Source organism: Zootoca vivipara, chromosome 2 (assembly GCF_965207765.1).
Source record: "Zootoca vivipara chromosome 2, rZooViv2.hap1.1, whole genome shotgun sequence".
Taxonomy (NCBI): Eukaryota; Metazoa; Chordata; class Lepidosauria; order Squamata; family Lacertidae; genus Zootoca; species Zootoca vivipara.
In genome coordinates this window covers 109,830,968-109,891,915 of record NC_142584.1, presented here as the reverse complement: position 1 = coordinate 109,891,915, position 60,948 = coordinate 109,830,968, and the positions used below count along the sequence as shown (strand labels likewise).

The following is a 60,948-nucleotide window of genomic DNA, read 5'->3' as shown; positions in this document are numbered from 1 at the left end:
CTCTGCATGCCTAGGAAGTTCCCAGAGGCTCTTGAAGCATAGTCTCTGAGCCAGAACTTAAGAATTGCACACTTTCACGACATAGGTTGTATGACAGGGCGGCTGAAGACTATGGAAAAATAACAAATGTGTGTGACACCTATTTCTGTTGCCTCGCTATCCCTCCAGACCCCTTTCCTCTGCTATCTTCACCCCATCGCAACAACCTACAAGCTCTCTCCGCATCTGCCCCACAAACAGGAAGCCTCGTTTTCAACCAGGCCTGAGTGACTAGCAACGAGCATCTTTCAGAGACAAGAGAAACTGCCATACTTCCCCATCTCTTATCGCCTTCCCCAAAAGGTATTTCATTTCTGTTCACAACTACCACCAACCCACCGGCTTCGCTCAGATGGGCCCCATGGACCTGAAAGCAATTCACTTGATGTTGACTCTGATCACAGGTAATCGAGGCAGGTGTGGTCACTGTTTCGCCTTCACGAGGAAAAGCTTTAGGCGAGGGGGCTGGAGAGTCAAGGAAGGGCTGTTCTGATTCAGATTTCTAGGGTTGCCAACTGTCTTTCAAATAATAATAATTGTGCGTAGTGTCTTTTACTGGCTCCGTTCCTGTGTCTTTAATAGCAGGCATAATAAATGGAAATTAGGTAAGTATTCCACCCCCACCCCCGATTGCGGACATAATATGATGAGGAAAGCATCACTTACTTACTGTACCTTCTTTATGTCTGGCTGCTGTTGGACACAAGAGTAGAGCGTTGTGTGTGTGTTTTAACAAAGCCTGCAACTGTAGAACTAGCACTGTGGAATAGATCTGGTGGATGGAATTTGCTCTGACTGATCGCTGCTTATTTGGCAACGGGGAAGGAATCTTTCATCTGTTCACTGGTTGGGAATTTTTATATTTTCTTTTACAGTTTGAGTTGATTTCTCAAGTTTTTGTTCTGCTGGAGCTTGCAGGCTACCTGAGGCAGGCTGCGGTCTGGATTGTGTGGGCCGACTGGCGGGGGGCTGTGGCTTGGGCTGGACCCCGCTTTTCGGCAGGGAGGGGTGGGACTTGATAAGGCTTTGGTATCTACAGAATTTTAGGGAAGAGGATTTAGAGCATTTGTAGCTTGCTCTTTGCCTTAAAAGGCCCCCACAGTGGCTTCCGTACAATCAGTTAAACAAGGCCCTCAGGTTTACAATCTAAAATCTATGTCATATAGAGGAGGGAGAAAGGTTGTTTTCTGCTGCTCCAGAGAAGCGGACACGGAGCAATGGATTCAAACTACAAGAAGGAAGATTCCACCTAAACATTAGGAAGAACTTCCTGACAGTAAGAGCTGTTTGGCAGTGGAATTTGTTACCAAGGAGTGTGGTGGAGTCTCCTTCTTTGGAGGTCTTTAAGCAGAGGCTTGACAGGCATATGTAAAGAATGCTTTGATGGTGTTTCCTGCTTGGCAGGGGGTTGGACTGGATGGCCCTTGTGGTCTCTTCCAACTGTATGATTCTATGATTCTAAAAAATGCATGGTAAAAAGGTAAAGGGCACCTGGATGGTTAAGTCCAGTCGAAGGCAACTATGGGGTTGCAGCGCTCATCTCGCTTTCAGGTCGAGAGAGACGGCGTTTGTCCCCAAAAAGGCAACACACAAGGGAAAAGAGACAGGGAGGGAAGAGACCAATTCAGGCACCAATTCTTAAAACAGTAATTCTTATCACAACCAGCTGACACAGAAACAGTTCAGGGGCAGGAGATGTCTGACGGAGATGGTCTTTCAGCAAAGCTGATGGAATGAGCCCTGTTCTCATATCTCACACAGGTGATTTGGGGTGCTTCAATTGCATATTCGCAAATTTGGAGGGTGCGCAACAGACCCACTCCCCTCCTACCCACAAAAACCGGACCTTTGGGAGGGTGATGGGGAAAGTGTGGGATTATCTAACTTCCCTGCGAATAAATCAGGACTAATGCTCCATAAGCAGGTAATCTGGAAGCACCCCCAATAAAGGCACATTGGACAGCAAGGGCTAGAGATAAACATGTGCTTTGTACACAGAGCACCCAAGATGATGATGATGATGATTATTATTTGTGTGTATAATTTTTATTAAGTTTTCTATTTTACAATTTAAAACATTCATTAAACAACCTTAATATATCAATGACTTCCCTTCCTCTCTTTCCGTGGTTCAATTTGTATATTGTAAATCCCTGCATATTTTATATAAACTAAACCATTCAATATTCCACGAATATATCCATCGAGACTTGCTTACACTGTTGAATTTATCTTAATAATGCCAACGTTTTCAAGTGTACACAGTTCCACCCCATTTATTCAATAAAAGTTTTCCAATCTTCTCTAAACGTATGTTCTTCTTCTTTTCTTATTCTACATGTCAGGTCCACAAGCTGCGCATATTCCATCAGTTTAAGTTGCCATTCTTCTTTAGTCGGGACCTCGCTCGTTTTCCATTTTTGGGCTAACAAAACACGGGCCGCAGTAGTGGTATACATAAATAGGCTTTTTTGACATTTGGGAATTTCCATCTGAATGATCTCCAACAAAATATTCTGGGGTTTTTTTGGGGGGGGGAGTACTTTTAAACATTTTTTTAAAAAAAAAAACCATTATAAATTATTTCCCAGTACTCTTTTTACTACAGAGCAACCCAGATTAAAACCCCTGGCATCTGCAGGCTGAGCTGGGAAAAATCCCTGTCTCAGATCCTTCTGCTAGTCAGTAAAGATGGGGTGGTGGGAATGTCAATGGACTACAGTTCCCATCAATCCTCAATATGGGGCATGCTAGGAGAGGATGTGGATGATGGAAACTGCGACCATACATTTGGAGCACCACATGCTCCCCATCCCTGTTTGGGGCAGTATTTACCAGGAAGATGTTATTGTTTAGTCGTTTAGTCGTGTCCGACTCTTTGTGACCCCATGGACCAGAGCACGCCAGGCACTCCTGTCTTCCACTGCCTCCCGTAGTTTGGTCAAACTCATGTTCATAGCTTTGAGAACACTGTCCAACCATCTCATCCTCTGTCGTCCCCTTCTCCTTGTGCCCTCCATCTTTCCCAGAATCAGGGTCTTTTCCAGAGAGTCTTCTCTTCTCATGAGGTGGCCAAAGTATTGGAGCCTCAGCTTCAGGATCTGTCCTTCCAGTGAGCACTCAGGGCTGATTTCCTTCAGAATGGATAGGTTTGATCTTCTTGCAGTCCATGGGACTCTCAAGAGTCTCCTCCAGCACCAGGAAGATAGCTGTTGCATTTTTCTATGTTTTTTGTTTATTTCTGCAAAGAGCTTTGTCAATTTCACTTCCTTACTTCTGATGGTACCAGTGAAACTGTAAAAAGCTTCTGCAGGAGTGAGGAGGAGGGTGAACCAGAAGCCCATAATATAGTAGCACAGCTTCCCACCCCGCCAGAGCAAGCCCACCCACATTCCACCCTTCCTCTCAAAGGAACCCAGGGTGGCAAATGCATCCATTACATTATCGAAACGTTCTTAAAACAGGTTTAAAAGCATCCTTGAGACAGCTTAAAAGCATCTTTTAAACAGTCACATTCTCTCAGCCGACAATTGAATGCCTGGGTAAGCAGGAATGTTTTTAAACTCCTGAAAGTCAATAATGAGTGAAAACAAATGCACGTTGCAAGGGATGGCATTCCAGAAATGTGGAGCCACCACTGAGAAGGCCCTGCATGTATTTGTTTGTTTGTTTGTATGGATTTAGACATACAGCTTTTCCATATAACCTCACAAATAAGCAACAATTAAGATCAATAGATAGAAGATAGAAGCAGTGGTAGGGAAATCCTTTCTGAAAGCTAGCTCTCTCCTTCCCCCAGGGCAAGAAAACTCTCTGGGGGGGAGGGATGCACTTTCAATTAAAAGCTAAATCTATCCAATTTGTGCTTTCCAAAACAATGCAAGAACTGAAACGTTGCCGTCCTTTGACAATCACAAACACCCGAATTTTGTGATGCACTTTTCCAACAACCAGACAATGCTTACAAAACTGCATGTATTAGGGGAAAGTCTGCATTAAAATGGATATATTTGTGAAAATAGCATGCAAACATGCATTACAGGTGAAACTCGGAAAATTAGAATATTGTCGAAAAGTGCATTTATTTCAGTAATGCAACTTAAAAGGGGAAACCAATATATGAGATAGATGCATGACATGCAAAGCAAGATATGTCAAGCCTTTATTTGTTGTAATTGTAATTATTTGTTGTTAGGCAGGTCAGTTATAAATGGAATGTAATTAATGAAATGTCATAGCGATGTTTATTTTTGTATTATTGTAACTATTTGTTTTATTATTGTGGAATTTCCAAAAGAAAGCTTTTGTAAAAATTAAAAGAAAAAGAAAAAATAACAAGTTGCCTTACTGAAATAAATGCACTTTTCGACGATATTCTAATTTTTTGAGTTTCACCTGTATATTAGGGGGAATTGCTTGGGGAAATGTGTATATGAGATGCTTATTAGAAGAAATTCCCACTGAAATGCTGAAGAATTCTCATGGGGATTTTTTTAACACACCAATTGCTGCAGAAATTTGGAAAACGGAATTGAAGACTAGAAAAAAAAGAGAAACTGGGAGAATCAAAATTGTCAGATCCTCTGCTAATCCCATGGTGGCAGCTGCAGGAGACTAGATATTTTGCCTGGTATCTTTGGGCTCCAGGATGATAAAATTAATTTCTGGGTGGTCAAATTCCTGTGAATCTGTAAACAATTGTCTTTGTGTCTTCAGCAAATGGGGTATTCAAATTAAAATGAATTTTATTTTATCATAAAAAATTCCTTCAGTAGCACCTTAAAGACCAACTAAGTTTTTATTTTATCAATTACTTATTTCTGCTACTCCTAACTTTACAGACAGAGGGAAGTCAGCAGAATGAAAACTTAATATAAGTTTTGTGCTGATTTTCATTTGTAACATTTTATTTTATTTCCTTTCTATTTACATTGTTTTACATTGTTGAAATTTCTCTGTATTTCTGTCATTATTATTTTTTAAAAAATATTATTGACCACTTATTAATCTGTAGAAGCATCTGAAAGTGATGTACAATAAGAATAGACATGCACAACCGAAGTCCGTTTATTCAGCTGGGAAAGCTGGTTGGAACAAAAATGTCTTCAACTGTATTTTTTCAGCAGATTTTTTATGTGTAATATTTATTTCGGTGCTAAGGAAGATTCTCTATTTGGTTGTTAACCGTGTCTTACAGAGTGTGGTTTTCCCCCTTGTTGTTTTTATTGAGATGTTTTAACCTATGCTGTAACCTGAACTATTACAATGAAACAAGGAAAGTGTAAAAATGGTCAAAAATAGCATAATATATAAAACGTTTACAAACATATAAAAACAGATGCAGACTGGGATAAAGATCTCCACTTAAAAGTCTTGTTGAGAGAGATGAAGGGCTTCTGTGGTTGACAGAAAGACAACAACACCGGTGCCTAAATAAATAACTAAAATAAAAACTATACCAAAATAAAATTGCAACAACAAAAAAGCAATATCATAAAATAAGTTTCACCTGATTCAATGGAGCTTGCACCCAAGCACTGCAAACTGAATGCAAGTTGCATTAATTTGCGATAGATACTTCCGGCTTTGAAATTTGGTGTCAATAAATGCCTGCTTCCCTTTGTATGATGTTAATGTGGTCCTGATGTTGAGTGAATATGGGGAAAACAGTGATTTCCACACGTGATTCTGTTTCTGTAGGAATTATCTGACATCCCTAGAACATACCGTGCATTTAAACCTGAATCATGACAAGACAGAAATACTGTTTGGGGGGAACAGGGGGCGGGCAGGTGTGGGGGACTTCCTGGTCCCCCACACCTGGGAGTCATTTTGGACTCACAGCTGTCCATGGAGGTGCAGGTCAATTCTGTGTCCAGGGCAGCTGTCTATCAGCTCCATCTGTTACGCAGGCTGAGACCCTACCTGCCTGCAGACTGTCTAGCCAGAGTGGTGCATGCTCTAGTTATCTCCCGCTTGGACTACTGCAATGCGCTCTACGTGGGGCTTCCGAATTTGAAGGTGACCCGGAAACTACAACTAACTCAGAATGCGGCAGCTAGACTGGTGACTGGGAGCAGGGGTGGAGGAAGGGGGGCTGTGGGGGCAGACCGCTCCAGTTTTCACCACCAAGGGGGCTGACAAAATGGCATGCGCCATTCACCGCAGGGCCTGCAGCACACCTGACACCTTCTTTCTAATTCAGTTGTGTCTGTGTGTTTTAATATGAACATGTTGAGAAGGGCAGTGGGGAGGGTATTCAACATTCAGGCGTTTCTTGAGATACAGGAGTTGCATAAGAAAATGAAGGTATACATTACAGAGATACATTATTCAAGGATCAGGACAAGATTCAGATAGTCTCACAATTCAGGCATAAAACAAATGTAACAAGAGATTTTCCTCGGAGATACAGAGAGGCATTTAAGTCGATACAATTTGTTTCCTTGTTTCAGATAGCAAATTGACAGCACCACAGCTTTTCCCCTTGTCCTCCCCTGGGGGATCTTTATCAGTTTAATGAAACCTGCAGCAATAATGAGGTGTGAAAGCAGTTCCGTTTTAACTGCATTTTTTAGTGGTGTTTTAACTGGGTGGTTTTGCATAAGGAGGCTTGGGAGGCGTGGGAATGTTTTCCTTTATTTTTGCAGCGCAATGGCATTTTATCTTCCCCAATTGTCCTCCCCCCTTTGTGTCTTTTATTCCTCACAACAATCTCTCACCCCCCCCCGACAGGTTCTCTGAACCCCTTTCCTATGCCTTTCCCAGCTGTTGGGGGGGGGGAACGGCGAGGAAGGATCCCTTCCTCGCTGCTTCTTCCTTCCCGCTGCCTCGCACAGAGCAGGCATAGGACAGGGGTTTGGAGAAGCACAGCACAGCACTTCTCTGAACCCCCAGTCCTGTGTCTTTCTCCGCCGCCACCCGCCTCACTCGAGTATAAGCCGAGGGTGACTTTTTCAGCACATTCTTTGTGCTGAAAAAGTTGGCTTATACTCGAGTATATATGGTACTTAGAAACAAGTCGCCTTGTGTTCAGTGAGGCTCACTGCCAGTCCCAGAATAATCAACTGAGCACCGGGTCCACTTCGTTTTCAGGGAGACTGTATGGCGTTGTGTCAAGCAATTGTTACCCCACAATATCCGGTACGTTTCCCTGTCACTTTTCTTACTGCAGAAATTCTGGTTTCGGAGCAGAGCACTGTGTGTTCCACAAGAACACCAAATCAACTTTATTTGCATACCCTGAATTTTTGTGGGATGGGAAATAATAAAAATAATAATAAAAATTATTTATACCCCGCCCTCCTCAGTCAAAACTGGGCTCAGGGCGGCTCACACCAATAAAATTACAATAAAACATAAAAAGCAATTAATTAAAATACAGATTAAAATACAATATTAAAATTTAAAATGCAGCCTCATTTTAAGTAGTCCATAAATCCAAGCCATGAGGGAGGAAAACACAGGGGTCAGACAAATTCCAACCCAAGGGCCAGGCGGAACAGCTCTGTCTTGCAGGCCCTGCGGAAAGATGACATATCCCGCAGGGCCCTGGTCTCCTGGGAAAGAGCGTTCCACCAAGTTGGGGCCAATACTGAAAAGGCCCTGGCCCTAGTAGAGGCAATCTTGCCACCTTATGGTTTGGGATCTCCATAATATTGTTGTTTATGGACCTTAAGGTCCTCCGTGGGGCATACCAGGAGAGGCGGTCCCGTAGGTACGAGGGTCCCAAGCCGCATAGGGCTTTAAAGGTCAAAACCAGCACCTTAAACCTGATCCTGTACTCCACCGGGAGCCAGTGCAGCTGGTAAAGCACTGGATGAATGTGATCCCGTGGCCGAGACCCCGTAAGGAGCCTCGCCGTGGCATTCTGCACCCGCTGGAGTTTCTGGGTCAGCTTCAAGGGCAGCCCTGCATAGAGCGAGTTACAATAATCATTCCTGGAGGAAACCGTGACAAAGGACATGAAATGCGGAACTGTTGCAGTTCAGACTCATGAATAACTTCAAAAAATGGGGCTCTTATGCAAATGAGTTTTTTTTTAAAGTCCTCATGAAAATCCATCAGCATTTATGTATACGGTATTTTGCTGAAGAAATGCATCACAAAATTCAGAGAAGTGTTATACGACCCCCCAAGCCAAGGAGATACATAATGTTAGATGGGATCAGATCAGATGAATCCTTATTTGCCACTAGCCATAGCAATAAAATAAAACACATTGGATTGAAGCTAGAGCTAAATGCTCAGCTACACAAAATAGATTCTAGAAGTTTATACCGTATCAATACAAATGGTAGAGTTTTTTGTTTTTTTTAAAAACAAAACAAAACACTGAGGAGTGTTAAAAAGTTAATCAAATAATCAAATATTTTTTTGCAGTTTTTGCTGTCACCTGATTATCTTTGATGTCACCAGATCTGCTAAAAGAAAAGATTTTAGGGTCAGGAATTCTACAAACCCTATAAATTAATAAATGCTAGCATTTTGATTATTTGGGACATGAGAGGAGAATACAAGCTGCAGAGGGATTCCTGTGGCTGAGCTATGGTCATCAAGAAACAATAGAGAGCAATTGAGGGACATTAACACAACAAGAGGGACCCAAGGGGCGCTGTGGGTTAAACCACTGAGCCTAGGGCTTGCTGATCAGAAGGTCAGTGGTTCGAATCCCTGTGACGGGGGTGAGCTCCCGTTGCTTGGTCCCAGCTCCTGCCAACTTAGCAGTTCAAAAGCATGTCAAAGTGCAAGTAGATAAATAGGAACCGCTACAGCGGGAAGGTAAACGGCGTTTCCGTGTGCTGCTCTGGTTCACCAGAAGTGGCTTTGTCATGCTGGCCACATGACCTGGAAGCTGTACGCCGGCTCCCTCGGCCAATAATGCGAGATGAGCGCGCAACCCCAGAGTCGGTCACGACTGGACCTAATGGTCAGGGGTCCCTTTACCTTTACCTAACACAACAAGAGAACTCCTTCCCCCTTGCCCTGAGGTTTGAACAGAGACAGGGGGTTTGGAAGGTTGCCAGGGTAACTGCTCCGGGAGCAAAGGTGGCTGGGAAGAAGGAGGAGGAGGAAGAGCTGAGCTCCATCTTGGGCAGGCTGGCTGAAGGCTGCCTGTGCTGCTTTGGGGTACAAGCCCTTCTGGAAAGGACCCTGCTGTAAGATCTGGACTCCCACCATGCAGACTGAAGGTGTAAATAGGTGAATAAACCATATTTCTTAAAGCCACGGCAGTCTCCACTGCATCTTCAATTCTCCATAGGTGCCTGGGACCCCATAGGCTCTTGCCGAGAGAGGGGCAGGCACCCGACTTTTGTAACAACAACTATACAACCTTTAGAAGACACCTGAAGGCAGCCTTGTGTGGCGATTCGCCACCTAGTCAAGTCCCAGAGTGTAAGGGGTTAAGCTAGGGACAGTTTAGAACCCTCAGGGGTGGGCTCAGCCAAGGGATAAAAACCCCTCCTGAGTGGCAGTTAGTCAGTTGAGTTGAAGTTAGTTGAGGTTGAGTTAGGAGTTGAGGTTAGTTAGTTAGTTGGAGTTGAGACAGTGAGTGAGCTAGTGAAGTCAGAGTTGGTTAGTTAGTGAGAGGCAGAGAGCTAGGTGGTGTATTGGAGGGTAGGAACATACAGACAGGATATAAAAATAGTTGTGTTGTATAACTTAGAAGGTATAGGCCAGTATAGGCAACGTTTCAAGTTCATGTACAAGATTCTCAATCCAGTAACCGCACGCTTATGTAACAATCAATAAACTAAACTTGTTGTTTTTAAATCACATCCTGGTCTGTGTCCTTTGAGAAGGGAATAGCAAGTATCCAGCTGGCAGTCTGAGAGGAGCTGCAGCCTGGGATACAACGTGTCATTGGTGCAGCACCAATCGATCTTGAAAACATCCAGTGTTGCTGTACAGGCCCAGGCAGGGCTGTGACACCTTGTATGGGAAAGTTTTTTTTAATGTTTAATATTTTATTGTGTTTTTATATATGTTAGAAGCCTCCCAGAGTGGCTGGGGCAACCCGGTCAGATGAGTGGGATTTAATAATAATAATAATAATAATAATAATAATAATAATAATAATAGTTGTTGTTGTATAAGAAGTCCCTATCTGGATTCTATCAAATGAATAAACAAATGAGGTCAGAGTAAAAGCGGCTCTTGCAGCAGCATCCTGTGTTACTAACAGTTCCTCAAACTCATATATATATATATTTAGTACTACAAGGGAACTTCCATTGCATACGGAGCAGAGAACTCCCCGACAACACACGGTCAGGCTTGTAAAACTGCGAAGCAAGGGATAGTTTCAGAATGAAAATAAAAGTGAGCCAGTGGTGTGTGGCCATTTGAAATATCTGACTTAAATTACGGTGAGGGATTTAAGCCACAGATAACCGTGAGGGAGGGGAGAACAGGAAGGTGTCTAACATGACAGCTGCTGTGTGACCCAATAGACTAGTCATTTGTGGTGACTAGCGAGGCTCTGATGGGAGGAAGTCTGCCTCTGAGTGCCATTTGCTGGGAAACTCAAGGGGGCAGAATGCTCTTGTGCTCAGGTCTTGTTTTCAGGCTTCCCACAGGGATTTGGGTGGCCGTTGTGAGAACAAAATGGTGGACTGAAGGACCACTGGCCTGATCCCTCCCCTCCCACCACACTGAAAACAGGAAGAAAACATCTAGAGGGACTGTTGAAAAAAAATCAAGACTATTGTCGATTACAGCAAGATTTTGATATCAGGATTAGGATGGCAGTGCGAACAGTTATCTAGAATCCCCAGACATTGAAGCATGGGAAGTAAAAAAAAAAAATTATGATTTGGCATAATATTTTGCTTAATTGATATGTATGTGTATAATTGGATATAATTGAAATAATTGAATTGTGTTTTAATTGGAAAATTTAATAAAAAGTATTTTAAAAAAAGAAAAAAAAGAAAACAGGTTGGTGGTAGCTAGGAGCTGGTATTCCTCCCCAGTCAGTTAGGTATACAAAATACACAGGCCCTGCCTTGCCCATTGACTCTAGTGGCACGTTGCGCCACGGCGCCTGGGCGATCAGGGGGCGCTGAGGGGCGCTGAGGGGTGCCCCAGCAAGTGGGGGATCTGCGCGGTGGCCTCCCTTTTCCCTCCACCAGCTGCGCCGGGAGAGCAGGGAGATAAGCGAGCAGAAACAGGGGCACTAGGACCCTGTTCCGCTCTGCAGCACCAGGGCCATCCCTCACCCCGGCGCTGCGTTTCATTGGTAGAGGCGACGCCACATGGCAGCACCTCTACCAATGAAACACAGTGCCCTGTTGGCAGGAAGGAACGCAGCCCTTGTTGGCACAAGGAAACGGCCTTGGACCCAGCAAGCGCCGGAGTCGCAGGAGGCGGCCGGGAAGGCCCCGGCGCGGCGCGGCCTGCCCAGGCACCCCGGCCCGCTGGGAGAAGGGAGGAAGGCTCCGCGGAGCAGCGGCGCTCCCTCCCCTAATCAATCCGGCATCGGACAGGCGGGCGGCCTCCAGCACAGCGCGGCCCCACTGTGAGGTGAAGGGGCCGCCATGAGGCTCCCCCCGCTCCCACTGCCTGGCACGCCAGGTAAGAGCTTTCCTTTTTAAAAAGAGGGGGCGGCGCCTGAGGGATCCCTGCACCAGGGCGCCCGATGACCTTAAGACGGCCCTGTACAGAGCTGGTTATCACAGCAACGGATACTGTTGTAGGAATGCAGTTCTGCTCCCGGCCTTCCAAATTTCCTGCACCCCCTTTCTAGGCTAAAATGATTCAAATGAGCAAAAGACAGACCTACAGAGAGGGAAAGAAAAGCAGGGATAGATTGTACATGGTTGTTTTCCGTATTTATTTATTAAGGGTTTTCTTGGTTTACAAAGATGTGTGCAATGTCTCTCTTAGCATTTTTACGAATCAGTTTCATTTGTCGAGACATTGGTGAGCCTTTTTGTGTGTTTAGACTTTTAAACCTCCCCCTTAAATAAATCCAGACAAGACTCAAATTTTGGTTTGGTTTTTGGCAGAATTTAGGCCACAACTTTATTGATTACAGCAAGTGAGTGGTTGCATAGGCTCTGGTTCGACTAGCTCCTTGCACCGTTGCAGGTAGAGCTGATCCAGGGCACCAGCATAGGTCAGCCTAGGGTGAACACCCAGATAGGCGGAAAGCCAGGAACAGGCTATGTCCACCACCCAGATGTCCCCCTGGACTCAGGCACAGGCACAACCCCCTCACAGGGTTGACCAAACCATAGAGTCCCTGGATTCCTTTAACGGAATACCCTTCACATAGGGATGGTGAGAGTGTTCTCCCATCCCTATCACCTGAACCAGAGCCTATCCGCAACCTTACAAGTTGTGACGATTTGCTACGCGGCAGGCGAAACCCAAATGGCACCAGCCAATCTGCCAAGTGGGGAAAATTCCTGCCGTGCCCCTGTCCCAACGACACACGATGGTGTAGCAAGGTCAAGCGCACAAGCCCTAAAAGTAGGGAGAGGTGGGCAGGTGTTCCGATGCACGCACCGAAAGAGGAAGCTCTGGGTCATGTGTATAGGTATATATAGGTCCCTCGATCTGTTTAGCCTGTGTCCCATTGGCCTGATTAAACCCTGCATCGAGGGACCTACCAATCATACCCACCCACAACACAGGGTTTTGTTGCCAGGTCTCACTGCAACACATGCCCTCTTTGAGGGAGGACCCGATTTACCATCAAACAGGAAGTTGGTCGACTACTTCCCCTCACATAACATTGTCCAACAGGCTGCCCACATGCTCCATCCTCATGTCATGATTGCAAAATACTTCCACAAACCCAAATTCGGCAACAGCTACATGGAACCTCTTCACAAAACAATAAATCCCACATAAACCATGTGTGATCCTGCACGAAACAGTAAAAGTGCGCAGATTCCTAATAATAGGACACTCCATCAGCAAAAGGATTTCTTCTTGTGCAACAGGAAATTCTCCCCCTTTCCTCCCCTCATGCATCCCTCACTCTGTTACAGGGGTTCTGTCCAACACTCTGGAGATTTCAGCAGGGCATGGGGTGCACATCCTGGGGAGGGGGGGTCCCATTGTGCAAGAGGAGTTATTATCATTATACAGTCGTACCTTGGGAGAGTCAAATAGAATCCTTTCCGGAAGTCCGTTTGACTTCCAAAACGTTCGGAAACCAAAGCGCGGCAACTGATTGGCTGCAGGAAGGTCCTGTAGCCAATCAGAAGCCACGTAAGCCACGTTAGACGTTTAACTTCTAAAAATAGTTCGCAAATCGGAACACTCACTTCCAGGTTTGCGGCGTTCGGGAGACAAAACGTTTGAGAACTAAGCTGTTCGAAAACCAAGGTACGACTGTAATTGTTTTTATATTTATCAGTTGCTTCCTATGAGACATCTTTAAGTGATTTCACAATGCAATTAAAACATATATAAAATGATTGCATATATAAAAATGAACACTATTACAAAATGCAAAAAAAGTTGAAAGAAGTGCATGCAGAAAAGCAACAGTTCAAATTTCAATCCAGATACCTACTTGGATTGTGTTTTTTTTAAAAAAAATCTCCATAATAATAATTCTCAATGTTAGTATGCCACATTCTACCTGTTGAAAGCACATTGTGTAAATAATCTCAGAAAGGCTGAACGAAACCTGAGTGCCTGGCAATCCAGAACCTTACTAGCATGCAGAAATATTTACAACCGTGCTAAAAGACTTGTTGCCTGGCTCCATAAGAAGATAAGCCTTCCTCTGAAGCCAGAATAGGGAAGAAAGGCTAACAGCCTCTTGGGATTTTGTGTGTGTGTGTGTGTGTGTGTGTGCGTGTGTGCGCACGCGCATGCATGCTTTGCAGGCAGATTGGCTGGGGTTCAATGCTGTGTGGGGTGGGACACCTGCCTTACCTCCTGACTCGTCCATCTTTGTTCTTCTAGCTTCCCAGGCTCAACAACCCCTCGTGGTCTCCCAGCCCAGCTCAGCAGAGGGCACTGAAGGCGGTTCCGTCACCTTGCACTGTTCCTACAAGTCCACCTCAGAGCCCAAGGTTGGGAGCTTCCGGTGGGTGAAGGAGCCAGGGGTGGAGGTCAGAAAGACCACCCGGGAATTCATGGGAAGGGTGAGTCCGACCTCGGAGCAGGGCTTCCTCTTGGAGAGCAGAGCTGACATAGAGATACGGGATCTGAGACATTACGACTCTGGGGTGTACCGATGCGTGGTGAAGATCCCTGGATTCCAGGAGACATCGGGGAACGGGACTGAGCTTCGTGTGGTTAAAGAAGACCTAAAAGGTAAGTTGATGGGAAATCTAGGAGGCCTGGCTGTTGTATGGGTGTAGGAAGTATTGCCCAATTCAGGCTCCCAATCTGGTGCCCCAGATCAAGCTGACCTGAATAGCTTTTGATAGTCTGTAAGTTCTGAGAACCGGCAGCAAAAGTGGATAATAATAATAATAATAATAATAATAATAATAATAATAATAATACCCCACCCATCTGGCTGGGTTTCCCCAGCCACTCTGAATGGCTCCCAACAGAGTATCAAAAACACGATAAATAATCAAACATTAAAAACTTCCCTAAACAGGGTTGCTTTCAGAGGTCTTCTAAAAGCCAGATAGTTGTTTATTTCCTTGACATCTGGTGGGAGGGCGTTCCACAGGGCGGGCGCCACTACCGAGAAGGCCCTCTGCCTGGTTTCCTGTAACCTCATTTTTCGCAGGGAGGGAACTGGTTCTCTGTAACTTGGCTTCTCACAGTGAGGGAACCACCAGAAGGCCCTTGGTGCTGGACCTCAGTGTCCAGGCTGGACGATGGGGGTGGAGACGCTCCTTCAGGTATACTGGACCGAGGCCATTTAGGGCTTTAAAGGTCAGCACCAACACTTTGAATTGTGCTTGGAAATGTACTGTGAGCCAATGTAGGTCTTTCAAGACTGGCCACTTCCAGTCACCAGTCTAGCTGCCGCATTCTGGATTAGTTGTAGTTTCCGGGTCACCTTCAAAGGTAGCCCCACGTAGAGCGCATTGCAGTAATCCAAGCGAGAGATAACTAGAGCATGCACCACTCTGGCGAGACAGTCTGTGGGCAGGTAGGGTCTCAGCCTGTGTACCAGATGGAGCTGATAGACAGCTGCCCTGGACACAGAATTGACCTGCGCCTCCATGGACAGCTGTGAGTCCAAAATGACTCCCAGGCTGCGCACCTGGTCCTTCAGGGGCACAATTACCCCATTCAGGACCAGGGAGTCCTCCACACCTGCCCGCCTCCTGTCCCCCACAAACAGTACTTCTTAATCTATTCTCCTGTGTTTGGAATCTTCCAGGATCTAATTCTGCACCACAAGGGGACACCATGGTACTCATATGGCTTCTCCTGCGTGCTGTCCTCTGTACCTTTGGAATTACGACCACTGCTTTGGTGACACGTCTTTATTATGGGAAGAGATGTGAGTAACCCTCAGAGTAACCCTCTGCAGAAACAAAACTGGCATTTTCTGGACCATATACAGAGTCAGGAGGGGAAAGGGGCAGAAGATTGCCATGGCCGGGAAAGTGTGGTCCCCCCAAACAGACCCAATTCAGGCCCCCAATCTGATGTGGCAGATCGAGGTGACCTGAGTGGTCTAGCCAGCCTACCCTGCCTCAGTCCTAAATCCATTCAGGGGAAGGCCAGTGCTTAATTAGGGTTTTTCAAAAACCCCAATTAAACATGCAAGCAGGAAGAGGACAAGACATAGCTGCCAAGTCTCCCGTTTTCCCTGGGAAACCCCCGTTTTTACTTACCTTTCCCCGGTGGTCCCCCGTATCACTTCGTCTCCCATTTTTCTCCGTTATTTTCTCCTGCCGGTGGCAGGATTTGCCCTTCTATGGGCACAAAAAATGGGTGCCGCCGGCTTCAAAAGTCGCATCTACGCATGGCCGGAAGTGCGTAGATGCGACTTCCGGTTTCGGCGGTGGCCATTTTGGTGCCCATAGATGGGCGGGGCGACACCGGAAGTTGCGTCAACGCACTTCCGGTCATGCGTAGAAGCTACTTTTGAAGCCGGCGACGGCCATTTTTGGTGCCCATAGAAGGGCAAAGCGACACCGGAAGTTATGTCGACGCAACTTCCGGGGTCACACGGCTGCCGGTCCTGGATTCTGCAGTCTGGGACTTGGAAGGTAAGGGACAAGAGGAAAAGGAAATGTGCCCCTTCCATGACCGAGAGCAGCGCGTCCAATCCTACTTAGCATGCTTAGCAAGAGCATTCACTGTCAGGATCTGCTTGAGAAGCAGCACCCTGCAGAATTCAGTCTTGAGGGGCAGAGCCAGCTTAGGACATTTTAGCACCTGAGGCAAATCACAAAATGGCACGCCCCTTCTGGTCAGGCAAGAAGGGTTGACTGAAGACCTTCATTAGGAACAAGAAGAGGGCAATAAATATCAACATTGGTATCTTCTGCCCCTGTGGATCTTGCTGCCTGAGGCAGTTCCCTCACCTTGTCTCATGGGTGGGCCGGCACTGGTGAGTGGTACTGCTTCACAACCAGCTGGGCAATAAAAGGCTATTAGTACTAACTCAGGCCGGGCCAGGCAACTAAGCCAGGTGGTGGCAGGGCAGCTCTGAGGGAGAGAGGACTGCTCTGTAGGCCTCGGTGGGGAGTTGTAGGTGGCAGCAAAAGCTCTATGGGATCTCTGGCGTGCTGGACATAGCTGCCAAGTTTTCCCTTTTCTCGCGAGGAAGCCTATTCAGCATAAGGGAAAATCCCTTTAAAAAAAGGGATAACTTGGCAGCTATGGTGCTGGAACATACATTTCCACCCCCCTGGATATCAGTTGGGTGTGGCTTGGACAAAATGGCCCCAGGGCCAAATAGGAAGTTCTCATGCACCTCAATTTGATAATTCCTTCTTGCGCATGTGTCAGGTGTTGTTGTTTTGGTTGTGTCACTTGGAAAACCAGTCTGCCAATAGTTACCTCTTTTCTTCCTTATTCTAGCTCCACAAAAGAGGCCATTGCACCACAGAGAGAACGAATATAAAGCAACAAGCAGGAATTGACAACAGCAGCAACCCATTCTCTATTCCTTTCCCCCTTCAATCCAGTAGAACTCGTCCTCCCCTTTACAATTTTAGGACCTTCATCAACAGAGCAGAATTTACCCATCTGTAGACACCTCTGCTACTGAGCAAACCTAATACTGTACAGGCTGAATTTGATGATATCATTTCAGTAATTATATTGCTAGATTATGCTGTCTTTTCTCTTTGGTGATCGTCTGTGGGCCGGACTGGCGCAGCGTGACGCCGGAAATCGCGCCTGCGCAGAAGTGATTTTTGGTGTCTGGACATGCGCAGACGTGATTTCCAGTGCCGCTTGGAGAGTCCCCGCGTCACACTGCACCGGTTTAGCGCAGCACACGGGGGGCTCGGTGAGCGGGCGGCTCAGTTTGGGGGTGGCTCGTGGGCCGGTAAAACGGTATTTGCCGACCCCTGGTCTAACCACTACATCACAGTTGGTCCTCTCTCTCTCTCTCATTCTCTAGTTATACAATAATCCTTTGACAATAATAAAAGTTTCCTGGAAGAGCGGTTGTCTGTTAAACCATTCTGGCCATTGTAGCTCTGTGAGGGGAACAGGGGTCACCTAACATCTCCCTTCAGAAACTACAGGCCTCAGGTTTATTTCAGGGAAACCATGCCTGTTTTAAAGTGCTATATTTCTGCTTTAAATGTGTAGTATAGATGGAGGCCTCAGTGGGGAGGGAGTTCCGCATGCTTTTAGCAGCATTCCCCAACCTGCTACCGTCCAGATGTTTGCACTACAACTCCCATCATCCCTGACCATTGGTCACACTGACTGGGGCTGATGGGAGTTGGAGTCCGACAACATGTGGTTGGGTAAGGCTGCCTTATAGTAAGCAGGGGTGTATTAAAAACCATGCTTTTATAAACGTCTTTACATTCTTGTATGCTTAGCAGGAGGTTGAAACCTCTCACATTTTTTGTTTCTGGCATCCGTTTACTGGGGGAAATAAAGTTCTTACTGGTGGGCCAGTAAAATGGGATAACCTGCTACCCTCAGCTGCCTCCCATCACCACCATTTACCCCAGGGAATTCTGGGCCTTCTCTATTTGAGGTATTCTCAGAGGAGCGGACAATGTTGCACCACCCCAGCTATTGTGGGTGGTGCAGCCCGCTCATCCTCAGCGAAGCAAAACACTCATCCTGTCAGGTGTCCGAGCCCCCCAACCCCCGACTTCTTTTGTGTGGGTTGTGGTGGTGGGCCCCACCCTACCCGATTTCCTTTCTGCAAAATCTCAGCTTCTGCTGCAAGAACTCAAGCAGCGGCCTTGTGCCACATTCTGAAATTCAGGACATCACCAAGGAGAGTCAAAAAACATTGGCAGCTCTGTTGATCTCTCTCGGCCACACATGTGTCGCGGGAGCAGGCCGGTTAGTAATCACACCATTCAAAGTTGGAGTTAACACTTTATTAGGAAAAACACAGTCTCCACCAACTTGGTCAGATGTCAGGCCTAATGAGGAGAGCAGCTCATTCTCAGGGGTTTTACTCCATTACAGTCATACCTCGGGTTGCGATCGCTGCGGGTTGCACGTTTTCGGGTTGCGGATGTGCCGAATCCAGAAGTACCGGAACGGGTTACTTCCATGTTTCGGCGCTCGCGCATGCGCAGAAAGCCTAAATCGTGCTTTGAGCATGCGCAGAATCGCAGAATCGCATCACATGGTGCTGCGGGTTGCGAATGTGTCTCCTGCACAGATCACGTTCGCAACCCGAGGTTCCACTGTAAAATCAGTTGCTGTCACAGCCATCTAAGTCCCCTCCTCTCTGGGACTTTCCCCAAGCAATCAGAGACTGTGCCTGCATGCAGCCAAGCTGTCCTCCGCTCTTTTTATGCCTCTTCTGGTTCTGGAAGACAAGGGAGGAGGGGAGCTTGTGGCAGTAGGAGCAGGAGACACCAATGACTCTTCACCAACCTGGCTCATCTCTGCCTCTTGTCCTCTCCCCTCTCCTCCTTCCGCTTCTGCCTCTGATTCTGGACGTCTCTCTGCCACAGACTCCCCCTGCTCACTAAACCCTGTTACCTCTTCAGCTTCTGACACCTCCTCTTCTCAGTCTTATCCCTCTAACCGCTCATCACCACTCCCTGGGCTCTGAGCCCTCTTCCCTTGGAGGTTCCCCAGCTGGTTCCCCCACTCCCCGCAAAAAATGTGTTTTGGGGGGCACGGTGGCCAACCTTTTTCCGGGGGAAATTGTGCCGCAAGATCACCACAAGAACACAGCAACCAAAATGGCCGGCATTCTCTCATGATAAAAAAATAGTGTGTCCTGGCTTTTCTAGGACACTTGTGGGGTATGCATTTGATCCAGCCATTTTTGCTTCTGGCCCCGCTCATCATTGGCTTATTGCCCCCAGAGTGGAATGTGGCCCCCGGGCTTATGCACACACATGCACCAAAGAGCAGCATAATCCCAGATGAGTTGAGATTCATGGAATAGTGGGCTTTGCTTCTACTAGGCCACAATTTCAAACAAAAGTAGCCACATGAACCCCTACCTGCCACAATTCAATGAATGTGACCATGCCACACACCACCCATTTATCACTCAGTGGCTCGTCACTTGATGGCTCCCTTACACTTACGAATGTGAAAAAATCATCAGAGAGAGCTAGTGTTGTTTAGTGGTTTAATAGACTGGGCTATAAAGAAGGTTTGAATATTGCTCTGCCATGAATCCTGGCTGTGGCCTTGGGCAAACCACTTACAGTGGTACCTCGACTTACGAACGACTCGACAACCAAATTTTTCGACTTACGAATGGGGCAAATGGCCGCACGCTTACGAATTTCTCGACATCCGAACGGAAACCGCGGCGGTTTTAGATAGGGTTTTTTCCGACTTACTAATTTTTAGATGGGGTAGCTTCGACTTACGATTTTTTCCATTTCCAATGCATTCCTATGGGAAATCACGTTCCCAATGGCGCTTTTCGACTTACGAATTTTCCGACCTACGAAGGTGCCTTCGGAACGGATTAAATTCATAAGTCGAGGCACCACTGTAGTCTCAGCCTCAGTCTTCCCACTTGTGATATGGGGGTAGTAATCGTGACTTAACGTACAGGGCTGCTGGTCTTTCAGCCATCAAGTTCACAGCATGTTATTCTTTGAAGGAGAAGTACCTGAAAATGATTTATAGAGTAGACTTGCTAAAATGTAGAAGTCCGAGTCAGATAAATGCTGGAGATGTAATGAGGCTGAGGGTATGTTTTATCATATGTGGTAGACTTGTAAAAGGGTAAGTATTGGGAAATGATATATAATGAATTGAAAAAAAAATGTTTAAAAGTACCTTACCAAAAAAACCAGAGTCCTTTTTGTTGGGGATAATTCAGATGGGAATTCCCAGGTGTCAAAAGACTATGTATGCTACTACTGCGGCCTGTGTTTTGTTAGCCTAAAAACGGGAAAACAAGCAAGATGAATGATAACTTAAGCTGATGGAATACGTGCCGCTTGCAGATTTAACATATAGATTAAGAGAACAAGAAGAAAATACGTTTAAAGAAGACTGGGAAATATTTACTGAATATATGGGTGAAAATTATGTTCATTTAAAAACGCTGGTAGCATTGAGATAAATTCAACAGTGTAAATAAGTTTTGATGGGTGTAACAATGGATTACTGAATGGTTTAGTTCACATGAAATATTCAGGGGTGTATGGTATGCAAAATGAACCACGGAAAGAAAAGAAGGGAAGTCATTGATTTAAGGTTGTTTAAATGAACATTTTGAAATGTAAATTAGAAAATTTAATAAAGAATTATATATTTTAAAAAACAAAAAAACCCGTCCATTTCAAAGCACCCTACAAGACCTGGGGGCGCCAGGCTGCCTTGATCATTTCAGTCCATTGCTTTTCCGGCGACTGCCGTTCAAACTGAGCGGGGTTTGTTAACCCAGCTTTTGTCCTTAATTGGCTAAGTTCAACTTGAGAACACGAAGCCTGTGCTTTTAACAGCTCAGATAGCAATCTTGATACTTCTCTCTTGCGGGAGTGGAGCCCCGGCGTCCTCCCGAGCTAGCGCTGTCTGAGCCCTGCTTCTTCTGCCCCGGTGGTCGAATGGAAACATCTGCTCTGCAAGTTCTGGTTTGTGCGCTGGGTCCCAGTTTCCTGGTGGAAGCAGAAGTTGCAGCTCGCTGCTTCGTGACATCCGACACAAGAAGGTGTCAGCTCGAAAGGGAAGACAGACGGTCAAGGACGAACGCCTGAGCGCTTGGGATGGTGAAGACGCCCCAAAGCCCTTGGGACCAAATTGAATAAGTGGGAGAAGGTAAGAGGGGATTAAATGGAACCTATGAGCTGCTTAGGGTCTGGATCTGTGAGAGAGCGGTGGGAAGGGCAGAGGTTTGGGGAAAGTATGAAGGAATGGGTGAATGAAGAGAGACACTGATATTGGGGGGGGGCAGGGAGAGATTTCAGTGATTCTTCCTGTGAAATGTCTGAGGTTTCAGTCACCTACAAAGTTCAGAGGGCTGGAGCGGTGGAGCGACTGAGCTGTGTGAGCTCAACAGCTTTATTTTATTTTATTTTGTACTTCTGCAAGCCTTGGGGTTCTTGTCTGCAATTCTGATGGCACTCACCGCTTGAGTTTGCTGTGCAGCTGCCGTATAGACCACCTGGTAGAGCACGAGAGTCTTCATCTCAGGGCTGTGGGTTCGAGTCCCATGTTGGGCAAAAGATTCCTGCATTGCAGGGAGATTGGACTAGATGACCCTCGTGGACCCTTCCAACTCTACAGTTCTGCGCCGGTTGTGATAGCTGAACATGCATTGTGGGAATTGGACACATATCTTGGAGTTATTATTGTTGTTAAAAAAAAACACACCCCATGTAACTTTTTCAGCAATGTAGTGTAGCGGCTAATCATGTGAGCTGTGTTCCTAGGTACAAAATTATCTCAGACACGCTTGGTGACTGCCAGATGAGTCATTGTTCCCTGGGCTTCAGCCACCTCTCTTCCACAATCTCCAATATACAGACAATTATATTACTGACTTGCCTTCCACAGCAGTTGTGAGGATTTGCTGAGGTTTTGTACATGAAGCAGTTTGTACATTTGAAATGCTCTTTTTATCTGCCTGTGGGAAACCCTGTTGTTCATTAATTATAGATCAATAATGGCAGAAAATGTTTTCTGAGACAGCCTGCCCCCTACTACCATTATTAATAATAATAATCCCATGCCTTTGACTTGTCTCTTTTGTTTCGTTCTAGAACACCTCACTTCTTACTCTGGCGATGCTTGTTTTGTATTGCAAAGGAGATGGTAGGTGCATTTCAGCCCTTGGTGTCAACTGGTTGGGATCGGGGCCAGCCCTGCCATTGGGTAGACTGAGGCAGGTTCCTCAAGGGGCAGGTGCAGGGGCAGAGGTGAGGCATGTTTAATGCCCATTTGGAACACATGGCTTCCCCCAAAGAATCTTGGCAAGTGTAGTTTACTATCCGCCGGCCTACAATTCCTGGCAGCTTTTAACAATCTACTGCTTCTAGCTTTGCACCCCAGCGTAGGCTTGGTGGCGCCATAGGAAATGTACAGTGGTACCTCGCTTTACAAACACAATTGGTTCCGGAAGTCTGTACTTAACCTGAAGCGAACTTTCCCATTGAAAGTAATGGAAAGTGGATTAATCCATTCCAGACAGGTCCACGGAGTACTCAACCTGAAGCGTACTTAACCCAAGGTATGAGTGTAATTGGTTCCGGAAGTCCGTACTTAACCTGAAGCGTACTTAACCTGAAGCGAACTTTCCCATTGAAAGTAATGGAAAGTGGATTACAGTGGTACCTCTACTTACGAATAACTCTACTTACGAATGTTTCTACTTACGAACGGAGCTCCGTCCGCCATCTTGGATGCTGTTTAGATAGGATTTTTTCCTACTTACGAATTTTTAGATAGGGTTGCTTTGACTTACGGATTTTTTCTCCCAATGCATTCCTATGGGATTCGACTTACAATTTTTCCCGACTTACGAATGTGTGTTCGGAACGCATTAAATTCGTAAGTAGAGGTACCACTGTAATCTGTTCCAGACAGGTCCGCGGAGTCATACCTGCCAAGTTGCTGTCAGAGAAATAAGGGACCGGGCCGGAAATAGCAGACCGGAAGTAGCGCTGCCGCCATTTTGGAACTGGGCGGAGCATGCTCAGAAGTGACTTGATGCTGCTTTGCCCAGTTCCAAAATGGCCGCCGCGCCAGAAGTCGCACTGCAGCCATTTTGGAACTGGGCAGAGCAGCATCAAAAGTCGCTTCTAAGCATGCTCCGCCCAGTTCCAAAATGGCCGCCACGCCAGACTCAACCGGGAAAAAACAAAAAAATCCATTTTTTTCCAGCTAGGAACAGCTGGGAAAACAGGGATTTCCCGGGGAAAACGGGAGACTTGGCAGCTATGCGCGGAGTACTTAAACTGAAAATACTCAAACCGAGGCCTACTTAAACCGAGGTATGACTGTAGTTCTCCCAGGGGCTGTGGAAACGGCACCTCCCATGAACCCTTGAGCTGGGGTGTGCTGTTACCCAACACGTCAGAGCCAAAATGGCGAGAGAAGACACCTCAAAACCCATTCTCCTCCTCTGCTTGGAAACCTTCACTGCTGTTCTCACCACAGCAGTGGTGCCTGCTTGGCCCCACAATTGTGGATGCTCGGGTCTGTGAGTGCCATGCAGTGTGCATAGCCCCAGCACTGAAATTTGTGGGTGCCTGGCCCTTTCATGGGGAATTTTGTGGGTGCTCAGGCACCCAGGTCCCCTGGGGAGTTGGCAGTTATGCCACCAAGGCACTGAAAATGAGGAGAGTATGTTTTTGGGTGGCCGCTTTTGACGATGAGGTTAGGGCAGCTGAGCTGGGCAGGTAATTTTCTCAAGCCCTTAGACTGGCTCAGGCAAACACCCTCATTTATTCTGCTGTGTTCTTTTGTGTGTGTTGCGGCTGCTTAAAAAAAGAAAAAGAAATCAGGTAATTTGTGTGAGCTAATACAACAAGCGCTTGGGCTAGGTGGCAGGACTTGTCAAAAAGCATTTTTCCTTAAAGGAAAGAACAAACTCAAAAGGGCATGTGAAAGGGCACGTTTTAAATCTTCCCTTTAAATATTCAAACACACATTTACTTAGATAAAAGCGTCATGAGGAATCGTGCATTTTAATAGCAAATAAATGCCATTTCATGAAAGCTGGGTTTTAAAATGTCCTAACTCTAATACAGTGGAGCCTGGGTTTTCGAGCGTCTCAGAAGCTGAACAATTTGGAAGCTGAATGCCAAAACCCGGAAGTAATTGCTTGCGTTTTCGAACGTGCCTCGGAAGTCGAATGGCTTCCGCTGTGTGTTTTTCCATTTTTTTCAATGGATTTTGCCGGCTGCCTATTGATCCGTGGTTTTCGAACGTTTCGAAAGTTGAACGGTCTTCCGGAACAGATTGCGTTCAAAAACTGAGGTTCCACTGTGTGTGTCATACCTGCCAAGTCTCCCACTGAAAAATGCGGGATCAGCAGCGGCATGGCACCGGAAGTTGCATAGAAGCAACTTCCGGGGCCGCTCTTCCCATATGTGGGCACAGGAAACCGGGAAGAGTGGCACCGGAAGTCACTTCTACGCATGCCCGGCGGCCATCTTGGTGGTGGCCGCATGACGGCGGCCATCTTGGTGACGGCCGCTGCCATGTGGCCACCACCAAGATGGCCGCCGGGCATGCGGCCACCACCAAGATGGCCGCCGGGCATGCATAGAAGTGACTTCCGGTGCCACTCTTCCCGGTTTCCAGTGCCCACATATGGGAAGAGCGGCACCCAAAATGGAGGCTCCCTGGCAGATAGGAAATCCGAGGGATTTCCGGGATTTTTCTCCATTCGGGAGAACAGCGGGAAACGGATTAAAATCCGGGGGTTTCCCGCGAAAAACGGGATACTTGGCAGCTAAGGTGTGTGTGTGTGTGTGTGTGTGTGTGTGTGTGTGTGTGTGTGTATCTATAAATATTATATCTATATATAGAAAAATGTAGAGGGTCGATGTTTGTTAAAACACACTTATCTCCAAAACCGCTTACCCGATCAGCCTCAGATTTGGCCACAACCTCACATGCGGTTGTCGGAGTGTTTCCATGTACTTACATTGGGCAGAACACACTTAGGGCAGGTAAAAAAACCTGGATTACTGTAAAAAAGAATTGTGTCCTCTAGTGGACATCAAACTCACCTATGACAATAATACTGCCACAATCCTCCCATTCCCCATCGACCCCAACCACCCCGGGACCCAGCCCTCCCCAGAGACCACGCCCACCCCGAGAGCAGGCCGATCCCCAGGGAGCAGGCCACTCCACAGCCCTTGCCCGCCCTGGAGATCGCGTCACCCCTAGGGATCAGGCTGCCCCGAGACCAGGCCGCTCCCCATCCCTCACAGCCCCAGGAGACCACCACCATCCAGGGAGCAGGCCGCTCCACAGCCCGCGCCCACCCCAGAGATCCTGCCGCCGCCACAGAGCAGGTCGCACCGAGACCAGCCTCCTCCCCATCCCGCGCCTGCCCCGGAGATCGCCACCATCCAGGGAGCAGGGTACACCTAGTATATAGTACACCTAATATATATATAGTGGGAAGTGGAGGTGCTGGGGCCTGGCAAATGCCCAGCCATGCTACCCTCTGGAATGGGCGCTGGGTGGAAGAGGTCTTGCTCCAGTCCCCTCAGGCCTATGTCCTCGGGAGGGGGGGCGCGCGAACTACAGTTAGTTTTGGTTCCAAGGCGAGGAGTGTGATCATAGGCAAGAGGAACGGGGGGGGGGCGAGAGGGGGACTGGGCTCCCTGGCACTGATGGTGTCACACCTTCCCAACTTTGCAGATCTCTGCCAAATCACAAAGTGGCTGCTCATCGCAGGAGGAGCCTCCATTCTCCTGATGCTGCTGGTTACGGTAATCCTCTCCATCTGCCTCTGCCGTGTCTGCAAAAGAGGTAACGACCTCGTTGCTAAATATCTGGGAACAGCCTCTAAAGCAGGAGAGAAAAACTTCCTGAAACAAAGGACGTCCTTTTTTAAAATCAAAATCTTTTTTAGCTGAGAGGTTGTACATATGTTGGTCCTTGCTGGGGAGCCCGCAAAGTCCTAAACCTCTGTTCTAAAGGGGGGGGGGTCTGTTCTAAAGTTGAGAATATTTCCCCCAAATCAGTCCTGGTCCCCAACAATTAGGAAACCTCAATAAGTTCACTGGCTTTGCGTTTCGGAGAGACCTGATCTTGGGGGGGGGTGTACATATTTCTGTGGTCGCATATGCAGAAGGTCCTGGATTCAATTCCTGGCATCTCCCTGTGCAAGGCTTCCTGCCTGAAACCCCAGAGAGAGGCTGCCAGTCAGTGAAGACAATATGGAGCTGAGTACACCAAGGATCTGACTCAGCATAAAGCTGCCTCCTACGTCCGTACAAACTATGCCTCCTGGTCTAGTGTGAGGATCAGAACACAGATATAGGGCCCCTTTCGGGCATCCTCTCTTTTGTGTATTCATTATTTCAGACCCTCCAAGTGTCCCTATTTCCCAGGAACATCCCTGGATTTACAGAAGCTGCTCTAGTTTCTGATTTGATCTCAGAATCAAATTGTCCCGTTTTTCCTAAGGACGTTCCTATTTTCATTGGAGAAATGTTGGAGGGTATGGAGTTATCCGACCCCCTGAGCCAAGGAGATAAGGAACTAGGCAACCTTTAGAAGACGTCTGAAGATAGCCCTGTATAGGGAAATTTTAAAAAATGTTTTATTACGTTTTTGTTTGTTGGAAGCCGCCCAGAGTGGCTTGGGCAACCCAGTCACATGGGTGGGGTATAAATCATAAACTTCTTCCTGTTGTTGTTGTTGTTGTTGTTGTTGTTGTTGTTAGGGAATAGGATGTCTCTATTTTCATCGGATAAATGTTGGAGGGTATGTTATTTATCATATTTATTATCAAGGATTGCAGGCAAGCAAAGAAAAAGTGATGAAGCAATTTATTAACAGCTTTAAAATTATAGAATTGCAGAGTTCAAAAGGATCCCGAGGATTATCTCGTTCAACCTGCTTGGGTGCAGAAATCTCAACAAAAGCATCCATGACAGATTCAAAACATCTCCAGTACAGCTATGGACAGGGAAATAACTCAACCTTAAAAAAACCACTGCTAGAATATGAAATCCCTCTTTCAACAATAATTTTAGTAATTATTTTATTATTTATACCCCTCACATCCGTCTGGGTTTCCCCAGCCACTCTTGGAGGCTTCCAACACATATGAAAACACAGGTGTTTGTGGGAAGACAGACTGCTTTGTTTCCACAATCAGAGCATGTATTGCCACTTCCTTCTGAAATCCTGTTGGCTTTCCACACCACAAATGTTCTGGGTTACTGTTGCTTTTATTCATAAAAAAATATTTATATACTAATATATATACAGTATATACAGTCATACCTCGGTTTAAGTACGCTTCGGTTTGAGTACTTTCAGTTTAAGTACTCCGCGGACCCGTCTGGAACGGATTAATCCACTTTCCATTACTTTCAATGGGAAAGTTCACTGCAGGTTAAGTACGCTTCAGGTTAAGTATGGACTTCCAGAACCAATCGTGTACTTAAACCGAGATACATAGATAGATAGATAGATAGATAGATATAGATATATATAGATACAGGGACCCAGGTGGCGCTGTGGGTTAAACCACTGAGCCTAGGGCTTGCTGATCAGAAGGTCGGCGGTTCAAATCTGCGCGACGGGGTGAGCTCCTGTTGCTCGTTCCCAGCTCCTGCCAACCTAGCAGTTCGAAGCACGTCAAAATGCAAGTAGATAAATAGGAACTGCTATAGCGGGAAGGTAAACAGCATTTCCATGTGCTGCTCTGGTTTGCCAGAAGCGGCTTTGTCATGCTGGCCACATGACCTGGAAGCTATACGCCGGCTCCCTCGGCCAATAACGCGAGACGAGCGAGCAACCCCAGAGTCGGTCACGACTGGACTTAATGGTCAGGTGTCCCTTTACCTATATATATATATATATATATATATATATATATATATATATATATATCCCAAAGCAATTTACAGTAATATATATTGATAATAAAAATGCACAAACATTGAAAATCAGAGACCACCAGCCAACCATTATGGGAAGATGTATTTCTAACTGCCAGGGTAAAAGCACCTCTCTGGATGGCAACAAGGCACCAAATATACCAGAATGATGTGTGGATGAGCCAGTGTAAATCTACCACTCACATACTTCTATTGCACCAGTGATACATTGCCAAATGCTCCTGGGGAAAACCAAACAAATCCAAAGAAATATTCTGGAGGGACCTATAAATCAGATATTTCGCTTCTTCAAATACTTTTAAGGATCACTTTTGTATACACAGAAAATCACCTTGCGAGCAGCTACAAAGTCTGGCTGCTGCCGGACCCAACGCAATCACATTTTAAGAAGCCGGGGCTGTAAATTGCCTTGGGAGCAACAGAATGTCTTGACAATGTTGCTCCTCCCAGTGACATTGTCTGGAAAAATGAGGTGGTTACCCTATGCGAGCTTTGCGTGCATGCATGCAAAGTATTTTTGTACTTCTGCAAACTTTGGGTTTTTCCCAAGCCTGTGGATGTGCAATGATAATGGAGAATGCAGTGGCTGAGTTTGGGTTCTAAGGCAGCTTCCTGGGCTCCCGCGTACTGTAAAAAATAAAGCACAACCTGAGGAAATAAGAATATAAAATGAAAGCAAACACACCTTTAATTCACAATTTTTGTCCCTATGATAACAAGTGTTTTTTTGTTTTCCTTCGCAGGAAAGAAGCGGAAACCTATAGAAGTAAGTACGGTGTGATTTAGAGACAATAACCAAGTGGGCAGAGGAGGTTTGGGTGAGGAAGAACTGTACACATTTGCAGCATGTAGATTCAGGATCCACAGACCAACTAGAGCAGGGGCCCCCAGACTATGGCCCGGGGGCCACATACGGCCCCCGAGGCTCTTTTATGCAGCCCCTGGGAACCCCTGCTGCCCACTGCCACCACCCGCTCTTACCGGTGCGGTGCGGTGTGGCTGCCAACTTCCGACCCAGAAAAGCAATGGAAATAGCTTGTGCACACACGCAAGCGTCATTTCTGGTGTACTTCCGGGTCAGAGGAGGCTTCTGCACATGCGCACAAGCTATTTCCGGCGCTTTCCAGGCCCCCGCGCACGCTCCCCCATCCTCCGGCCCACCACGCAATCGGCGCGGTGGGCATCCGGCCCAAAGCCGGGTAAGTTTGGGGACCCCTGAACTAGAGGAATGGGGAATGGCTCAAAGGAACTTTATTCTCCGGAGCGTTTAAGGCAAACTTGTGCAACAACATCTAGGGCATTGTGGAGTCCTGCAGATGTTGTGGGCTCCAAGCCCTATCATCCCAAGCCAGCCTGCCCCAAACGTCACCCCATTGGCTATCCCTGCTCTAGGCCTCTGGAACTGCCTGGGCCATGTGTCTCTAGGGCAAGTCCTTGAATCACCAACCTAGAATCATAGAATCATAGAATCATAGAGTTGGAAGAGACCACAAGGGCCATCCAGTCCAACCCCCTGCCAAGCAGGAAACACCATCAAAGCATTCTTGACATATGCCTGACAAGCATCTGCTTAAAGACCTCCAAAGAAGGAGACTCCACCACACTCCTTGGTAGCAAAATCCACTGCCGAACAGCTCTTACTGTCAGGAAGTTCTTCCTAATGCTACCTTCATAATGCTAAGGGAGCATCTCTAGATTCTAAATTCTATCGATACCAGAAGGTCATCCCTGAGATAAATTCAAGGTGTTAGAGCTGATCATTGTGGTTTTGGAACGGCTTATCTTAAAAAAAAAATATCTAAAGGAAATCAGCCCTGAGTGCTCACTGGAAGGACAGATCTTGATCGCTGAAGAATTGATGCTTTTAAATTATGGTGCTGGAGGAGACTCTTGAGAGTCCCATGGACTGCAAGAAGTTCAAACCTATCCATTCTGAAGGAAATCAGCCCTGAGTGCTCACTGGAAGGACAGATCGTGAAGCTGAGGCTCCAATACTTTGGCCACCTCATGAGAAGAGAAGACTCCCTGGAAAAGACCCTGATGTTGGGAAAGATGGAGGGCACTAGGAGAAGGGGACGACAGAGGACGAGATGGTTGGACAGTGTTCTCGAAGCTACCAACATGAGTCTGACCAAACTGTGGGAGGCAGTGGAAGATAGGAGTGCCTAGCGTGCTCTGGTCCATGTGGTCACGAAGAGTTGGACACGGCTAAACAACTAAACAACAACAAACTTAAAAATAGTGCTCATCCCATGAGCTGCCTTCAGAGCACACTGGCCTGAGCTCGGTGTGGTGTCTAGGGATTTTGGAGTGGAAATTGCCAGAGTTCATTGGTTTGCCTCATGTCCAGAAACCAACCCAGGGTATATGTTGTTGTAGGGACATGGGTGGTGCTGTGGCCTATACCTCTGAGCCTCTTAGGTTTGCCGATCAGAAGGTCGGCGGTTTAAATGCTCATGATGGAGTGAGCTCCCGTTGTTCTGTCCAAGCTCCTGCCAACCTCGCAGTTCGAAAGCACACCAGCGCAAGTAGATAAATAGATACCACTGCGACGGGAAGGTAAACAGCGTTTCTTTGCGCTCTGGTTTCCATCACGGTGTCCCGTTGCGCCAGAAGCGCTTTAATCATGCTGGCTGCATGACCCGGAAAGCTGTCTGTGGACAAACGCCGGCTCCCTCGGCCTGAAAGCGAGACAAGCGCTGCAACCCCATAGTCGCCTTTGACTGGATTTAACCATCCAGGGGTCCTTTACCTTTTTTTACCTATATGTTGTTGTGGCTGCTTTCAGCCCACAAATGACACTTAATTATGTCCTAACCCCCCCCCCAAATTTGTACTGCATTTCCTTTTCATTGGAATAACCTAATGACAATGTAATCTATGTAGCTAATAATGTACAGCAATCGCTCATTTTATTTTATTTTTTCAAGTAATTTTTATTCATTTTCCAATATTACAAAATCACAAAAACAAGAACAAAAAACAAAAATAAAACATTAAAAAACAAACAATTTTTAAAATCAATTTGTACATTTTTTTACTTAACATTGTTGACTTCCTCAATTCCCCCTCCCCCCCATGGGTCCATTTTAAAATTCCAATTAAGCAATTTCCATTTTATATCCATTTTATATCCATTTTTATAATCCCTCATTTTAGGCAGGGGTTCGGTTCTGAGGGTTAAGCATGTAGTCAAACCTTTGGAGGTACCTTGTGGCTGGTGGGTGAGGGGGCACCCCAGCATTCCCAAAACTGGCATGCCAAGTGGGCCTCGCTGGGTCCACTTGCTGCCACGGCAATGGAAGGCTAGGGATGTTCACGTGAGATCTTGCGGGATCTTAGATTGTCCTGTGTGATCTCAAGGAGCCTTCCATAACTGGTGTGCTAAGTGGGCCTTGCCCCCAAACGGACCTGGTACAAAAAGAGCTTTCCACCTTGCATGGGACTTGCGCAATTTCAACTGGCCTGCCTTCAACCATGTATGGTTGAAATTCTGCACGTGAAATGAGGACGTCCTGCAATACGTCTAATGTCATTTTTGCTGGGAGATGAACTGCAGCGGAACAGAAACAGTGCTGCATGCGACAAATCCAAGGAGGAATGGAAAATAAGGTGCCTGCATTCGTCCCTAGTGATGACCAGCTAGCGTCTTCTTGAGACTGTACCACTTTGGACTGTAGACAAGGGCTCACATGACTAAATAGGGGGAGGGGAAATAGTTATACACGTAGAAAACTGATGTATCAGGATGGAGGCCAGGCTGAAAACCCTCTACCTGTCTTCTACTTTTCTGTGTGGAGAGGTGGGTTGTTGTTTTTTGGCCAGAGGACTGGAGAATAATTCAAGCCTATGAGGGCACATCTGAAGTCTGAACCGGTACAGTCCAGAGAAACAAGTTTAGCTCCTCTGTGGAAGCTGGATTTCAGCCAGGTGGCCACCAATTGTCACGGTCCGGTCGGCGGGCGTCGGGACCAGAGGCAAGAGGGTGGTGAAGAAGCAGGGTCGAAGGCAGAGGCGAAGGTCCACGGGGCACGAAGCAGGGCGAAGGCAAAGCGAGGGTCCAGGAACAAGAAGCAAGGCGAAGGTCCACGGGGCAAGAGCAAGGCGAAGGCGAAGCAAGGGTCCAAGGAGCAAGGAGCAAGACGAAGGATCCAGGAACAAGAAGCAAGGCGAAGGTCCACGGGGCAGGAGCAAGGCGAAGGCGAGGCAGGGGTCCAAGGAGCAAGGAGCAAGGCGAAGGATCCAGGAACGAGAAGCAAGGCGAAGGTCCACGGGGCAGGAGCAAGGCGAAGGCGAGGCAGGGGTCCAAGGAGCAAGGAGCAAGGCGAAGGATCCAGGAACTAGAAGCAAGGCGAAGGTCCACGGGGCAAGAATCAAGGCGTCGGCAAGGCAAGGGTCCAAGGAACAAGAGGCCAGAGGCAACCAGGCAGGGAAAGCGTTGCTGTGGCAAAGAGCTGAAGGGAAATGCTGCACTTTTATCCCTCCCAGCTCCTGCCACCAGGTGCAGTGAGATATCAAGTGGCTCCACCTGGGTGACTACTCCTTGCCTCTCCAGCACAAGCTGATGTCTTCACCTGTGTGGCCACGCCTTGCTGCTCCAGCACAAGCTGAGGCAGGCCCCAGTCCTGTAAAGTACTACAGGCCCCAGAGCCTGACTCCTGCCCATACTCCTGACACCAATCCCCTTTTAAACAAAAGCAGAAGAAGTGCGCCACCAAAAAAGGGACTCAGATTTGCATAAAATTTGAGCAGTGGCATGAAACTGAATTCCGCTGAACTGTGACCAGAATTGTGGTGGTGGAGGTGATAGGGCTAAATTTGTACTCACTGCAGAAAGTGGGCGGGTAGAGTGGAAATAAACTGATACGGCAAAAGCCCAAGTACAGTTACTTTTATTCCAGTCAAGGGACTAAAAGTAACCCCACTTACCTATGAACAAGTTCCATTGGACACAATGGGGGTTCCTTCTGGGTGCACACAATTGCACAACACAATACTAACCAGGGATGGATCTAGACACATTAGAGAAGCACTCCAGTTTAAAGCGTTGCAAATGTAAACAGGGAAAACAGGTAGAGAAAAATGGGACTCGGCATCACCACCTGCTGGCACAATGTTATCAGGGGTCAGCAAACTTTTTCAGCAGGGGGCCGGTCCACTGTCCCTCAGACCTTGTGGGGGGCAGGACTATTTTTTTTTGGGGGGGGGAGAACGAATCCCTATGCCCCACAAATAACCCAGAGATGCATTTTAAATAAAAGGACACATTCTACTCATGTAAAAACATGCTGATTCCCAGACCGTCTGCGGGCCGGATTTAGAAGGCGATTGGGCCGCATCCGGCCCCCGGGCCTTAGTTTGGGAACCCTGTTATATCTCATATACAACACGTATAAATAGTTTTTTCTTTACCAGTCTAGCTGAGTCCCAGGTCTAGGCACTGTGCCCAGGGAACCCCCAGGGGCCAACAAGGATGTAGGAGGAGGTAAGGTGGTTGGGAGCCTGAATTTCACATTCTGGTTTGAATTAATGAAATATACTCGGAGTCAAGAGTGAATTTCATGCTCTTTATTCAGCTCATAGTCATCAAGGAGGAGAAGAGAAGACGAATGGCTCTTTTCCCCAAACCATCTGCTTATATACATTATTTACACAATGGGCCTTGCGTGATTGGCTACTTCAGGGCTACACCTGTGGGCCAATTATATTATGGATTGACTTCTGCCTGCAGCCTGATTGGCTGCTCCTACAGGCCAATCAGGTAGCAGATTCACTTCTGCCAGCCGCCTGATTGGCTGCTCCAGCAGGCCAATCAGGTTGCGGATTCACTTCCACCTGGAGTTGGATTGGGTAGCTCCCGCTGATTCTGAATCCTATTGTTCTAGGATTCAGCTCAGTACATAACAATTAACCAGCCTGTTTTCCCCGTCTTTTGGTACTGACCGATGTATCCTCTTGCTGTATCCTTTCCCATCACTAGGGTGTGACCGGCAATCCGGATGAAGCTAGTTTACATTACGCCGAACTGCAGAACCTCCCTGATTGCAACAGGGGGCAATGTGATGGGGGGGCCTGCCCAGCCCCTTTGGCATCTCTCAACAACGACTATGCTACGGTGGCAGAGCTAAAGGAAACGGCCGATCAGGGAAGCTGCTGCAGGCCTGAGCCAAACGAAGAGGATAGAATGGATGGCGTGGCGAGTGGGGACCAGTCGTTCGTGGAACAGGACTGAGCTTTCTTTGGACTGGAATGGGAGATTCAGCGAGGGGGGAAAGGTTCTGTGCTTGATGTGGACTGTGTATCTTTTGTGCTCAGATTCTGGCCCCAGAGAAGCTGAAACGTTCTGCCATCGGACTGTTTTATGCAGGTTGAATATCTTTGCATAGATCTTGCAGGGGGGGAGGGGTGTGCCTAATTTATTTTGCTTTCCCCTTTTTGCATCTTCAAACAATTTGGATTTAGTTTTCGCAAAGAAAGGGAAGGTGATTTGGGGGGAGGTTACGGAGACATTCCTTAGCTCATCTCTAGAACCACTGGCATGCTGTCATGGACTTGGTGACCTGGGGTCAAATCTCCAATGGGTTGGGCTTCGGATAAGTCATTCATCTCAGACTGACCTACCTCTCAGGCTTGACCCCCATGTATGGAACAATAGGTGGGGTGCAAAAGTGACCAAATGTGAATATATACAAATCATGAGGACTAGTCTAGAAGAAAACCAATTCTGTGACAGGAAGCAGGTTCCGTATCTGCGCTGTGACATCTCACTAGACCTCCCAGCATGTCAGAGCTGAAAACAGGGACTCTCTTGTATATTGGCAGTTTCTGTGTTCTCACCCTTCCCTCTCTCATTACACAAAGCTGTTATTTTCCTACTGTACACTATCTTCATTGAACCTACAATAGTCTGTCATTCGCTGCCCCTTGAAGCAAGGTGCACCAGTAAAACTGCGAAGGTCTCCTCGTTTTATTTTTATTTTTCAAATAATCTTACAATGAACGTGGCTGAAGTGCTGTAGGACGTCTTCAAGTCAAACTCATTCAGTGGCATTCACTGTCTGGTTGCTGGAGGGATGGAATGGAGCATCGCACCAGCGCAAGGAGCATTTATGTGCTAAAAAAAAGGTAAAGGTAAAGGACCCCTGACAGTTAAGTCCAGTCGCAAATGACTCTGGGGTTGTGGCACTCATCTTGCTTTACTGGCCGAGGGAGCTGGCGTTTGTCCCGAGACAGTTTTTCCGGGTCATGCGGCAAGCATGACTAGTCCGCTTCTGGCGAACCAGAGCAGCGCACGAAAATGCCGTTTACCTTCCCGCCTGAGCGGTACCTATTTATCTACTTGCACTTTTATGTGATTTCGAACTGCTAGGTTGGCAGGAGCTGGGACCGAGCAACGGGAGCTCACCCCGTCGCGCAGATTTGAACCGCCAACCTTCTGATCGGCAAGCCCAAGTTTAGACCACAGCGCCACCTGCATCCCTATTTCTATGCTAGGCTACCCTAATCTCATGCCCTCCAACTTCAGATATATAGAGAGAGGTGATATTTGGGGGGAAAGAGACTGGGGTGCATTGCTTTGGCAGATAGGCAGTCTATGCTTCAAAGCAGGGGTGGGCAACCTAAGGCACGTGGGCTGGATGCGGCCCAATCGCCTTCTCAATCCGGCCCGCGGACGGTCCAGGAATCAGTGTGTTTCTACATGAGTAGAATGTGTCCTTTCATTTAAAATGCATCTCTGGGTTATAAAATGCATCTCTGGGTTATTTGTGGGGCATAGGAATTCGTTCATTTCCCCCCCCCCCCAAAAATATAGTCCGGCCCACCACATGGTCTGAGAACACAGTGGACCGGCTCATGGTTGAAAAAGGTTCCTGACCCCTGCTTCAAAGGATGACTGACTGTGCAAATGGAGGTGTGTGTGGGGGGGGGGGATAAACTCTGAGGATAGAACTGCCCCAAATGATGCTTGAGCAAGAAAAGAGAAAGATCCTCTTTTGAGGTTCTGACCGCGTTGCTCTCTCCTTCTCTCCCACGGAAAAAGCGGGTGGGTGAGGTTCAAGAAAAGAGGAAGGCTTTGCACTTCCTCTCGCCTCCTTGGTCAGGAAGCTTTGAAAAGCAGAAGAAGAAAAAATTATGTGGCAGGACGCCTGCTTCGCATACAGCACTTAAAAGGTATTGGTGCCCTCATGTATATCTAATTCAAAATATAAACAATAATAAACCGTAAAATTGGGGATTTTTTAAAAAATGAAACAAAACCTTCAGTAAGGTGGAAAATAATGTTTACATTTGTACACTTCCACTTTATTTGTATTTGAAAAAAAATTCTCCTACTTTTTCTAATTGCAAAGCCTTTCATCAGATCCTCAAAGCGAGAATCTTACGTAACACATCTGCTTCCAACACTTAGCAGAAGAGATGAGGCATCCAGCCTGCGCCTTGTTGTGTAGTTGTTCTGTTGGGATTTTTAATATATTTCAGTTGAGAAAATGAACGTTCAGCTGAGAAATTTTGTGACTGTTAATGTGAAAAAACCCTGGTGCCCCCTACACTTCCCTTGATGCCCTAAGCACATGCTTATTTTGCTTAATGGTTAATCCAGCTCTGGCATGTAGAAGGCCACAGGCTTAATCCCCACCATCTCCATGAAATAAAACAATCTATTAAACATTAAAAGCCTCCCTAAACAGGGCTGCCTTCAGATGTCTTCTAAAAATCTGGTACCGAGAAGGCCCTCTGCCTGGTTCCCTGCAACTTGGCTTCTCGCAATGAGGGAACCGCCAGAAGGCCCTCGGTACTGGACCTCAGTGTCCGGGCAGAACAATGGGGGTGGAGATGCTCCTTCAGGTATACTGGGCCGAGGCCATTTAGGGCTTTAAAGGTCAGCACCAACACTTTGAACTGTGCTTGGAAACGTACTGGGAGCCAATGTAGGTCTTTCAAGACCGGTGTTATGTGGTCTCGGCAGCCGCTCCCAGTCACCAGTCTAGCTGCCGCATTCTGGATTAGTTGTAGTTTCTGGGTCACCTTCAAAGGTAGTCCCACGTAGAGCGCATTGCAGTAGTCCAAGCGGGAGATAACCAGAGCATGCACCACTCTGGCGAGACAGTCTGCAGGCAGGTAGGGACTCAGCCTGCGTACCAGAAGGAACTGATAGACAGCTGCCCTGGACACAGAATTGACCTGCGCCTCCATGGACAGCTGTGAGTCCAAAATGACTCCCAGGCTGCGCACCTGGTCCTTCAGGGGCACAGTTACCCCATTCAGGACCCATTCTCATGGAGATTGTCCCTGCCAGCCAGTGTACACAGTACACAGTACTGCCTCTGCTAAATAACCCTGTGGCCCGGTTCATTCAAAGGTAGCTTCCTATGCTCCTGCGATAGACAGCTCCCCTCCCATCTGTGGCCTGGCTGATGCAACACAGGGGTAATATGTAGTTCACGCTTAGGAGCTGCTGACTCTGGCTAAAACGCAACATAGCTGCCTCTCAGTGCTGGCTGCAACCTGCCCCCTGCCCCCTTTCCCCCTTCCGCCCCTCTGCACATAGCCTTGGCAGCTGACTGGGGCACCCTTCGCCGGCAAGCACTCGAGGGAAGGACTTTAGCACAGGGGCAAAGGCCATGCTTTGTATGTAGAGTTCCATCTCTGGCATTCCATGTATGGGTTGCAAGGGAGCTCTGAAGCCCTGGAAAGCTGCTGCTAGTCAGTGTGGACAGAACTGAAACTTGATATACCAAGAGTCGGGCTGGGGGGAAGGCAGCTTCCCGATATCCCTCCTTGTGCTGTCCTGGTCGGGGAAAGCTCCTTTCTCCTATCTTTGCACACAGAAGATCCAGCATATTCAGGCCAAAGAATCAGGGAGCAGGTGGTGGAAAGACCTTTCTCTTGCCGGAAACGCTGGAGAGCTGCTGCCAGCCAGAGTTGGCAATAAGAACGCTTCCCAGTAGGTTTCAATTCAAAGTGCTGGTGCTGACCTTTAAAGCCCTAAACGGCCTCGGTCCATTATACCTGAAGGAGCATCTCCACCCTCATCGTTCTGCCTGAACACTGAGGTCCAGCTCCGAGGGCCTTCTGGTGGTTCCCTCACTGTGAGAAGTGAAGCTACAGGGAACCAGGCCTTCTCGGTAGTGGCACCCTCCCTGTGGAACGCCTTCCCATCAGATGTCAAGGAAATAAACAACTATCTGAATTTTAGAAGACATCTGAAGGCAGCCCTGTTGAGGGAAGTTTTTAATGTTTGATGTTTTATCGTGTTTTTAATATTCTGCTTGGAGCCACCCAGTGTGGCTGGGGAAACCCAGCCAGATGAGCAGGATATAGACAACAACAACAACAACTGGGTGTGATGGGCAAAGACCTTGAGCTGGTCCTATGCATCCTATGCATCCTATTGAGCATCTCCCAGAGCTAGGGACGGATGACGGAATTTGTGTGGAGAGGGTAACAACGTTTAGATTTCTAGGCATTGAGTTACAGGAGGATATGTCCTGGAGTGTTAATACAAGGGGACTTGTGAAGAAGGCGCAGCAGAGACTGTATTTTTTGAGAATTTTAAGGAAAAACCATCTTCCACAAAAGCTGCTGCTTGCCTTCTATCACTGTGCCATACAGAGCGTGCTCACGTACGGTTTATGTGTGTGGTACGGAAGCTGTACTTCCCAGGACAGAGCAGGGCTGTGTAGAATTATTAAAACAGCAGAGAGCATTATTGGCTGCTCACTCACCACCTTAGAACAAATCTACACCACCAGGTGCCATAGAAAAGCACTAGATATATCAAGAGATCCAACGCACCCTGGTCACCATTTCTTTCAGCTCCTGCCATCGGGACGAAGATATAGAACAATGCAGGCAAGAACTAGCCATCTCAGGAACAGTTTCTTCTCTAGAGCGATTTTGGCCTTAAATGGAAAGCCTGGACTTTGAAGTCATCTTATTTTACTTGTTATTTTGTATTATATTTACTGTTTTTAATTAGGTTTTTGTAATTTTTGGATTATGCGGAATGCTTTATCTGAGTGGATGTAGCAACCGAGTAATTTCGTTGTTCCCGCAAGGGGACAATGACAATAAAGATATCTTATCTTATCTTATCTTATCTTATGAATCGGTTTATTTCAGTTTCCAGCAATTTCTCATCTCTCCCATCTTAAGTTCAGTTTGCCACATTTCCACACCAGTTTCTTTCTGTCTCTCTGTGGGTTTTTTTAAAAGACGTCCTGAAAACTTGCTAGCCCTTTAGCCCCAACAGACACATTTTTGCAAGCGATTCCCCCCAGCATAACACATTTTGTGAATGCATTTTTACAAGTCTATGCTTTTTTAATGCAGGTTTTCAGCCAATACAGTATCTGCATTTTTGTAGATGCAGGGGAAACTGCATTGCAAAAAGCGCACATTTCGAAAGATTTCAGTTTGCTTTTCAGTTTTGCTTGTTGTTCTGGAAAGCGCCAATTAGGTAAGTAGACATTAAGATGTGAAGCGAACCAAACATTTGCCCCCGATCCTGCCAGGGGCTCACTGTCCTTTTTATAACACCCCCTGAAGGGAAGTGAAATTCTAAAGCAGACAAGCGGATTTGAAAGGAAACCTGCAAAATTGCAGCATTTGCACAACTCCAAACGATACAGGCATTACAAAACTGCAATGCACTTTCTGATCCCTGCAGAGGATCATGGTAGCACAGTTTGCAGGCTATTTTGCTCCCAATGGAATTTCCAGACCAAAATACACATGACATGAAATGTGTCTTTTCACCTAACATTTTTTTAAATTTTTAAATTTTTATTTTAAATCTTTATTTTCATTGCCCCCCTGCGGGAACAACGAAATTACTCGGCTGCTCCATCCACTCAGATAAGGCACTCCACATGAATTTATCTGAAGAAGTGTGCATGCACACAAAAGCTCATACCAAAATAAAAAACTTAGTTGGTCTTTAAGGTGCTGCTGGAAGGAATTTTTTCATTTTGTTTCGACTGCGTCAGACCAACACGGCTACCTACCTGTAACTAGAACACATAAATTTAAAATAACTACAAAACATTAAGGGATCCCCCTCCCCTATAGCTAATGCTAGCTTCAGAAGAGGGAGCACATTCAGTGGTAGAGCTTCTGTTTTGCATACAAAAGGCTCTAGGCGTCATCCTTTGCATCACCAAGTAAGGCTGGAGTAGACCCCCGGCCTGAAAACCTGGAGAACTGCGGCTGCAGCCGCTGTAGACAGTTCTGGGCTAAGGATTCTGTTGGTCTTATTCAGTATTAAGCAGCTTCCCATGCCAGGGATACATACTGGGATAGCTCAGTCAACAGAGCGTGAGACTCTTAATCTCAGGGTCATGGGTTCAAGCCCCTCATTGGGCAAAAAGATACCTGCGCTGCCCCTTTTAACTCTACAGTTATATGATTCTATGTCCTCCATGCCTGCTTAAAGGTAAAGGGACCCCTGACCATTAGGTCCAGTCGCGGATGACTCTGGGGTTGCGGCGCTCATCTCGCATTATTGGCCGAAGGAGCCGGCGTACAGCTTCCTGGTCATGTGACCAGCATGACTAAGCTGCTTCTGGTGAACCAGAGCAGTGCACGGAAACGCTGTTTACCTTCCCACCGGAGCGGTACCTATTTATCTACTTGCACTTTTAACATGCTTTCGAACTGCTAGGTTGGTAGGAGCAGGGACCGAGCAACGGGAGCTCACCCCGTCATGGGGATTCGAACCACTGGCCTTCTGATCAGCAAGCCCTAAGCTCTGTGGTTTAACCCACAGTGCCACCCGCGTCCCATGCCAGCTTAGGTAAAGGTAAAGGGACCCCTGACCATTAGGTCCAGTCGTGACCGACTCTGGGGTTGCGCGCTCATCTCGCATTATTGGCCGAGGGAGCCGACGTATAGCTTCCGGGTCATGTGGCCAGCATGACTAAGCCGCTTCTGGCAAACCAGAGCAGCACACGGAAACGCCGTTTACCTTCCCGCTGTAGCGGTTCCTATTTATCTACTTGCATTTTGACGTGCTTTCGAACTGCTAGGTTGGCAGGAGCTGGGACCGAGCAACGGGAGCTCACCCCGTCACAGGGATTTGAACCGCCGACCTTCTGATCAGCAAGCCCTAGGCTCAGTGGTTTAACCACAGCGCCACCTGGGTCCCCATGCCTGATAATTAGATCCCATTAATTAAAACCTTGCTGGCTGTTGCTGGAGCAATGTCTGAGCTGTCCTTGGTCCTGCAGAAATGGCTGCAACCTCCACCTGTTGCTTTGCAATGGATTGGTTGGGGGCGAAACGACATGTGACTTTTAATGCGTCTTTTTCACAGGATCAAATCCTTTCTGTTGGCCTGGTCACAAAACAGGAACCTAAATGGCTTTTTTTGCAAGTATATATAGTTCAGTAATTTAAAAGTATTTTTAACTGGTGTGTGTGTGTGTGTGTGTGTGTTTTGCAGAGATAGGACAACCTTTGAGTCCTTAGAGAGGTCTTATATGCATGTTTTTCGAACCTGGGGCCCTGCAGATGGTACTGGACAAAAACTTCCATCTTCCCTAGCCATTGGCCATACTGTCTGGGGCTAATGGGAATTGGAGTTGTCCAACAACCTCTGGAGGGCTGCAGCTTGGGGAATGCTGGATGTAAGCCTTTAACAGATCATTGGCTTGTTTCCTTTCTCCAGAACCACTTTAATTTTGCTCTGCAAGTCCTAAAATCAGGGGTGGAGAATGTACTGCCCTCTGGAAGTTGCAGGACTAAAGCTCCCATCATTCCTGACCATTCACCATGCTGGCTAGGGCTGATGAGTGAACCTGGGCTGGAAATGTTGTCAAGAGGCCAAGCTCACATAACCTGTTGCAGGTCTATCACCATTAAGAGGCTTCTTGCCTGTAGTTCTCTCCTCTGGCCAGTTGGTGGCACACGGCCAAACAACCACCTATCTTCTCCCAGGTCACAGATTCAGACAACATTGGAATTTCCACAGACACTTCTGACACCATTTCCTGCAGAGTCTCCAGTACACATTTTACAAACGCTCGTCTCCTCACTACGCTTGTAAGTATACAGGTGTCAACTAAGAAGCGGCCCCAAAACAGCACACACACTATGTGAGCTAGCATGCATACGTGAATGGACTGTCGGCAAAGGACCCTCCACCTGAGCGTACATGGGTGTTTTAAGGATGAACGTACATACATAATCCATGCTGCTGCAAATAATAACGGTGTACACACAGCAATCGGCATTTTGTCACCCTGTCATGTTCTAGAACAGGCACCCCCAAACTTCGGCCCGCCAGATGTTTTGGACTACAATTCCCATCTCCCCCAACCACTGGTCCTGTTAGCTAGGGATCATGGGAGTTGTAGGCCAAAGCATCTGGAGGGCCGCAGTTTGGGGGTGCCTGTTCTAGAATCATGTGTAAACCCAGGTTGGCCCTAGTGAGTGAGCATGCAGTGCCCCCTAGTGGATCTCTGTGCAATGATGTTTACGTAAAGTATGTTTCGAGAGGGGAAATTGCAAGTGAAACCTTTGAAAGGCTTCCACATTTTCAAAAAGAGCACCCAGCAGAGTTTTACTTGATGGCTGGGCTCATCCTGGGGCTAGGGCGGGGCTATGGGTGGCCATATTCAAACTCTGATGAAGACTTTGTGGATAGCGTCATTATACACTTGAGTCACCAGGTGGCGTTGTAATCAAGGTGGAAGCAGTTGTTTTCCTGTGTCTACCCTGCCCTTGGCTCAGACAGCCAATAAAGTCCTTGTTCAGGTTCCTGCCTGGCATGCAGTCTTCCATGACATCCTCCAACCAAGAGTCTCTGAGGCCGCATGATGGAACCAGGGAATTGAAGCCAGTAGTGCAGCAGACAGGTGGCATTGCTCTGTCTTCAAGGGAAAAGGCCAGGTGTATGAACGATTTTAGGATCGTGTTACAGGTAGGTAGCCGTGTTGGTCTGGATCGAAGTAAAATAAAAAAATTCCTTCAGTAGCACCTTAAAGACCAACTAAGTTTTTATTTTGGTATGAGCTTTCGTGTGCATGCACACTTCTTCAGATACAGTGAAATGGAAGTTTCCAGGCACTTATGTAGAGAAGGGGTGGGGAGGGGTGGGGATGGGGAGGGGGGATCACTCAGAAGGGTGGTGGAAATGGGTGATTGACTGACAGCTATCAGTCACTGAAGGAATTTTTTTGATTTTAGGATCGTGTTGGCAAACCACACAAAAGCATAATTAATAGTATTGCACTGGCAGGCCATGCAATACATTAATATAAAAGTACAGGTTTCTGGAAAGAGGTTGAAGGGACATAGCAGGGCAGGAGGTCATGACAGATCCAGGGATAGCTGAGTGGGACTTGTCAGATCTGGAAGAAACGGGTTTGAGCAAGGGAAGCAGGACAGAACCAGAGGGGTCATACCCAAGTCAGAGGGAGAACAATGGAAAGGTGGAAAAACACCAAGAGTCACAAGATGGAGCGGAGGGGGATGTTTAAGGAGTAGGCATGTGACAGGGAGAGGTCTGAGGAGTATGTGAGGACCAGGCACTTCCTCTATGGTGGAGTTCCTCTATGGTGGCAGGATGTGACATACCCAGGAACACCACCTCTTTTGGAGTTGACCAGTTGTCATTGGATGAAGAATGTACCTCTAGTTAATCATTGACAGTTCTGAAACTTTACAATAAAAGGGGGCGCCTGCTTTCATTCTGGGCGACCTTCCGAATATACATTCTGTCTCCCTCTGTGTTCTTTATTGCATGCTCCCCACAGCCAGGCTTCTAGGATTTGTACCTGGCCTGGATAACCCAAAGATTTCAAATCGCCTGCCAGTTGCTGAAACTGAGTTGTGTACATCTTGGTTCCTTTCTGCACGTGAAGACCCTAAAGCAACTTGGAACCAGATTACCTGAAGAACTGCCTCTCCCCATATATCCCTGCTGAGTGTACTGCATGTTCTCAAAATGGGACTTTCGGTGTTGCAGCTACCAGCCTTCTGGAATCAATTACCGGCTGAAATTTGACAGGCGCCTGGCATCATGATGTGAAGCCTTTCCCTGAAGTGCGATCCGGTCATTTATGAAATATTAATTGCGCATCTGTGGCAATGCTTTCAGAATATGTACGATTAGTATTTTATCTTACCTTTTGTCTTGCTGCACGCCACTTTGATGGCCTCAGGCCAGCGAGCAATTTATACCATTGCAGCATTAATACGTTAAAATTAAAGGGAGTTCTGAGGGCCGAGCGCAGAGAGTTCCAGAAAACACCTAGCCTCAGGCTGCAGGTCCACAGTGACGCCATCCCTGAGCAGGTTTGAAAGAGGGCTACGTAATCTCCCACCCTGCTAAGGATCTGGCCAGAGGGCTTTCTCTGTGTACAACAGATATGAGGATCCTCAGGCCATAGGAAAGAAGAAGAGGAGTTTGGATTTGATATCCTGCTTTATGACTACCCTAAGGAGTCTCAAAGCAGCTAACATTCTCCTTAGGCCTCATCCTTCACCACATGCACTGGGTCCTGCCCAACTTTGGGAGTGTGTGCATGTGTGTGACATTGCATGGCAGGAAGAGGCCCACTAGGGCCCATTGCATCCACAGGGTGGCTTGCCGAGGCCCGTTGCAGCCATGGAGGCACAGGTCAATTCTGTGTCCAGGGCAGCTGTCTACCAGCTCCATCTGGTACGCAGGCTGAGACCCTACCTGCCTGCAGACTGTCTCACCAGAGTGGTGCATGCTCTAGTTATCTCCCGCTTGGACTACTGCAATGCGCTCTACGTGGGGCTACCTTTGAAGGTGGCCCGGAAACTACAATTAATCCAGAATGCGGCAGCTAGATTGGTGACTGAGAGTGGCCAGTCTTGAAAGACCTGCATTGGCTCCCAGTGTGTTTCTAAGCACAAGTCAAAGTGTTGGTGTTGACCTTAAAAGCCCTAAAAGGCCTCGGCCCAGTATATCTGAAGGAGCGCCTCCACCCCCATTGTTCAGCCTGGACACTGAGGTCCAGCTCCGAGGGCCTTCTGGCAGTTCCCTCACTGCGAGAAGCGAGGTTACAGGGACCCAGGCAGAGGGCCTTCTTGGTAATGGCGGTCACCCTGTGGAATGCCCTCCCATCAGATGTCAAGGAAATAAACAACTATCTGACTTTTAGAAGACACCTGAAGGCAGCCCTGTACAGGGAAGTTTTTAATGCTTGATGTTTTATTGTGCTTTTAACATTCTGTTGGGAGCCGCCCAGAGTGGCAGCCAGATGGGCGGGTTATAAATAACATGTTGTTGTTGTTGTTGTTGTTGTTGTTGTTGTTGTTGTTGTTGTTGTTGTTGTTGTTGTTGTTTTATTAAGAGAAAGCCAAGTGGGGCCCATCATAGCTGTTGATAGACCCCTCAAGGCTTGCCATGGCTGTGGGTAAGTTTGCCGGGACCTGCCACAGGCCACAGAATATTGAGGGGCCCAGACTGCTCCTTGAAAATTTGGGAGGGCTCAGTCCCCCATCTCCCCATAGATGTCGCCCCTGCCCTTCAGTAGCCTTCCTCCACCCTCTCCTTGAGTGACTTATTGTCTGGCTGGAAACTTTCCTAGTAGTGTGCTCTCCAAGATGGGGAGATGCACCTGTGCTATAAAAAAATTAAGTGCCGCGTCAGTTGCTGTGCCCAATTTCACCACTTGCCTCACCTATCCCTGCCTAAGGTTGCGAGAAGGTTGCCCACCCTTGCTATAAGACTTGTCTTCCCTCTCAGTAGGGAAGATTCCCTGGGTGCTGATTGGCAGGCCTCTGGCCAAATTGCGTGTTGCCGCAATGCGAACCAGGAAGGGCCCACAATTTGGTTCATCAGTAGACCACCCGCTTTGTACCCAGAAGGCCCTGTTCTCGGTCCCTGTCATCTCCAGTTAAAAGAATCAGGTGCCGAGGGATGGGAAAGACCTTCTGCCCGAGACACGGGTGAGATGCAGCTAGCCAGAGTAGGATAAGTTTCCCCAACATGGTGACTCTCAGATTTTTTCGGACTACAGCTCTGACCATACCAGCTGGTGCTGATGAGGAGCTGTAGTTCAAAATGTCTGGAGGGCATCATGTGTGGGAAAGCCTGGGAAGTGGCCCCTTTGGCATCATGCCCTCTCTAGGGGCCCTCTTGCTCCAGCCCCCACTGCTGCCACAAACAGTCCCACCATTTAAATTTCCCACAATGCCCCAGGGCAATGCTGTGGCAGGGGCAGCTGGGGAAATTCAAAACAAGGCCGATCACCAGATGTATTTGTTGTTGCTGTTTCTAAGGGGGTGCCCAGGGCGTGTACCAGTCGGCTCCTGGGGCATTTGGCACCTGCTCCGACCTAATATGTGGAAATTCCAATGTTGCAACAGGATCGCAGACACACAAAAAACACGTACAGCTCATGGTCAGTGATTCTATACTTCTAATATTCTCTCTTTTTTTGCATCAGTCCACAAAAAGATCTGCCCATGGACAAATGGGCACCAGCTCCAACTTTCCATGAGCTCTTTCCTCCACGAAAAGATTGGCGTGCCGGTGTGGCAACAGAGCCAGATTTAGGGCGGTGCGGCCCGTTTCCCCACACAGGCCAACGAGCCAAGGGGGTGCAAAATTGAGAAGATCCATAATTGAGAAGATCCACTTGGGGGCGTCACATTTTGGCCTCACGCCGGGTGCCATATTACGAAAGATTTCCCAAGTCTGCCCCTGGTGGCAAGCCCACAGCCTCGCCAGCATTGATGTTAGCGTCAGGCTAATCCATCTCTCCGGCTTTTGGGCTGCATACATCCTAAACAGCCCACCGGAGGAAGTCCAGGAAGAAGGAGGTCTTTGTCTTTGGGCCTCCTCTCCAAAGAACGAAAGGCAAATATGGCTGGTTTACACAGGCCCGTTGGCTTGGTGTCTGTCAGGCTGTGACAAGGTTTGGTAAAGGAGGGAGCGGAGGAATCTGGGGTACGAGTCCTTCTCCATCAGGCCATATATGCGCCTCTGAGCCTGTTCGAAGCACGAACGAGTGGGTAGCAAAATGTTCCGATTTGTGACGTCTCTGGTCTGGCAATCAAGGTTCACCTGCAAACATGAGATGGAAGTGGTCAGGTACATGACAGCGATTTAAACAATGCCTAGCACACAGGGAACCAGGCAGAGGGCCTTCTCGGTAGTGGCGCCCACCCTGTGGAACACCCTCCCATCAGATGTCAAGGAAATAAACAACTATCTGGCTTTTAGAAGACATCTGAAGGCAGCCCTGTTTGGTTATTTTTTAAAAAAGTATTTTTTATTAAAGGTTTCTTGATTTACAAAAGTTTTTGCAATGTCTCTCGTATTTTTTCCCCATTTATCATTTTTACAAATCAGTTTCATTTGTTGAGACATTGGGGAAGAAGAGGGGAAGAGAGGTGGGTGAGGGGGAGGTTGGGGGGCGATGCTTCTATTTTACTTAATATATGTAGAGTTTGATGTCAGCGTTGCTTGTGTAGGTTCTCTTATGTTTGCTTGTGTTCCTTTGGTGGTGAGAGAGGTTAGGGTTGGCCTAGGCGTGTGGTTGTTCATTTGTGATTGGCTGTGGTGGTCTTTGTTTCATGTGTGAGTGGGGTGGGTGGGTGGGTGTTTTGGATCAGGTTAGCCATATTGATTTGTATGCTGTTGGTAGATTTTTGTCATTGTCTTGTTGGGCTGTATGTGTGATGAAGGGAAGCCATACCGGGTTGAAGGCGGGCAGCTCTGTTTAGGGAAGTTTTTAATGTTTGATGTGGCTTGGGAAACCCAGCCAGATGGGCAGGATATTATTATTATTATTATTATTATTATTATTATTATTATTATTATTATTATTATTATTAATTCAATTTTCCATTTTAACAGAATAAACATAAAAAAGCATACAATATAACATATAACTAACAAAAAAGAAGGCAAACAAACAAAACAAATCTAATTTTAAACATCCATTTTTTGATCATTGTCTTATGGATTTCTCCTCCCCCCTTGCTGATTTTCATTTTTAATCCTCTTTGGCAATTCCCTTTATTATAATTTTTAATTCCTCTTCATTGTATTCTTTCATTTTTTTAATCCTCCCCCTCCCACCACTACAATCCCAGAGACCCCCCCTGCCACCAGAGAATCCCCAAGTGCAGTAGGAGAGGAGAAGCAGTTATTTTTATCATTGAAGCCCCCCTTCCCCCCACCCCGGTACACCCCCCTGGTTGTTGTTGTTGTTGTTATTATTATTATTATTATTACCATCATTATCATTATTATCATCATTATCATCATTATCATCATTATCATCATTCTGTCATAGCTGTAGGGGAGAATTGGAGCACTAAAAATAGGCCTCTGTGGGTTGGGATGGAGAGGCGTGGCCAAAACAGCAGTAGGATACCAAAGGTCGTGCCAAGCAGGGAGTTGGGGAAAAGCAACAGAAATTTACTAGGTCCGGATTAACTCATAGGCAAAGTGCAGTATAGAGCAGAGGTGGAGAACTGGCCAGGAAAGGTAGCAAGATGATCTGGTGACTTGGGTCACATCCAACCCCATACAGTCAAAGCAACATGGCTTTCCCCCAAAGATGATGATGATACATTCATATTCCACCTCAAGGCGATGTACACCCTTCTCCCCACCCCTTCAATTTATCCTCACAACGACCCTGTGAGGTAGGAGAGATAGTGACTGGCCCAAGGTCACTCAGTAGGCTTCTTGGGTGAGTGGAGATTCAAACCCTGGTCTTCCAGGTCCTTGTCCAGGACTTTACCCATAGGGCCGGCGCAGCTATGAGGCAAGGTGAGGCAACCGCCTCAGGCGACAGAGTTCTGCGGCACAGCAGATCCCGATGTCAATCTTTCTCCCCCACTCCTGTTCCTGATGCAGATCTTCCCCGACCCCTTCTTCCCTGGCGCAGAGGTGGGGGGGTGCCATTTTAAGGTCCGCTTCAGGTGGCAAAATGTCTTGGGCCGACCCTGATTAAGAAAACTTCACCCGTCCCTCTGCCTCCACCTCAGAAAAGAAGACCAGCTCATTCCACAGGCATTTTGGGTGAGGAGAGTTTTGGAAACATGCTCAGAGTCCGGTTCTCTTACCTCTTTGGGGGCGTGGACGGTGACGTATTGATCATAAATCTTCTTGGCGCTGTCCTGGAGTTTGTCGCAGCCTCGCAGCTTCCGGTAGTCTTCGCACGCTAGCCAGAAGTCCAGGTTCTCTTCGCTGAACTCTGACTTCAGGAAAGCATGAAAGACAGACCGTCCATCTGCAGGGAAAAGGGACAAAGGAGTCAGGAGTTTCCCCTAAAGCATCCAAATTATATTATTGGAATAAAGGGTGCAAATGCTTTAGCTGAGATTCCGGCATTGCAGGGGGTTGGACTAGATGACCCTTAGGGTTACCTCCAACTCTACAATTCCATGATTCTATGAAATTTTTGCACATAATTGTTTACTGCTTCAGATTTTCAACTCTTGTTTCTTGGAAAGGGAAAGTGGGAGGGATTGTATTTCTATGTGGATAATGGGTAGTAAAGGTAAAGGTAAAGGGACCCCTGACCATTAGGTCCAGTCGTGGACAACTCTGGGGTTGTGGCGCTCATCTCGTTTTATTGGCTCCAGGTCATGTGGCCAGCATGACGAAGCCGCTTCTGGCGAACCAGAGCAGTGCACGGAAATGCCGTTTACCTTCCCACTGGAGCGGTACCTATTTATCTACTTGCACTTGATGTGCTTTCAAACTGCTATGTTGGCAGGAGCAGGGACAGAGCAATGGGAGCTCACCCCATCATGTGGATTCGAACCGCCTAGGGCTTGCCAATCAAAAGGTTGGCGGTTCGAATCTCCATGACGGGGTGAGCTCCCGTTGCTCGGTCCCAGCTCCTGCCAACCTAGCAGTTCGAAAGCACATGAGTGCAAGTAGATACATAAGTATCACTGTGGCGGGAAGGTAAATGGCGTTTCCATGCACTCTGGTTTCCGTCACAGTGTTCCATTGCACCAAAAGCGGTTTAGTGATGCTGGCCACATGACCCAGAAAGCTGTCTGTGGACAAACGCCGGCTCCCTCGGCCTGAAAAGCCGACACCCCATAGTCGCTTTTGACTGGACTTAACTGTCCGGGGGTCCTTTACCTTTTTTTATTCACTGTTACTCTGCCTGCGCTCAAGTTCACACCTCCGTCCTAGCAATAACACAGCCAACTTGGAGCACAGCTGGGCCTGATGATTTAGCTGCAACCAGATGAATGACAAGTTCTTCAGCCACGTAATTTGTGCAAAGATACATATGTTAGGGTAAAGGGCATCTAAAATGCATTTATTATTATTAATGACAATGGGAGCTCACTCCATCATGTGGATTTGAACTGCCGACCTTCTGATGATAATAATTTGATTAATTACATGCCCTTTACCCTAAGGTCCCATTGTGCAGGTCACAATGATTTAAAATGCATCTTGAAACAAAAAAATGCAATTTAAAACATCAGTGAAAGCAACATTTATAAATGCATTATATATTAGGGGAAATTGCCTGCAGGCCTGCGTATATTAGAAATTCACTGATGAATTGTCAGGACTTCAAAATAATAATAATCACAAAGTAATGCGGAAATATGGGGACCTGAATGTAAGATGGGGGGGGGGGGTGAGGATATGAGAGGAACTGAAATTGACAGAGTCACCCATTCCTATGCGAAACAAACTCAGTGGCACTTGCAAGCACCACTTTTATCGGTTCTGAACCGCACACTTACATGGATGAAGCAGTAACTTTTCCAGAGATTCAGCCCATTCTTGTGCCTCCTCAGGAGTCGGCCTATAAGAGAGAAAGTGTCTGAGCAACTGGGAACTGCAGATAATAATAATAATAATAATAATAATAATAATAATAATAATAATAATAATTTATTAATATTAATAATAATTAATAATCATTAATTATTATTATTAATACTTTATTTATACCCTGCCCATCTGGCCGGGCCTCGCCAGCCACTCTGGGCGGCTTCCAACAGAAATATTAAAATACAATAATTTATTAAACATTAAAAGCATCCATAAACAGGGCTGCCTTCAGATGTCCTCTAAAAGTCTGGTAGTTGTTTTTCTCTTTGACATCTGGTGGGAGGGCATTCCACAGGGCGGGTGCCACTACCGAGAAGGCCCTCTGCCTGGTTCCCTGTAACTTGGCTTCTCGCAGCGAGGGACGCGCCAGAAGGCCCTCGGTGCTGGACCTCAGTGTCCGGGCAGAACGATGGAGGTGGAGACGCTCCTTCAGGTATACTGGACCGAGGCCGTTTAGGGCTTTAGATGATGAGTCCTGCCCGCTGAGCCCAGGAGCAATTTGGCCGGAGTTGCATAAGGCCTCCCGGGTCCTACCCCCGACACTCTCCACAGCATGGACTGGGGAACCTGTGGCATTCTGGATGTTATTGGGCTACAGATCTCATCTGTGGCATTCTGGATGTTGTTGGGCTACAGATCTCATCTTCCCTCGGTGGTAGTTGCACTAAAGGAACGCTGATATTCTTCTGTGAACTCTTGTGGTGCCTTCAGAGGGAAACTTTCAGGGCACACGTCCAAACTCCCACTCGGCAAAATAACCAGCAACGACCCTAAATGCAGCAGAACCGTCTTGCCGCATTGTGAGGCAAGGGAAGTAATGCGTACTGCTGTCTCAAGAGGGCTGCTCCCCGTAAGATCATTAAGCCACGGGCCAGTTTTGATAACTGCACCGCAGCTCGAATCTCCGCCTCTATCTGGCCAACCCATATCTCTACTAGACTCACTCACAGAAATCAGGCAGAGAATTGACAACATCGAGACGGACACACACTCCCTGCACCACGGACCACTCTCAAAAGAGATTTGGCCCCAGACCAGATCTAAATGGCCTATAGCTCTTCCTGGAAGAATAGGTTAAGTGGACGGGTTAACAAGAAGGATTAAAAATTAAAAACTAAAAACAATGTGATTCATTGCTGGCTTATTACAAATGTACTTTCCCCATTACCAATCCATCTTCTCCCTCCACCCCTTGATAAAAAAAAAATGCCTTCCTTTGCCATTTCCATCCAGGTACTTAGTAGCAGGACTAAAAGCTTTCCATGGAATCATAGACTTGCAGGGTGGGAAGGAGCCACAAGGACCCCACGCCCTGTAATGCAGGACTGGTCATGTTGTGCAGATGCCTGATTATTGTCTTCCAAAGCAACTACTCTATTCCCAACGTAAAAATGGAAAGCGTAATGCTGAAGGTCAACAAAAGAGGTTTAAAGACTCTCAAGGCAAATATATAAAAAAATGTAGTATAAACACTGACAACTGGGAAACACTGGCCTGCGAGCGCTGCAATTGGAGAACAGCCTTTACAAAAGGTGTCATGGGTTTTGAAGACGCTCAAACTCAGGACGCAAGGGAGAAATGTGCTAAGAGGAAGGCATGCTTGGCAAATCCACACTGTGATCAACTCCCGCCCGGAAACCTATGTCCCCACTGTGTAAGGACGTGTGGATCCAGAATTGGCCTCCACAGTCACTTACAGACTCTATGTTGAAACTGTGTTCATGGAAGACAATCTTACTCGGCTACGAGTGATCGCCAAAGAAGAAGAAAAATGTAGGATCCTTGTTGTTGTTGTTTAGTCGTTTAGTCGTGTCCGACTCTTCGTGACCCCATGGACCATAGCAAGCCAGGCACTCCTGTCTTGCACTGCCTCCCGCAGTTTGGTCAAACTCATGTTCGTAGCTTCGAGAACACTGTCCAACCATCTCGTCCTCTGTCGTCCCCTTCTCCTAGTGCCCTCAATCTTTCCCAACATCAGGGTCTTTTCCAAGGATTCTTCTCTTCTCATGAGGTGGCCAAAGTATTGGAGCCTCAGCTTCACGATCTGTCCTTCCAGGGAGCACTCAGTGCTGATTTCCTTAAGAATGGATAGGTTTGATCTTCTTGCAGTCCATGGGACTCTCAAGAGTCTCCTCCAGCACCATAATTCAAAAGCATCAATTCTTCGGCGATCAGCCTTCTTTATGGTCCAGCTCTCACTTCCATACATCACTACTGGGAAAACCATAGCTTTAACTATACGGACCTTTGTCGGCAAGGTGATGTCTCTGCTTTTTAAGATGCTGTCTAGGTTTGTCATTGCTTTTCTCCCAAGAAGCAGGCGGTAGGATCCTTAGTAGTAGTAGTAGTAGTAGTAGTAGTAGTAGTAGTAGTAGTAGTAATAATAATAATAATATTTTATTTATACCCCGCCCTTCCCGGTTTAAAAACCGGGCTCAGGGCAGCTAACAACAAATACAAAACATTGATTAAAATGTGACTTAAAAACAGCATAGAAACAGCATAAAATACAACATAAATGCAGCATCAATGTCAATAAAATTCAAAAATTCAGGGGTCATTTTGGGGGAAAGAAACCCCAGCAAGTGATCACCAGGGCTAACTAGGGCCAGCAGGAGACCAGGGAAGGGTTTAAATGTGGGGTCCCAGAAGGGTTTCTTCATAAAAAAAGGAAAGGGAAAAGGGACTAGAGGATCAGAATTGAAGGCCAGGCGGAATAGCTCTGTCTTACAGGCCCTGCGAAAGGAGGTCAGGTTCTGCAGGGCCCTAGTCTCGTGGGACATTCCACCAGGTTGGAGCCATCACTGAAAAAGCCCTGGCTCTGGTGGAGGATAGTCTGGTTTCTTTAGGGCCTGGGACCTTTCATGGACCTTAGGGTGCTCTGCGGGACATACCAGGAGAGGCGGCCCCATATGTACGAGGGTCCTAGTAGGAATTGCCAGTATTGTCTATTGGGTTGGGCCATCCCTGGGCCACACACACACACACACACACACACACACACACTTATTAGAATAAGAGAGCTAAATTACCTTAGGGATTGAATTTCATTACTCCCCGAGCTCCATAACCTTAGGAAGTTTCTTTTATTTTTCCTCCTTTTGAAAAGAAAGAAAGAAAAAGTAAATCAAATGCAAAGAGGCAGCTGAAACCAACCTTCAACAAACCCCTATATGAAAACTTTTATTATTATTTAGTCGTTTAGTCATGTCTGACTCTTCGTGACCCCATGGACCAGAGCACACCAGGCACTCCCATCTTCCACTGCCTCCCGCAGTTTGGTCAGACTCATGTTCGTAGCTTCGAGAACACTGTCCAACCATCTCGTCCTCTGTCGTCCCCTTCTCCTTGTGCCCTCCATCTTTCCCAACATTAGGGTCTTTCCCAAAGATTCTTCTCTTCTCATGAGGTGACCAAAGTATTGGAGCTTCAGCTTCACAATCTGTCCTTCCAGTGAGCACTCAGGGCTGATTTCCTTAAGAATCGATAGGTTTGATCTTCTTGCAGTCCATGGGACTCTCAAGAGTTTCCTCCAGCACCACAATTCAAAAGCATCCATTCTTCGGCGATCAGCCTTCTTTATGGTCCAGTTCTCACTTCCATACATCACTACTGGGAAAACCATAGCTTTAACTAGACAGACCTTTGTTGGCAAGGTGATGTCTCTGCTTTTTAAGATGCTGTCTAGGTTTGTCATTGCTTTTCTCCCATGAAGCAGGCGTCTTAGGGCCCTTCAGATTGGTATGGGGTTCCCCGCCCAGGGTATTCTGCAACACGTCATTGATGCATTAAGAGTGCATTAGAGGTGGATTTATACTGGCCATCTGCACATCGTTTCTCTTTCTTAGTTGCTCTGCGGTGCTTCTCTGATGTTAGTGCATTGTTAAGCGTCCAGGGAGCCACTCCTGAGCTTCTGTGCAACAAAAGCAGGCTGTGTTTGTGGGAAATGAACCAGAACATTTAGGACAAAAAGTTACAGCGTTGCATCAGTAATCCATGGTCCATGCACCAATTGGAAAAGAAGTCGTAAGTCCCCCTGAAGACATTTTCAGGCAACGAACAGTATTGAAAGCTGGAGCAGATGACCCATTGGCCTGATCCTGTTCTTATCTCAGTAAGTCCTACAAAGTGGATCTACATTATTACCCCCATTTTCCACATGCAAGGCAAGATGGGAACTCTATCAGCAATAGATGTTAGAATCTCCTTAGCACTTTATAGTACCTTTCCCTGCTGAAGTGCTTCGGTAGATTCGGTCATCTTTGCAGCAACCTTGAAAGGCAGGCCGCTAGCATTTATCGTTGCTGTACTACAGATCTAGGGGCTCAGGGATTGTTGCCTGCATCTGTTGTGTCTCGAGAGACAATGGAGTGTGCCTCCGGGAAGTGAAGCCTTAGCAGCACCAAAGTGACCTTCCCTGGGGCGCAAGCCTGGGCAGTGTGTCTGGAGGTCTTGGGCTGCCCAGATGACAAGACTCCCCTCTTGGCCTTGCTGATGTGGTCCAAAGGAAAGCAGAGCAACAACATTTGGCACCAACTTGGCTGCAGGAGTTGTTGGAAGGAGGCATACAAGGCACCATCTAACAGTATTAGGGACTCCACTCCAGAATCATAGAATCATAGAGTTGGAAGAGACCACAAGGGCCATCCAGTCCAACCCCCTGCCAAGCAGGAAACACCATCAAAGCATTCTTGACATATGCCTGTCAAGCCTCTGCTTAAAGACCTCCAAAGAAGGAGATTCCACCACATCCTTGGTATAAAATCCCACTGCCAAACAGCTCTTACTGTTAGGAAGTTCTTCCTAATGTTTAGGTGGAATCTTCTTTCTTGTAGTTTGAACCCATTGCTCCATGTCCACTTCTCTGGAGCAGCAGAAAACAGCCTTTCACCCTCCTCTATATGGGCATCCTTTTATATATTTGAACATGGCTATCATATCACCCCTTAACCTTCTCTTCTCCAGGCTAAACATGCCCAGCTCCCTAAGCCGTTCCTCATAAGGCATTGTTTCCAGGCCTTTGACCATTTTGGTTGCCCTCCTCTGGACACGTTCCAGCTTGTCAGTATCCTTCTTGAACTGTGGTGCCCAGAACTGGACACAGTACTCCAGGTGAGGTCTGACCAGAGCAGAATACAGTGGTACTATTACTTCCCTTGATCTAGATGCTATACTCCTATTGATGCAGCCCAGAATTGCATTGGCTTTTTTAGCTGCTGCATCACACTGTTGACTCATGTCAAGTTTGTGGTCTACCAAGACTCCTAGACCCTTTTCACATGTACTGCTCTCAAGCCAGGTGTCTCCAGATCATGGTTTTCCTTCTCCTAGATGGACCACCTTCCCAGGTCGGCAAACCCCATATGTCCCTCACTTCCCTCTACAGCACATGCAGAAGCTGCCTTCTTGACCACTGGACCCACTTTTGGTCTCGCTTGCTCAATCTTCTGGAGCCCTAACTCACCAAGGTTTTTGAGACCCATTGGCTGCCCTCACCTGGTTTAGCCAGCCAGATGAAACCTTGCTGGCTCAGGAATACAGTCGGACGTTGGTTCTCGAACGGAATCCGTTCCGGAAGTGCGTTCGACTTCCGAAAATGTTTGAAAACCAAGGTGCGGCTTCCGATTGGGTGCAGGAGCTTCCTGCACTCAAACAGAAGCTGTGGAAACTGTAACGGGCGTTTGGCTTCCAAAAAAACGTTCGCAAACCAGAACACTCATTTTCGGGTTTGTGGCGTTTGGGAGCCAAAACGTTCGAGCCGCAAGGCATTTGAGAACCAAGGTACGACTGTAGTGACTTTTCAACAGCTACCCAGCAAGTCGAAGGAGGAGGTGAGATTTAAACCAGGATCTGGAAGATTATAGCTCTGCTTTTATCTACTCAACTCACCGGCGGCATTTTTGCCTCTGTTGTGCCTGGCAGCTGCTGTCACCTTCTGATCCCAGGTCTGATTCCACGCTTGACGCCAGAGACTGAAACACAGAAAGAAGAGTTCAAGAAGGTGTCCAGGGTCCCACAACCGCTTCCAGAGGCCAGGGGTTTTTATGCTGCCCCCTGCATTTCACTGAATTCAGGGCTAGAGTCACCTCAGCTTATGCACAGGGCCGTCTTTTTAACTTTAGATATAAAGCCAGACTGTTGACTGGGAGCGGCCGCCGAGACCATATAACACCGGTCCTGAAAGACCTACATTGGCTCCCAGTACGTTTCCGAGCACAATTCAAAGTGTTAGTGCTGACCTTTAAAGCCCTAAACGGCCTCTGCCCAGGATACCTGAAGGAGCGTCTCCACCCCCATCATCTATCCCAGACACTGAGGTCCAGCTCCGAGGGCCTTCTGGCGGTTCCCTCACTGCGAGAAGTTACAGGAAACCAGGCAGGGGGCCTTTTTGGTAGTGGCACCTGCCCTTCAGATGTCAAGGAAATAAACAACTATGTCATTTTTAAAAGACATCTGAAGGCAGCCCTGTTCAGGGAAGTTTTTAATGCTTTAAGTTTTATTCTGTTTTTAGTGTTCTGTTGGGACCCGCCCAGAGTGGCTGGGGAAACCCAGCCAGAAGGGGGGGGGGGGTATTGTTGTTGTTGTTGTTGGTCCTCAAAACATTTAAAGAGGGAATGAAATGGGCCCTCAATAAAGGTCATCCAAGACAATTCCCCTTAATACGTAAATGTTGTTATTGATTATTATTATTCAATTAGTGAGTCACTTAACTCACAAGAGGTCTCAGACTCCGTTCCCTTACGATCCTCTCAGCCACAGGAGTCAGTTAAGCTAGAATGGCACCAGCGTTCATGTTAGATAGCCAAGCAAACCTACTAGACAAAGGACTTTGCCTCTCAGATCCTTTGCGTCGCTTATTAGTCTCTGGTCCCCCTCTAGAGAACCCAGGAGTCCAGGCTCCCAGGCCCTTTGGCATAACCCTTCCTTGGTAATGAATCCAGCTTTCTATTTAGCCTTGGGATGTGCTTTGCTCTCTCTCTCTCTCTTTTCACTGCAGGAAATTCCAGAGATTAAAACCATTGGGAACAAAGACACTAAAATATTTATACAACCGAGCTAAAACAAAATAGAATCTGGGCTCGCAGTTTCTCCTGGAAGTGGTGTGCGGTGGCGGGTGGGTTTGTGGAAAGAAGAAAGACGGGCAGTAAGCAAAAAAAGGGCTGGAAACATGGCAGTGCTGTGCAAGGAGGAGAAAGGGCCGCCCACTGACTTTGTTAGATCCTCCGAAGAGATTCCTCAAGTGCTGCTTCGCTGCCGCCACTCTCCCTCTGAGGCGTCGCTCTTTTCTCAAAGACTTGGGGGATGGCAAACTCCACCCGCTTCCTGTTTTCTCCGCCACCTCAACCTCCCCTGGGCACGGCACCCCCTTTTGGTCCAAGCGGCCCTCGCTGCGGGATCGCCACACCCCTCCGGGGTCTTGCAGGGGGATCTGGAGGCAGGTGGGCACTTCTGCGCCCTCTAAGAGGATGCTGGGAGGGGATGGCTTCTCCTGGCTGGGAGCCTCGTGGTCACCCCCGGACTCCGACGCCTCGAAGCTCTGGTGCCGCTTTCGGAGGGTGCTCCTGTGCCAAGGGAAAAAATCGCAGTCTACGAGGCAGCCTTCAGAGCCACATTTCTGGAGGGGGCTTAGCATCTGTGTGAGAAAGAGAGAGAATTATGGCCATTTTGGTTTAAATGTCCAGTAGCCCAACTACTAACCAGTCCTACAAACAGGTGACCTAGGGAAGAAGAGTTTGGAAGGAGAATGGTTGAGAAAATTGAGGGGAAAGGGGAGAAGAACGAATGATAGTGTAAGCCCCTTCAGAGAATTTTATGGCATTATTATTATTATTATTATTATTATTATTATTATTATTATTAGACTTTATATACTGCCCTAAACCCAGGGGTCTCAGGGTGGTTCACAGAAAAAAATCAAGATATAAAACCACAAAATACCTAATAAAAACAACAACACAATACCCCCCATAAAAAAACACATTTTAAAAGGGCATAGGACAGGCATCCCCAAACTGCGGCCCTCCAGATATTTTGGACTACAATTCCCATCTTCCCTGACCACTGGTCCTGTTTGCTAGGGATCATGGGAGTTGTAGGCCAAAACATCTGGAGGGCCAAAGTTTTGGGATGCCTGGCATAGGATGTCAATTGGATCAACCAAAGGCCTGGTTAAAAAGGAACATTTTTGCCTGGCCCCTAAAAGTGTGTAATGAAGGTGCCAGGCGAACTTCCCTGGGGACAGCATTCCACAGACGGGGAGCCACTGCAGAGAAGGCCTGTTCTCATGTTGCCACCCTCTGATGGGTCATGCAAATGCTTTGTACAAAACATGAAAACAAGGAAAGCCTTAGACTTCGCAGAAAAGAGAGGTGCCTTTAACCAGGAGCTAAAGAGACAACCAAGGCTGGGTTTTACACATCAATTTGAAAAAAACTGTCCAAAGCATTGTTTGCACTTTTTCTAATTCAGTATTTGTCAAGCTTCCTATCTCCAGGGAGCGGGTCTCCACATAAGTGTCTCTCTTATTTTTGCTACAGGGCTCCTGTGAACTCCTGAGGATGTTGGGAAGTTCCTACAGAGTGCTGGGGGCACGTCAAGTCTTCACACTCTCTAGATCGCCAGGCTAATGGCCTATCAGGGAAAAAAGCAAATTTGAGCCACTCAAAATTTTGCAGCCACTCAGGCTCTGAGCACCTTCCTCTCTTCTCTTAAGCCACAATCCAATGCCTACTTTCCTGGAATCGGTGGGGGTTACTTTTGAGGAGACACGCAGATCATTGCGCTGTCAGACAATGGCCTGCAGGGATCCCATCCATTTGCTCTCATGCTGGGAATCTCTCCAAGGCAGAAAACATCTGAGATAAGCTCGTTAAAGAATTATCTGGCCGGGTCTTGGCATCAATGATGGAAAGGCATGTGGAGATGAATCGTATTCCTCTTGGTCCACCCACCCTTTAATAGCATCGTTTTCCTTGTCGCTAATGCTTTCCAGAATATCACCTATGTCATAGGCAACCATACTGAACAGCAGCAGGGAAGGCTGGTCGGTTAAGGTAAATGGGGTGGTGCCCCACCACATGGGCGTACCCAGCAAGGGGCAGGGGGGCAGCTGCCCCCCCTAGAAGCAAATTTTTTTTAAAATGGTTATAAAGTGATGAAACGAAACAAAATTAGGTAGGGCGATGGCGAATAATCAGTTGTTTACCACTCTGAAATGGTGTAAAAACCGAGAAGTATCTAGAGCTACCTAGCGACTGGTAGAGGAATCTATGTCAACCAGCCATTGGGATTCAAGGGAGGGAGAGGTCTCTAGCGGGCTCTAGCAGAGAGAAGAGGGAATCTTCTAGAGGGGTCTAGTGAGTTCCGCGTCACTAAACTGAGCCACCCGCCACTAAACTGAGCCGCCCGCTATTAGTTTACCTTCTTATTTACATTTAGAAGACATCGAGGCCGCCTAAATGGATATAAGAATCTGGATCCAAAATGGTACGTTAAGTAAATTAAATTTTAAAGGGTAAAGACCTGGCTCGGAAGTACAATGGGAGAGGGCAGACTGACTGGGTTGTGTTTGATGAGCATCCATCGGAAATTCTTCAAGGAAAATCAGGACTGGATTGAAACGAAAGTTTAGAACAAATTTTCTTCAAACGCAAGAAAAATGATATTAGTATAAGACACGTAACTAGAATAAAAATGAAAAAAAAATTCAAGCAAATAATTGTAATAACTACCATAATAAAGCACTGCTATAATTATATATAATTTTCTTAAACTCTTTGTTTCAACTTGCCTTGTAATCGTGTGATGTCATTAAGAGACCACATGATTGACAGATGGGATGCCACACCCACCTCTCCCAAACCCTTGCACGGGGTTCCCAAGCTTGGGAGCCACACTGCAAGTGACATAGCCAGGCCCATGCTTTGCAAACCTCCTCCTGCTGCTCCTTTCCACCTCCGATGGTGGGTGGGCAGGTAAGGAATGCTA

General features: G+C 47.2%; 3 protein-coding genes across 3 annotated transcripts in view; 2 read left to right on the top strand and 1 right to left on the bottom strand.

Annotated features, from left to right (window-relative positions):
* The first annotated feature begins 297 nt into the window (after positions 1 to 297).
* On the top strand, positions 298 to 18,078 carry LOC118076137 (natural cytotoxicity triggering receptor 3-like). The gene is made up of 4 exons (XM_035098726.3): positions 298 to 443; positions 13,969 to 14,322; positions 15,356 to 15,478; positions 17,011 to 18,078. The coding sequence occupies exons 1-4, from the start codon at positions 392 to 394 to the stop codon at positions 17,070 to 17,072; spliced, it is 591 nt and encodes a 196-aa protein (XP_034954617.1). The 5' UTR covers positions 298 to 391; the 3' UTR covers positions 17,073 to 18,078.
* Positions 18,079 to 21,227: 3,149 nt separating this feature from the next.
* LST1 (leukocyte specific transcript 1) lies at positions 21,228 to 35,113 on the top strand. Its single transcript, XM_088663661.1, has 5 exons — positions 21,228 to 21,375; positions 22,320 to 22,371; positions 25,939 to 26,049; positions 28,898 to 28,920; positions 34,135 to 35,113. Exons 2-5 carry the CDS (start codon positions 22,344 to 22,346, stop codon positions 34,384 to 34,386), a joined length of 414 nt encoding a protein of 137 aa, XP_088519787.1. The 5' UTR covers positions 21,228 to 21,375; positions 22,320 to 22,343; the 3' UTR covers positions 34,387 to 35,113.
* An 11,421-nt stretch (positions 35,114 to 46,534) lies between these two features.
* Positions 46,535 to 60,948, bottom strand: part of LOC118081050 (regulator of G protein signaling 3) — a 24,852-nt gene continuing 10,438 nt past the window's right edge. The window contains exons 2-7 of the mRNA XM_035107174.3: positions 58,172 to 58,594; positions 56,851 to 56,933; positions 53,994 to 54,059; positions 50,871 to 50,932; positions 49,215 to 49,381; positions 46,535 to 47,199 (exon numbers count right to left, since the gene is read on the bottom strand). Coding sequence (XP_034963065.3) covers positions 47,008 to 47,199; positions 49,215 to 49,381; positions 50,871 to 50,932; positions 53,994 to 54,059; positions 56,851 to 56,933; positions 58,172 to 58,594 — 993 coding nt within the window. The 3' untranslated portion in view covers positions 46,535 to 47,007. The remainder of the gene's footprint in view (positions 47,200 to 49,214; positions 49,382 to 50,870; positions 50,933 to 53,993; positions 54,060 to 56,850; positions 56,934 to 58,171; positions 58,595 to 60,948) is intronic.

What these genes read in the sequence shown, in the direction of transcription:
- LST1 (XM_088663661.1), top strand. Translation starts at nt 22,344, where the DNA reads ATGCTTGTTTTGTATTGCAAAGGAGATG. An exon ending in TTTGTATTGCAAAGGAGATG is followed by an intron (nt 22,372 to 25,938) that starts GTAGGTGCATTT and finishes CCAACTTTGCAG; the next exon opens with ATCTCTGCCAAATCACAAAG. An exon ending in AGAAGCGGAAACCTATAGAA is followed by an intron (nt 28,921 to 34,134) that starts GTAAGTACGGTG and finishes TCCCATCACTAG; the next exon opens with GGTGTGACCGGCAATCCGGA.
- LOC118076137 (XM_035098726.3), top strand. Translation starts at nt 392, where the DNA reads ATGGGCCCCATGGACCTGAAAGCAATTCACTTGATGTTGACTCTGATC. An exon ending in GATGTTGACTCTGATCACAG is followed by an intron (nt 444 to 13,968) that starts GTAATCGAGGCA and finishes TTGTTCTTCTAG; the next exon opens with CTTCCCAGGCTCAACAACCC. An exon ending in TCTTTATTATGGGAAGAGAT is followed by an intron (nt 15,479 to 17,010) that starts GTGAGTAACCCT and finishes TCCTTATTCTAG; the next exon opens with CTCCACAAAAGAGGCCATTG.